Source organism: Lactuca sativa, chromosome 2 (genome assembly GCF_002870075.4).
Source record: "Lactuca sativa cultivar Salinas chromosome 2, Lsat_Salinas_v11, whole genome shotgun sequence".
In the NCBI taxonomy this organism is placed as follows: Eukaryota; Viridiplantae; Streptophyta; class Magnoliopsida; order Asterales; family Asteraceae; genus Lactuca; species Lactuca sativa.
Window position 1 is genome coordinate 229,684,856 of NC_056624.2, and position 72,089 is coordinate 229,756,944.

The 72,089-nt window shown below is 35.5% G+C and overlaps 4 protein-coding genes and 1 pseudogene across 7 annotated transcripts in view; 1 reads left to right on the plus strand and 4 right to left on the minus strand.

Moving 5' to 3' along the window:
* Positions 1–24,048: 24,048 nt before the first annotated feature.
* LOC111903285 (protein COFACTOR ASSEMBLY OF COMPLEX C SUBUNIT B CCB2, chloroplastic-like) lies at positions 24,049–32,805 on the minus strand (annotated as a pseudogene).
* Positions 32,806–36,933: 4,128 nt separating this feature from the next.
* Positions 36,934–39,040, minus strand: LOC111903224 (protein COFACTOR ASSEMBLY OF COMPLEX C SUBUNIT B CCB2, chloroplastic). The gene is made up of 6 exons (XM_023899001.2): positions 38,567–39,040; positions 38,324–38,395; positions 38,110–38,253; positions 37,548–37,707; positions 37,290–37,469; positions 36,934–37,081 (listed from the first exon to the last, which is right to left on the minus strand). Exons 1-5 carry the CDS (start codon positions 39,023–39,025, stop codon positions 37,291–37,293), a joined length of 1,014 nt encoding a protein of 337 aa, XP_023754769.1. The 5' UTR covers positions 39,026–39,040; the 3' UTR covers positions 36,934–37,081; position 37,290.
* A 13,446-nt stretch (positions 39,041–52,486) lies between these two features.
* On the plus strand, positions 52,487–56,257 carry LOC111903223 (probable transcriptional regulator SLK2). The gene is made up of 8 exons (XM_023899000.3): positions 52,487–52,879; positions 53,450–54,184; positions 54,267–54,392; positions 54,496–54,544; positions 54,641–54,924; positions 55,078–55,178; positions 55,262–55,425; positions 55,505–56,257. The coding sequence occupies exons 2-8, from the start codon at positions 53,450–53,452 to the stop codon at positions 56,023–56,025; spliced, it is 1,980 nt and encodes a 659-aa protein (XP_023754768.1). The 5' UTR covers positions 52,487–52,879; the 3' UTR covers positions 56,026–56,257.
* A 441-nt stretch (positions 56,258–56,698) lies between these two features.
* On the minus strand, positions 56,699–59,909 carry LOC111903222 (F-box protein At4g00755). 4 transcript variants are annotated; one of them, XM_023898998.3, is made up of 6 exons: positions 59,754–59,909; positions 59,137–59,295; positions 58,615–59,028; positions 58,348–58,526; positions 57,386–57,504; positions 56,699–57,268 (listed from the first exon to the last, which is right to left on the minus strand). In XM_023898998.3, exons 2-6 carry the CDS (start codon positions 59,261–59,263, stop codon positions 56,980–56,982), a joined length of 1,128 nt encoding a protein of 375 aa, XP_023754766.1. In that variant the 5' UTR covers positions 59,264–59,295; positions 59,754–59,909; the 3' UTR covers positions 56,699–56,979. The 4 variants fall into 4 exon arrangements, with proteins under 4 accessions (XP_023754766.1, XP_023754767.1, XP_023754765.1 ...); XM_023898999.3 differs by having other exon boundaries at positions 59,664–59,863; XM_023898997.3 differs by lacking the exon at positions 59,754–59,909 and adding an exon at positions 59,508–59,747.
* A 7,315-nt stretch (positions 59,910–67,224) lies between these two features.
* The window catches only part of LOC111903221 (F-box protein PP2-A11), a 7,793-nt gene continuing 2,928 nt past the window's right edge, over positions 67,225–72,089 (minus strand). Inside the window, exon 3 of the mRNA XM_023898996.3 lies at positions 67,225–67,752. Coding sequence (XP_023754764.1) covers positions 67,338–67,752 — 415 coding nt within the window. The 3' untranslated portion in view covers positions 67,225–67,337. The remainder of the gene's footprint in view (positions 67,753–72,089) is intronic.

Here is a 72,089-nt window from a genome sequence, read left to right on the forward strand (position 1 = left end):
GGCTATGACGATAATCACAGAGAGTTTATGGAGGCAAAATGTTAACAAAAGCTGTAGAAGTAGATTCAGGAGGTGCACCCACGACATTTATAGGAAAGGAATTTTTTCCACCCTAGCTGCCTGTAGTTATTTCAACACTTTTAAACATAGTAGAATCATGGGTAGGATAGATATCCTAATCAAGATCAAAAGCATAGTAAGACAAAGAAAGCCCAAGATGGTCATTCTTTGCAAAGGAGCTGGAAGCATTCAAGTTAAATCCAACGTAAGGAAGCTGAAAATCATATAAAGGGACGTTCAATTGATCGTTTAAACCACAAATAAATTCATTAATAGAATTACCATAATAAGAGGAGAATACTAGGGAATTGGACACCCTGACAGTCACTAAAGTCGATTGACTCGGTGAACTTAAGGGAACAATGAACATACCAGGAGAGTGAGGTGGGTCGGTAGGTGCCATCGGGCAAGGAGTGTATTGGATACACAAGCTCTCTTCGGAGAGGCATGAGATGAATTCCATGAAAATACCTGTCATTCCTTTTCTTAACAAAACCATCTGACCTAAAAGGGCCCGGAGGAGGAAACGTCTTGATCGCCATAGAACTGGAGATCATCGGCTCCTCAGGGTGCTCCCCAAGACCCGATAGAGCACAACTCAAAGCATTTGCAGACTCCTCTTCATCCAAAACCACCACTACCTCCTTCGAGGCAACCTTGGAGCGGGGCACAACCTGGCTACCCTCATAGTCAAGAGAAGGCGCACTTAAGGATACCTTCTGGAGTTTCAAATCTGATTCCTAAACCTCATGCCTAAGAATGGAAATTAGACGAACCACCTGACCCCTAATCTTAAAACGTGTTTTTTCCCCTACAATCCCAATAAGGGCTTAATCCAACTATGCCTAACATCACCTTCTTAGGATCTGACCACTTGATCACGTAGCTTGATAAGGCTTGGTAAATAGATTCTTTCCTCGGGGAAATAAAAGGTTTAGGGTCGGCTGGAAGGTGGGAAGTCTTGCCATATGCCATGGGAAAAGGAAGAATCGATGAATCCACAAATAAGAACTCATTCTTCTAGAGTTTAACGGAACCAAAGAGATAATAATATATATTGGTGACCCCTGCCTACCGGAGAAAGTGATCTAGTCACTGATGAAGGTAGTGTAGTAAAAGTGGTGAAAGATTTCAACATCTGGGACTATATATAGGGCTTTGCATAGTAGAAGAAAACACATCACTTTGCGAAATCCATTGGAGATAATATGAGTAAGATGAACCTTGTAAACATGGAAAATGTCTCTAATAAAAGATCACATTGGAAATCGCAACCCAACTAATAAGAATTGTAGATAAACTCCCACTTGATTACTACCGACGCCGTGAATAGAAGACTCAAGAGGAAGAACAAAAGGCGAAAATTCATCAGGAACCATATACAACTTCACCGCATGCTTCAAAAAATCAACATTGATAGATAAAGGGATCGATTCAACCGCAACTTTCCCCATGATTTTGTTCCTAGGGGTTATGAAGATTGGAAAGCGATGGAGACAGATATAATGAAGAATGAAGTGGAAGAATGAAAAAGTACATTAATTATGTGAAGAAGTAAGATTGAAGAGACAAGTTTAGGAAACGAATAGTCGGAGAAGATACGTCTCATAAATATCGAGGCTAGAAGTAATGATTACCTAAGAGGATAAGGTTATATATGGTGTGTCAGATATGGTCATAATTTTAATTAAGTTTACAAATAAATAAAAACTAATTATGCTTGATGACGTGTGTGGAATTTGACGGACGGGTCTCCACCTATTACCAGGATGAGTACATCTCAAAAGGATCCACTTGTAAAGTCGGAGTCGACTCAAATCGTAATCAGCGAACCACCAGTTAAGCCGACCCCGAAGCGCAACCCCGAATGCCTGCCCATTACTAACAAAAGATCTTTTCACTATACTTCCTTCCCTTGTACCAACGAGTATCAATGCAAAGTATGTTTATAAAATGAAGGTACGAATGAAATAGAAGGTATGTCACTCTCTCCTAGAAAATATGTAATCAATCTAAATCATTTGTGGTCTTTAAGCTAACCCCTTCATCTCCCAAACACCTACTCTTTCACTGGAAAGGTTTCGGGGAAACCCGAGACCGCTCTGACCCTTGTTTATCACTGCAGACTGTTTCAAAGATGTGACTATCCTCTACTCGTCGAGACCAGAAAAATTCGGGGTGCAACATAACCCTTAAACGATCCCAAATGCCCAAAAAATATATATTTTAAATTTAAAAGTAGAAAAATACCGTTTTGAACCTTTGAAGGATCTTGAATAAACGAAAAACATGGTATGTCATGGCAAAAAGATGCAATGCATTTTATTTAGGGAAAATTTGTGAAATAACCAAAAAAGGGGGTGTTTGAAAAAAAAAATGACCAAGAAAATGGAACTTTTAGAAAATGACCCCGATTTCCGCAGAGAGTCTCTACGGAACTCGTTATCCTCTGAAAAAGAGGAAAATCTCTGAGGAAATGACGTCGCAAGGGTAAATTTGTAAAAATTGAAATTTCCGTAAAGGGTCGTACCATTTCCACAAAGAGTTGTATCATTTCCGCAGAGACCTCCTCTGCGGAAATGTCAGACGTAATTTAGTGCTTTCAGCTACCAGTCTCATAGAGCATTCAACATTTCTAAAGAGACCTTCTCTGCCGAACCATTTCTTAAACGTGATTTTCTGTCTTTTTTCTCACGTGTCCAATTCCACAAAGCTTAACGACTTCCGCAGAGACCTATGTGGAAATCGTGGTCATATTATGAAAGTTCCATTTTTTAGGTCATTTTTTTTCAAAAACCTCTATTTTTCTCATCATTTCACAAAATTTCTCTTTTATTTATTGTACCCTTTAAGAAAACCATGAAAAAGTGGTTAAATTCTAACACTAAAATCAAGTCCACCAAAACACGACAAAAGTGACGTACACAAGGTCGGACGCAGGAAATGTTGTAGGGGTTGCCAAAAAAAATTTCCCGTCAAACATAATTTTAAACTGTAAAATAATTCATTACGTCTAATACAAAAAAAACAATTCATTACATAAAAAGTTGAAAACATAATTATCTACTACAATTTAAATTTTTCCTATTTGTGCGGACATCTTTTGAAACCGCTCCATTACTTTTTCATTCTCAACTTTCACAAGTGCTTCGGTCTCAGCATTGCAAAGTAACACGTCGTTCAAAAAGTTATCGTCAATTTTGTTGTGCAAATCGGTCTTCAAGATTTTCATCTTCGAAAAACATCTTTCCACACTTGCGGTCACTACGGGTAAAATTAAAGCCAACTTCAAAAGCTTATAAATAAAAGGATAAGACCGATGTTTCCCCGTACTAACCATCAAACGAGAAAGCTCAGAAATTCCTTTCAAAGTGGTAAAACGCTCATCTTTGATGCAAGAGTGATAAAATATCTCAAGTTATCCTTCAAGATCTATCAAATCCGAATCATCAAAGTCATACTTGTACAACTTATCCAACTTCAATAACTTTGATTTGTCAACTTGTGCAAATGAATCACAAGGGTTCAAAACACCCATGTATTCTAGTAACTGTGTGCTGGTTTCATTAAACGATCCTGATATTCTGTAACTTGCATATCTACCACCGTGTTGAAGATTTCAACCTCAAAATGAAATCTATTGGTCTTTGTGGTCGTACGGTTTCTCGCACCAACATAAACATCCTTCATTTCCAAAGTAGCAATATTGTGTGTTTGACAAAAAGAGGATATATTTGGCAAAATGCTAGCAAAGCCCGTGTCTCTTAAAGATTGCAATGCGTCCATTGTCCCTCTAACCAATGAAGCTGCTTCTAAAATGTCTAGATCTTTTTTTTGAAGTTGCTTTGATATGTACCCGTGAGGCGTAAAATATCATACATCATATATAAGTAAAACACGAACTCATAAGATTTAAAATATGCTAAGATTTCGGACGCTTGTTAACTGTTTGCCAATGACCCTCCATCCACTTTCACAAATTCTAAAACTACAAGAACATCCGCAAACAACTTCAATAAAATTGTGAGTGTGTTGAAATGGGAACCACATCTTGTATCTCCTGCTCGAACAAGTGTAGTCTCTTGATTTAACCCTCTTCTGGTTTCAATTTCACCACTAAACAAGTGTTAGGTCCAGAAGGTGTTGCATCTTGGGCTCGCTATTTAGTCCATTTAGTCTCCGGTATGGGCCTGTCCATCCGTGAGTTAGTTTATAGGGTTTTGTATTTATAGGTGCTTGCATGCATCCTAGGACGTAAGATTTTAGAAGTTATTCTGTCAAGTATTTTGATCTTTATCTTTTGTAACCCTAATATCCTCTACAACGGAAGTTCTTTATCGCGCTCTGCTGAGGATTGAATCAATCGAATCATTCGACTTATTCAGATTCATTCTTGTGTTTTATATTGATGTTATCGCTTTCGTGGTTTACCTGTTATAAGATCTAAACGATCAAAGAGTTTCTTAAAACTCATCAATTGGTATCAGAGCGGGAGGCTGTGTAACTCATACACATCTCTTCTGTGAAAGAAGTGATTAGAGTTTATTCCGCATTTACTGATATGTATTGATCCGTCACTCCATAATTGACGTATCTCAGTAATTATTCATCTTGCCCTAATATTACGTATTACAAGTCTGATCTTACAACAGGTTAAACGATCAAGCATGGACGATTCTCAAACCAATCCTATCAACATCTCAAACAGTATAGGATCTACAACCAAGATTCCAATTCTCTACACTCAAGATTACGAGGTTTGGGCGCATCATTTCGAAGACTACATCATTGGATCTGAAGATAATGGGTATCTGATATGGGAAGCCATTGTGTCTGGACCATTTTCTCATTCAGGAACGTCCAGAATTATTAAAACTCAAAAGGAGTATAATGATTTGTTAAAAGATGTGAAAGATGTCGCTCAGAACGAAAAGGAGAAGTTTCAATGCAACATCAAAGCATTGAGACTAATTCGATTCGCTCTTCAATCTGACACATTTATATTGATTAGTTCCTGCAGTACTGCTAAAGAAATCTGGGATCGGCTGCGAGAGCTGTATTCTACAGATGAAGATCTGGAGCACTCAATTCAGACCTTGCTCCTGTCTGAATTTGGAGAGTTCAGGCAAAGCCCTGATGAATCCGTTACACAGACGTTTGATCGCTTCAATCATCTTCTCATCAAGATGATCAAACATGATATTGAAAGGAAGCTTATTGAACATAAGGCCAATTTTCTGAATGGTCTAAGATCTGAATGGAGAGCTGTTGTGTCAACAGTTAAAGCACATGAACAGTTCAAATCTTACTCGCTGGCGAAACTGGTGGGAATTCTGAGATCCCAAGAAAAGATAGTGCTGCAAGAGAAGAGTGTGGTTTCTAGTCTGGGGTCTCTGGCGCTCTTATCCAAGGGTAAAAGTGTAGAAGAAGATGAAGAGGATCTTAATCTAGGAGATCACGATCTGACAGCCGAAGATTATGCTTTAATGGTGTCAAATCCCAGAAGGTTTATCAAGAAGAAGTTTCCTTCCAACAAAAATCGTAATTGGCAAGGAAGCTATAGTTCCGAAAGAGTAAAAGATGAACCGAAAGTTGAGGAGTCGAAAAAGGAAGCTAAGGGTGAAGCTGACTCTGGTGTCAGTTGCTTCTACTGCGGGGGAAAGAATCACTACGCAAAGGATTGTGTGCTGAAGAAGATGGCTGAGAAAGATGAGGAGAAAGATGAACAGACAATTCTTATGAAAAAGCTGGAGGAGATTAAAAGGAAGAAAGCTGCTACTATTCCCTTTATGAATGCTCTTATTGTGCAGGGTTCGATAGAGGATGACGAGTTCGGTGGCGTACAGGTATGGTCGACCGATTCAGAAGACGATGAGGTGAGAAAGCCTTCGCATGGAAAGGCTTATGTTGCAAAAGATGATGAAACCAGCGGAAGATGTCTGATGGTGACTGACGTATCTCAGATGAGGGGATATAATACTGATGGTGGAAACGACGAGGCCAAGGAGCGAGAGGACTTATGCTTTACTGCAAAACCTCTCAGTGTGCAGATCAATGAACTTGATGAACTGATCAAGAAGGTACAATCTATTTTTGTTTCATTTAAAATTCCACAAAAATCATATGAAAAGGAATTAAATAACTTGAATTCAAGACTTTCAAATCTAGATAGTTGTTTAACTCAAACTCGAGTCACAAATTCTAATCTGACTGACCAAATAAGCAGGGTGTCATCCAAGAGTGAGGAGCGAAGGATGTGGATTGAGCAGAAGGAGTCGGAGCTAATTAAGTCTAGGGATGAAAACATTTATTTACAAAGAGACAATTTGAAATTGTTAAAACAAAGGAATGTTTTTTGTTTGATTGCTAAAAGACTTTATGCTAACATTACTCAACTGCATCTAAATTGTGAAATAGGGCAGAAGATACATCGCATGATTCTACTCTTCCTTGAGTTTAAGGAGGATGAAATCGATGCCGAAGCATACAAGTGTGAAAGTGTTGTATCTTCCGATGATGTCAATCCCACTTATATGTATGGTCTGGACAAAATAGAATTTTTTATAAAGTCCAAAGACCATAAGTACATGCTTAAAAATCTTTTGGATGAAAACGATAAGCTGAAACTCAAGACCGAAACCATACAAAAATTCAACTCATTGAGTGCCAATTTAAGTTCAGAAAATAAAATTGATGTTGAAAACGCATCTGAACTTGATGAGGACGATGATATGAGTGAAATTTCTGTAGAGGTTGAAGTCGACTGTTCTGAGTTTGTCAAGAGCGAACCCGAAAACCACAAAAATCTGATTTCTAAAAATTCTGTGGAATTCGCTCGTTTGTCCAAAACTAAGTCCCCAGCCCTTAAAGAAAAGGCCGTTGTGTTTCAGAAGGTTAGAATCACTCCCAATCAGGTGTATAAGGTTACAGGAGTAACCGAACATCAAACAGCCGAACTCACTGCCATAGTGAATGAAGACAATGCAGATGGCTGTGATGAGTTTTTCTGGTCAGCTCCTATAGACAATGCATACGAAACGGTTGGTCTGTCGGAGCAAACATCTTGGAAGACCAAAGGAAGATATGTGCCAGAACCGCTGAATAAGCCTACCAACTTTGACGTACCTGGTACAAGTGGCACAAAAGAAATACCTGTAGAAGAAGTCACCTCCACAAGCGAATCCTCATCTATGAAAAGTGAACCAGCTGTCAAGAAGCTAAAACAAAAAGCCAATATCCACAGACAACCGAAACAGGTGAAAAATCAAAAGCAGCAGAGAAATCTTAGATACAAGAAAAATCTCTCAGAGCGAAAGCAGTTTTGGCGCTCTCAAAATCCTCATTACTCTTACCATGATAAATATTCTAAGTCAGAGAGAAAGACTTTCGGGCCACATGAAGCACAGAACCGAAAGGATAGGTTCGGTCCTGAAAGCAGCAGCAACCGAAAAGCGAGTTTCGGTCCGCCAAGTAATAACATGCAAAGACCTAATTTCAGTCCTTCAAGCTTTTATAATAATAGACCAAGTTTCAGACCACCAGCCAACAACAACCAAAAATCCAACTTCGGCTCTTCATCGAGCAGCTACCGAAGGTCCAGGTTCGGGCCCTCTAATGACCATAAACAAAAGGGTCATTTCGAACCTCAAGTCAGGAAAAACTCTCATTCTAAAACCAATTCAGTCTCCACACAAAATTCAAGATCATCAACGAACTTGAATGGAAAAACGAAGATTTCCTCAGTCAAGGAGGACCGAAATCAGTCTAGTGGTCAAACACCAGAATCTGAATCCAAAATACCTGCAACTAATTCTAACAAAATCAAAGTGTTTACTGTTAAAAGAAAAGATGAAATAACCTTAATAAAACGAACATATCTTGTTGATGTTTCTCTTAATATTCTTGTTCCTGTGAAAGGCTCACATGGACCCCAGAAACTTTGGGTTCCTAAATCTGCTTAATTTTTGCAGGTTATTAGTGACGAGCAGTTTGACGAAGAATGGTACATTGACAGTGGCTGCTCACGACACATGACAGGAAGGAAGGAAGAGTTAAGGGAGTTTCGATCGCTTCAAAATAGTGGCAATGTTAAGTTCGGTAACAACTCCTATGGAACGATAAAGGGTTATGGGATGAATCTCATCAGTGTATCTCAACTGGTGGGTGGTACCGGTCTCAAAGTATCATTCGATGACGAAAGTTCAGAGATTATAGAGAAGAAATCCAATAAGGTTATTCTCAAATCAGATCGAAAAGGAGAAATGTTTCCTTTGAATCTCAGACCAATCAAAGGAAATCCAGCCATATGTCTTCTGTCCAAAGCTCACTCTGACGAAAGCTGGTTGTGGCACCGAAGGCTCTCTCATCTCAACTTCAAAGACATCAACAAGCTTGTCACCGGAGGTCATGTTCGGGGTCTTCCATTGCTGAAGTTTGATCGAGAACACTTATGCGCTACATGCGAAATGGGGAAACAAAGTCGTCAAAGTCACCCATCAATTATAAACACAAAAGTTGTTGAACCACTTGAGTTGCTACACATCAACTTATGTGGTCCATCATCAATCGAGAGCATTGGCGGTAGCAAGTACATTCTTGTTGTCGTTGATGATTTCTCACGTTTTACATGGGTATTCTTTCTGAAGCACAAATCTGAGGCCACTTCCAAGCTAAAGATGTTTATCAAGCAGGTTGAAGTGCAACTGAGAAAAGTCGTTCGAAACATTAGGAGCGACAATGGACTGGAATTCAAGAACAATGAATTCGAAAACTTTTTGGCAGAAAAAGGAACCAGTCATAACTTCTCAGCCCCTTACACGCCTCAACAGAATGGTATTGTCGAAAGGCGAAATCGATCCTTGTGTGAGGCGGCCCTAACTATGCTAAGTTTTGCTTCTCTTCCCTTATATTTCTGGGCTGATGCTATTGCTGCAACATGTTTTACGCAGAATAGGTCTTATCTCAACAAGCGTTTCTCTCTCACTCCTTATGAAATCATCAATAACAGGAAGCCGAACGTAAAATTCTTCCATGTGTTCGGTTCACGATGCTTCATCTTCAACTCCAAAGAACATCGTAACAAATTTGATGTTAAAGCTGACGAAGGAATTTTTCTGGGATATTCTCTTACTTCAAAAGCATACCGGGTTTTAAATAAGCGTTCTAGAAAGATTGAAGAAACCTATTATGTGACTTTCGATGACAGCTACGTCAAGAAGCTAAAGACTACTGAAGAAGCTATTGGAGAGATTTTTTCTCAAACAGGTCAAGTCACAGCCACGATTGCTAATCTATTTGATCAGTTCGTTGACCTGTTCGATGAACCTGAGAAAGCCACTCTATCAGAAGCCAAGGCGGCAGACAACAAAATCGATCATCTGAAGCAGATTGTCAAAGATGCAGCCAAACAAATGGGAGAAGGAGAACAAGTTCAAAACGAACCTCCTAAGCATGGCACTTCAGTTGAGGGGGAGAATCTAATTTTTTCAAATCAACCGAACTCACACTTTCAGGGGAAGAATTCCATTCCTGTAGCACCCGAAAGCTCAGCTACACCCGAAAGTCCGGTAGCACCCGAAAGTCCGGCTACTCCTGAGAGTTCTGTTGCACCCGAAGGTCCAAACCAGCCTGAAAATCCAAATGATTCATCATCAGTTGAGGGGGAGAATTCCGATATGTTATATGATGATGATAGTCAATCTGAATTGGAAGAAATGGTCAACGCCGAATTGGATCCATCCTATGATCCAAACTATCCTCCCCTCGTTAAATGGACCAGAGATCATCCTGTATCTCAGATAGTGGGTAATGTATCTGAAAAGGTCCTGACCCGATCCCAAGTGAAGGCAAAGCAAACCTCCCTATTTTCCAAAGTAGAGTTATGCATGTATAATTCCTTTGTATCCAAAGTTGAGCTGAAGACCGTCAATTTTGCTCTTGACCATTCTGATTGGGTTCAGGCTATGCAAGATGAACTCAATGAATTTGAAAGAAACAAGGTATGGCGTCTCATTCCAACACCAAAGGATGCCTCAGTAGTTGGTATCAAATGGGTATTCAGAAACAAAATGGATAAGGAAGGTAATGTGATTCGCAATAAAGCTCGTCTTGTAGTGAAAGGATACTGTCAGGAAGAAGGAATTGATTACAAAGAAACATTCGCTCCGGTAGCAAGGCTGGAATCTGTTCGAATATTTCTTGCCTACGTTGCACACAAGAACTTCGAGGTCTATCAAATGGATGTGAAATGCGCCTTTCTGAATGGAGAACTTGAAGAAACGGTTTACGTGGAGCAACCTCCAGGTTTTGTGAATGAAAAGCATCCAAATCACTGTTACATTCTAGACAAGGCAGTTTATGGTTTGAAACAAGTGCCTAGGGCATGGTATGAAACACTAACTAAGTTCTTAAAGATGTCTAAATTCAAACAAGGTTCGGTTGACCCAACCTTCTTTCGAAAGAAGGAAGGTAACCACCTTATGATAGTTCAAATCTATGTCGATGATATCATCTTTGGCTCAACGAATCCTAGCTTAACAGTTGAATTCAGAAAGCTGATGGAGACGAAATTTGAAATGAGCTCAATGGGTCCGATTAACTTTTTCCTTAGTTTAAACATTACACAGGGACCCGAAGGCATCTTTATCAACCAGGAAGCATATACCAAGACTCTCCTTGCTAAATTCAGCATGATGGGAGATTCAAAGGTAAAAGTTCCAATGGCGTTCGGCACCAAACTCACACCTTCCTTGGAAAAACCGGCAGTTGATATAATGCTATATCGACAAATGATTGGATCCCTGATGTACCTCATAGCTAGCAGGCCCGATATAATGTTTTCTGTGTGTTATTGTGCTAGGTTTCAGGCGAATCCTCGTGAACCACACATGCTAGCAGTGAAAAACATACTTCGATATCTGAAGCGAACCACCTCTCTCGGTCTCTAGTATCCCTCAAACTCAGGGTTCTTTGTTCAAGCCTACTCAGATGCAGACCTTGGAGGATGTGGTTTAGACAGGAAAAGCACTACAGGAGGATGTCAATTCCTCGATGTAAAGTTGGTGAGCTGGCAATCTAAGAAACAAACATGTGTTTCACTGTCTACAGCCGAAGCAGAATATATTGCAGCCGCTTCTTGCACATCTCAAGTGATTTGGATCCAAAGTCAACTCAGGGATTACAGACTCAATATGAAAAAGATCCCACTATATTGTGACCCAGAAAGTGCAATTAGGATCTGTCATAACCCAGTGCAACATTCCAAAACCAAACATATTGCATTGAGGTATCACTTCATTAAAGATCGCGTAGAAGACGGAAACATAAAGATTCATTTTGTACGAACTACTGATCAACTGGCTGACATCTTCACCAAAGCTCTTCCTGAAGCAAGTTTCAATAAAATTCTACATGGGCTAGGTATGATGGAATCGGAGTCAGTACCGAAAACTACTTCTCAAAACTAAAAGTTGGAAGCGAAATGAACCGAACGTTCGGGTTCGGTTCCCGTGAGTGCCAAAATGAACCGAGCGCTCAGGTTCGGTCCTATTCTCTTATCTTCGCTTCTCACTTAAAGGTAGTTTCTTCCATGGTAAACTTTTGTTTGTAAACTTTTTATACTCTTATGTCTCATTTTTTTCTCTTTCTTTTTCAAAGTTTTTTTTTAACCCAAATGAACCGAGCGTTCGGTCTATTTCGGGTTTGGTTCAAAAGTTTTTTTTATTTTCTTTAACTCAAAAACTCCAAAAATATTTTTGTTTGTTTTTCTCTTTAAATCAAAAACTCCAAAAACAGTTTTATTTTTCTTGTTTGCTTGTGTTCGTTAATTCTTCTTTGTGGATAATTGCGGAGCAATTCTTGTTCTCACGTTTTTAATAGTTAAGTGTCCCTAGTAGCATGCTGCTATATGTGTCCAAAGCCTCATCCGATTCTGAATAATAGCCTTACTGACTTGGTATATACAAACCTTGTCTTCCCAATTAGGCTTTTATATTTATTCTAATCATGAGCTACCTTACTCTATTCTCACATGAGAACAGAGTTTTCTGCTTGGTCCTTATTTTATAGCAGAGGTACTTTGGTTTCTTTACACCATCTCCAAATACTTTTCTCCATCCTATTCGCCTCATACAAGTAACCCTTGAGAGTCTCTGTAATTACCACTGAGGTTTATGGTTACACAATTTCTGTGTTCATGATCTTAGCTTCGTGCCAATACGTGCTAAGAGAAACCCACAATTCAACACCTACTATGCATTGACGGTGAACAATTACATTTGCTCTAGTTTTCACTCATGAATTAACGAAGTCACCCATGGGACTGTACCTTGAAATCTCTAGATTTTCTTTTTGTGTGATTCTTATGAAATTGTTAAATCCCATAACATTTCTTCCCTTAGAATCCAATTTATTTATTTTTTCATATTTCACCTACAAGTATTTTACTCATGCCACTTAAATTCCCTTCACACCTACTTGTTCAACAGACTACATTGGTCTCACAAGTACTTCAGTTGATTTCTGTCTTATGTCAAGATCAGGAATTCTGAACTGAAGCGAAAGCCACCCACATTAGCCTTATTAAAAGATGTCTTTCAATACTTCTTAATAAGTGTTTGATCGTAATTCAACGGGAAACCACACAAACACTTTAAGGTCTCTCTTGACTTTGAAGGAAGAGATTCGTGCCCGGGATCTATTGTTTCGTGTCTTTATTGGCATCATAATTTCCCACATATGTATTGCTTTATTTCTTTTCTTTTACACTCTATGCACGAAAATCTTTTTGATTTTCTATAATTCTGGTTTCATTACTTACAAGCAATCTTTGGCTATGGGATTTAACGTTATAAAAGACATGTGGCTCACAATGTTACACGTGGTTAATTTGCTTTATGACGATAGCTCACTCTAAAGGGATAAGTTGCTGACTCAGCCGAAAGTCCAATCGGTTTGATATTTCAAACGGCGCTTGATGGGAAGGCGTGTGAAGTGGAACCGTTTTTGACATTTCAAATGGCGCCTGATGGGAAGGCGTGTGAAACGGGACAGTTTTTCTCTCTCCTGCATAATCATCGGGGCTCTAAACTGTCACGTGTCAATCACCTAAGGAAACTCTTCGCATTTCACTTGAAGATTTGGGAACATATTTTTCTCTCTCTTCTCACCACGGTATAAAAGGTAATTTCAACCATAATTTACCTCTTTACTGCACCAAACCTTCAGAGAGCAAGAAAAGCTTTGATTCTTCTACTATTCATCATCCCTCCCAAATTCTCTCCTTCAATGGCGGACTCATCATCAGTTCATGCTACTTCTCACATTCTGCCAATCCGTCCTCAACAAAGCTTGATTATCGACCTCACTCCTCAAGTTTACGATGCATTCATGTTTCCAATCATGGAATGTCTCAAGTATTCGCCGCTGGTTCCAGCTCTCACCAAGGTCGAAACAGTTCCAATGGATTGTCTCTCGAAAATATTCTCCACTGCGCACTATGACAAGTCTGTCGATCGAATCTTCTTCGACATTCTTGATCACAAGGCCTCCATCTCCAAGCAGCAATTTTGTTCGCTTTTAGGGTTTGCACCCGATGAATCTAGGGTTAACCCTGAATCCATCCCGGTGAAACAGTTGTTTTCCATGTTTTATAACATGGGATACACTGAAATTCTGACGACGATGACCAAATTCAAGAAATCTTGCCTACCTCCTCAGTGGAACGACTTCTTCACCGTGTTGTTCAAGGGGCTATCAGAACAAAGTGCAGGTTCAGATGGGTCGAGTCGTCTGTTTATGACCATTCTTTATGGCATGTACCACGGCATCAACCTTGACTATAGGTCGGTTCTATGGCAGCAGCTGATTCAGAGTCTCGCATCTACATCTCGCCATTCAGAGATCTCCTACGCCAGATTTTGGACGCTGGTCGCAAAGTGGGGGATGGACAAGTATCACGTTCCAATTGGGTCTGATTTACCACTTTCTTTGATAGGTACTTTCCACAACACGAAGATAATTGTCTCTGATTCCTCTAAGTTTCAGTTTATTGGCTCAATCCCTGAGTCAATGTATGGGGATGTTCCAAGCGACAGCCGGATCATCAGAACTTACAAGGAGTTTCGTCACTCTGGTCCCAGAGAACTCACTCCTGACATGATTCAATCGATTCATGATGTTGATCGGCCTGCTCCCAGGGGAAAGAAGAATGACAAAGGAAAAGACAAGAATGTTATCAAAGGAGCGAAAGGTCTTTCTCCGAAGAAACACAAACCCTCCAAAGCAGCTCAATCTCCTCCTCCAAAGAAGAGAAAGACTCAAACTAGTCGAAAGCTTATTCTTGCCTCCTCCTCTAGTGAATCTGAGGAAGAGAGTTCAGACTCTGAAGAGTCCCTACGTGGTAACACTCCTCCACGTTCGCCTACTCCTGAGGTACCTATTTCCACTAGACCTGTCTCTCCTCCCCCAATCTCCATCTCTATTTCCATTCCCCCCATAACCTCCACTACTCAAATACCACCTACTTCTATCCCTATACCACCTCCCATTTTTACTGAAGCTACCACAACAACCACCGCTGGAGTTAGAACCAAGGTATCTGATACGGGGGCTCCTACTACAGCACCTGAACCCACTCCCACTACCGAACATACATCCGTACCCGAACCTACTTCCACAACCGAGCCTCCACCCTCACCCTCTCCCTCATCTCCTGCTCACTCAACAGATAATGAAGACCCTTTTCTTGGAGGAGAGGACATGACATTTGACTCGGTCTATTACAGTCCGTACCAAATGCAGAGTGATGATGACGATGATGCTCCGGTAACCAAGAAGCATCTCAAGGAGCTTCATGAGAAGATTGATTCTCTCATTGCTTCCTCCTCTTCTTCCTCACAATCTACCATCTCATAGGCTGCTATTCAGGGGATTGTTGATAAGTTTACTAAGGCTCATGAAACCTCTATCAACTCTGCCACTGCTGCTATTGACGCCTCCACCAAGGCATGTGCTGCTGTGACCGAAAAAGTCGAAAAACTATTTGTTGATGCTTCTTCTCTTTTGCAGTCTTTACAGGAAACTGCTGATTCCAATAAAACGAAGCTTGACCCTATTGCCAACAAGTTGGCTACCTCAGTTGCCTCAGAACTGCAGTCCTTTGCCAGTCTTCGTCAAACTCTCAGTGATGACAACACATCGTTTAAGGCGACTATTGAGGAGCGCCTGACTAAGCTGCATGAAGACTTAGCCGTCGAGAACTCAGTAATGGATGCTCTCGCACGAAAGACCACTGCTTTCAAGGTCAAGAGTCTTCAGCTTTTCCATTCTCAAAAGGAAGTTGAATCTCTTCGATCTGAGCGAGAAGTTATTTCTTCGTGTGTTTCGGATGTCCACGCCGCCCTTTCCAACATCATTGAAGCCCATGATCCGATTCTGAACTACTCGGTGAGGCGCACTCTTGCAGAAAAGCTTTCTTCGGCCCTTGCTCTCTTAAGCAAACTTGAAGGGCTCCTGGAGTTCGTGTCCACTCCGAAACAAGGGGGATAAGATGTATCGCAGTCCCAACCACCTCCCACTTCTACAGCAACTAAAAAAACTGAACCTCCTCCAGCAGGTCAAGCCTCAGGTTCGGGTGTCAAAGACAAAGGAAATAAAATTGCTAAAGACAGTGATGATGATGATAAAGAGACGATTGCTGATCTCTTAAAGAAACAAGGTCGTGATAAAGATGCTGGCATGAGCGCTCGTGTTGCCAAAGAGGCTGAGGCGAACGAAAGGAAAATGAAGGAGGCTCATGACCTTCTTGAGAGTAGGAAAACTTTTTTTCCTCCATGGACTCTTGAGAAGCTTTTGAAAGAGGCTATTGAAACTCCCAGCATTCTGTGGCTCGAACCAGTGATTTCATTGGATCGTATCAACTCTGTTGATTCTCAGTTCGACATGCCACTGACCCGAAAAGCCTTCATCTTTCATGCCTTTGATAACGTTGTTGATGTCCCTCATCCTCATCCAAAGGTTGATAGGGAACTCGTCGAATTCTATCTGAATTCTGCTCAACCACAATATCAAACTTGGAGCGCTTAGAAGATTGTCAACGTTCGGGTCCTCAAGCCGTTTCATGAGGGGAACTTCACGAACGTTCGGTTCAAAGTGTTGAGAGGTTCCGCCAAAACCAAACACGCGATATCACTTGCTGATCTTCCCAACCTGAATCCACATGACTGGATTATTTTGCACAACATCCTCCTCACCAACGAAGCTGAGTATGGTCCAATTATTGATCACTTCAAAAGGATGCTCGTATGCTACATGATGGAGGTTGTCAAGACGGATCAGGAGATCGCTAGAATCTTCAGGAAAAAGCCTACTATTTCTCCTGTAGGCTCTGCTAGTGATTTGAACATGATGCAGATGGGAAGAATTGACCCGAAGCGGAATTATGTCATGTTTACAAGGAACGAAGGCCAAAAATGCCTGTTCGCCTTGGCTGACAAACACCTTTACACCACTGCATGCTTGGAACATGTTCTAAGTATCATTCATCGATGCAAGCAAAATTCAGCAGATGACAAGAAGTACTTCGATGATATGATCCAGTGGTATATTCGCTTCAGACAGACTATCCTTGCTCTCATCCCACGTCTGTTTGATACCACTAAGAAAGTTCCTGCAGCTGGACCCAGCAAGCCGAAGAGATAGTCTCGCTCCAATTGACGCAAAGGGGGAGATTGTTAGGTCCAGAAGGTGTTGCGTCTTGGGCTCGCTATTTAGTCCATTTAGTCTCCGGTATGGACCTGTCCATCCGTGAGTTAGTTTATAGGGTTTTGTATTTATAGGTGCTTGCATGCATCCTAGGACGTAAGATTTTAGAAGTTATTCTGTCAAGTATTTTGATCTTTATCTTTTGTAACCCTAATATCCTCTACAACGGAAGTTCTTTATCGAGCTCTGCTGATGATTGAATCAATCGGATCGTTCGACTTATTCAGATTCATTCTTGTGTTTTATATTGTTGTTATCGCTTTTGTGGTTTACCTGTTATAAGATCTAAACGATCAAAGAGTTTCTTAAAACTCATCAACAAGTCTTTTTGCACCCTTTCTCTTGCTTGTTCCCGTAGTAAGCCTTTTCATTTACATGAGGCACAAACAACATTCACCACCAACGAAATTTGTTCAAAAAAGTCACTAACACCGTCATGCTTCTTTGCTACAGCCACAACCCCTAATTGAAGTTGGTATGCAAAGCAATGTATATAAAAAAACTATGTCATTCTCTTGTAATATCAAAGCTTTCAAATCATTGAATTCCCCACACATATTGCTAAACCCATCATAACCTTGTCCTCTTGTCTATTAAATTTTTTTTAAAAAAATACTATATATACTATTACACATAAAGCGAATTAAATTAAATTGAAATAAAAAAAAAGTTACCTAACTAAAACTCAACTTGTTGCTTGTAAGTACTTTATTTATGCCGTTTTTTAGTGTCAAAGATGATGTATCCTTCACGTGCTCAATGCCTATGAATCTTTCTTTCACAAAGCCAAGACTATCAACATATCGCAAAACAATAGTCATTTGTTCCTTTCTCGAGACATCACTAGATTCATCGACAAATAAAGCAAATACATATACACCAATCTCTTGACGAATACTCAAAAGGACTTATTGTGCAAAACATTGTGCAAGTTCTTTTTGAATTTTAGGGGAAATAAGTTAATTGTTTTTAGGAGTATTTTCTAAAGTATTGTTGAAAATATCTCCATTAGTCTCCCGAATGGATTTTAACACTTCAATGTAAAGCCCTCTATTTTCCAAGTTAACCGACTCATCATGACCACGAAACGGTAAACCGGTTTTTAATAAAATTCTTACAACAATAATAGAAACATGTAATCGATCTTTATATTTATGGTCCTCCATTTCGGTTTACCGCCTTAAGACTACATTAATAGCTTGTTTTATTCACACTTTTCTCTTGCTTTATTGTGTATCAACACTACCCACATGAGTCCGAAATGTATCTTTTTAATTCCAAGTATCAAAACCTTGGGAAACAAATGCATCTCTCCCTCCTCTTTGATTCATGAGGTCTCCAAACATATAACAATATAAACAATATAATCAATTCTTTTTCACACTATATTCCAACCAATCAAAATCATCAAACCATGAAGGAATGAATCTTCTAAATTTATCACCTATTTTCTTTTTTGGAAACTTTTGTAACCTTAATTGACAAGGTCCTTGAAGCAAATACGCTCTTCATACATCATCTCTTACATTTGATTTGTAACTTGTAATATTTGGCCTATCCGCCGGGTCCTTTGGAAGATCTTTCAAATCAACATTATCATTAGGTTTATTAGAGCATGGTGTTTGTGGAATTGCGTTAGAAACTGAATGGGTTGATTGATTGGTGATTGGTGTTTGTGGGTTTGCATTAGAATTAGAAGCGGAAGGGATTGATTGATTGATTGGTAATCGGTGTTTGGGAACATCCTTCACCACTTTCATATGGATTAGGTCTTGGTCTTTTGGTAAAAAATCACTTATTTTAACCTATAAAAACATAACAATTTAACCTAATAAAAAAAATAACTTCAATAAAACATAGAATTTTCATCTAATACCTAATCAAACAATAACATGTAAACCTAAAACATAGCAATTTTAACATATCAAACAATCAATTCAATAAAAAGCATAGAAATTACAACTAATCAAACAATAATTTCTATAATAACATAGCAATTTTACCAAATCATCCAAATATCTAGTAACTTCATAGCAATTTTAACCTATAAACCATAACAATTTTGAATTTTGCTTGGCAATTACAACTATAAATTCGAAACCCATAGAAACTTAGAAATACTTACTTGCTTCATTAGGGCTTGGACCTTGGATTGAAGTTGTTTTTGCACTTGGAAGTTGGAAATCGATTTTTGCACTTGGAAGTTGAGGATTGTCAAACTCGAACAAAAGAAGATTAGAAGAACTGAAGTCTGAAGCCGTCGAATGCGAGAATGTCAATGTGAGGAGGGCAGAGAACAGAAGGAAAAAACGAGGCTGCTCGTTTTTTTTTTCTTTTGTGGGAATTGAGACTTGGACTCTTGGAGTATTAGACCCAATTGGACAATTGGATAATTGTTTTATTTGGACTATTTTCTCCTATTCTTTTTCCTTTGAGCTAATATTAGGTGGATTAAAATAAAAATGTGTTTGGGCTACTAATTATTGGGGCTTAATTGATCTAATGTGTTTGCATTTTTTTTTACGTAGTTGCCACTTTTTTAGAAGTTGCCGGTTTTTTTACGTAGTGGCACAAAAGATTAAAAAAAATCGAAAAATTTTCTATTATCTGTCGGAAAAGCATGTGTTGTCGGTACAACCCTGTGCCCCTCATCAAATCTGCCACTGGACGTATGCATATTTTTGATTTTGTATGATCTTAGAGTATTGAGTATGAGACTAGACAACGACGTTTTTGCCTACGTGGACATGCCTTAAACGACATCATAACATGGGAAACACCATTTCCCCCTTTTGTGTTATGGTGCTTCTCGTTGCCGTCATGACATTTTGCAACGAGAGATTAACATGTTGTTTATTTTTTGTAAAAAAAACTCTTTAGACATTTTATTGTTGCACGGCGTAGCACACGCGCAACACTTTTAATCTCGTAGCTGTTTATTTTTTAGAAGTCTTCAGAGTAAAAAACCTCATCGTATTCTGTTTGGCGCAACATTTGTATTGTCTCTTCCAACCTCTTTTTCTTGTTTTTTTTTTTGCTGAAATCTTAATTATATGTTGCTAAAATTTTATTTTACCTTTTTTTTCGTTTTTTTTATTGTTTATTATTGTTGGTTGTTTTTTCGATATTTTATATTGAATAATGATAATTTTTTAATGAAATATCATTATTTTTTTGTTAAAATATCTTTATTTTTTTGTTGAAATATCATTATTTTTTGCTGAAATATCATAAATTTTTGCTGAAATGTCATACATTATTAATTTTTCGGTATTAAAAAGTATTTTGCATGGGGGACTTAGAGGGGGGCAAAGTGGGCAGTTGTACAGGACACAATTTTTTTCATTATATATTTTTATTTGAAAATACAAAATTATAATAAAGATAAGGGTCATTTTTTTTCTTATTCGTCCTGAGCCTTTAAGAATATTTCATTTTTCAGGATCGGCCCTGCTATTTTGGTTTATAAAATCAGTTTATTTTAATTTTTTTAATATCTGCAGCAACACGTAGATGTTAAAAAACAAACACGGTTTTTATTATAGTCTGCAACCGTTTGATCTACCTCTTCTACTGCAAAGGGTTGCAGAGATGGTCCACAGACTTCATGAATTTTTGTTTCAAAAATACAAACAACACCTAAGCCAATGAAATCGTTTTTCTTTCCTTCTCTCTCTTTCTCTCCCTACTTCTTAACTTGTTAGACCGGAGGGTGTGAGAGGGATGTTTCCCTCACTTTTTGTGGGTTACACCACTCTTTCCTTCACTTTTCTTTCCCTCACCTAAAACTCAAGGAATGGGTGAGAAGTTTTCCTCACTATTTTTTTATATTTTTAAAAAAATATATTTCGTACATATATTATACTCATTTTGTAGGGAATTAAAAACCATGAATTTTAATATATTTTTATATTTTTTTTGATATGTATATAATTTTATAAATATTATGAACAATAGCATGAACAGAAAGAGTGCGGCACTCCCTCCCACCACCTCTTTCTCTGTGGGATGTTTTCCTCACCCAAGGAGTGGTGTTCAAGAGTGAGGGAAACTTCCCTCGTCCCCTTTCCCGCTCCCACTCCGTCCAGCTTTATAATATGAGGAACACCATTTCCCCTTGGTATTATAATGATGTTATGATTAAGGTGACATATAATATTTGGTGTTATAGGTGACACATACTGTATGCTCTTAAGAAACCATACAAACATAATCAAAATACCAAAATCAGTAAATCACATGTATTGATTTTGCATGATCTAATCAAATACCAAAATCACATTTTAATATGGAAAAATATATATAAACGTGACGAATTTGAATTTTGACAAGATTGCACTTATTTGAATATTCTATTTTTCATGGCGCCGACAGTATTGCGTAATGGTAGTGTCATATGTTTGAAGGCAGGAGTGATTAAGAAACCAACCGACCTTTTCATGTTTTGTATTGTAATAAAAGGGACGATGTACCAACACTTCAAACTTAGCGACCACCGAGGAAGGAATACCAAATTTTAATCTATAAATTATTCCTCGAAATTATGCACACCCACTGATTGCCTCTAATTGTTTATTTTTATATAATTGAATAATATATTATAGTTAAATAAGAATATTGATATTGACAAAATAAACTTTAACAACGATGGTTAAGAATGGTATAAACTACATTACCGGATGTGTATTTTTTTACATTTTTATTTACAAGAAAAAAAAAAAGATAATTATTATGTTACATTATAATGTTTTTTTTAACTATTTACACTTGAACTCAAACGAGTCTCTTTATACAACACATTATAAATCAAAGGTAACTTATTTGGTGAAGTTACTTATATATATTTCAAAGGACAAATACATTCATAGTGTTTATTATTTTAATTTCCATAAAACATACCAGACATGTTAAAAAAAGCAAAACTTCGTGATAACATTTTTTATTTTAAAGAACATATGTTATAGCAACAGTGATGGACTGATGGTTAAAAGGTACCTATTGGATTGTTCAATCCTAGAGATACTTAATTATAAATAAAATAATATTGTTCAGAAGTTGCTTGTTTTTGTTAAAATTGGTGAGAAGTCGTATATGAAGTGGAATTTGTCTAGAAATCGAACCAATCAGATGCCTCAATTTTACCTGCCCTTCCCCTTCTCCCAATCCTCTTTCGACCCCACAATTATTATTATTATTATTATTATTATTATTATTATTATTATTATTATTATAATATAAAATTTCCAATAAAAATAATTTTATTTTATTGTATCTAACTTGCAAAGACTTTGCTTTATGAATTCAGGTGTCCTTTTACAAAAAAAAAAATAATAATAAAAATAAAATAAAATAAATTTTTTTTTTTTTTTTAAATCTAATTTGATTTGGTTTCTCAACCACAACTTTTGCGATTGTCAGTGTGCCAGAAAAACCATGTTAAGATTAACTGGGAACCGATATAATATCTCTAGTTCAAACTATGTTAAAAATCTATATAATATTTCTAAGTTCTTAACGACAATTTTATTTGATTAACTGGGAATTTTTATATGAATTTCCTTTGTTATTTTGATCGACAGATTGAGACATTTTCACGCTTTTTCATTACGTCGAATTACTTGACTTTTTAGTTTTCTAAATTTTAAAAAGACGTTTACATATTACATATTGGTAAAATATTTAACTACAAATAAAATGGATTCTAAACATAAAATAGATAGAGATTCGTCACAATCCAATACATATTAAAAAAAAAAAAAAAAAAAAAACATATGTTTTGTTTTGTTCTGTATTGAATGATTCTAAGAAGAAAACACACACACAGACTTACAACTGAAACATCAATTGAGTTAATATCAATTGAGTTGCCTAAAACCAACCAAAACAATACTAATACCAGTATACCACCCATGTGGCATGTTCACTCTCTCTATTATTAAAAAAAAAAACAAAAATAACACAAACCCGAAACATCTTACATATGCAAATGCAACTGCTGTTGTTGTCCCTAGCTACACACCAAATTAATCTTTCAAACCCAAATAGCTGTATGTATCGAACTTACCAAAAACCGCATAATCATATCATTTCAACTTTCGGTTATGACCCAATCAAATCAAGTTTTATCAAGTTCATTAACAATTAATCCCACTCCAACTTTCTTTATTTATTTAATCATTATTAAATAATAATAATAATAATAAATATACCGATATTCCTTTTGATTTATAGAGAAAACAAAGTACAAATGAATTTCAAACCTCATATATATGTTTATATATTTTGTTTTAAAAATAGGAGAAGCCACCAATGGCATTGTGCCACATGCCACAGCCATTTAACTTAGAGATCACTCTTAAATGAAGATATACATATATTATTATTATTATTATTATTATTATTATTATTATTATTATTATTAAAGTTATTGCATGTTTAATGGTTTCCCATAACTTATAAGATTCATGTCTAACGAAGGTGAAGGCCAAGGAACAAAACCTGTCACACGGTTTAAAATAGGGACCAAAAGTGCAATAAATGAATCATGTGGAATAAATGTGATATTTTGGAGAAAACATGTAATTTACTCTTATTATTATATATGTAGATGTAGACTAGTTATAATGATATAGAAAGATGAAGCAAATCAAATTTGTAATTGGGCCCATTTGAAACCTGTATACAGTCTGGAAGACTTGCTTCTTGGACCATTCATTCTTCAAGGAGTCTCCTTTCAAATAAATGCCAGACCCTTCTCGTTTTGTCCTTTTTCACATAACCTACTTCTGCTTATGATTATTTGATTATTTAGGGGTCACTAATGATCAGTTTAAATGGATAGTTAACAGAACTAATTATCAAAAGGTAGTGCAAATTTACTTGTATGCTCTTTTATTTACTATTTCATTCAATCTAAAATAAGTATATCCAAATACTAGTATATCCTACTATACATTGTTTTTACTTTTTACAAATGATTATCCACTAATACCTTCAAAATACACATCAAAACATTCCCAGGTACAAAGAGCCTGTCTTCTCAATCCCTGCAACACAAGGAATCTTGATGAATCATGGTTCACAATATTCATCAATTTTAATTAACAGGAGTTTAGACGGAAAAAGAAAATTGGAAAATAGGTAGACAAGTAAATGATTGCTAATTCATTATGTCCAAATTAAGTCAAGAAGATATAAAAATCAAAATAAGGGATATTAAGTATTACCTCAAAACTTTTTAGCAATGGCTGTTATCCAGACTCTATCTTTATCATTATATGCATAACTAATGCTTGATGCCAACACAAACCTTGTAATCTTTAGATAAATCCATGGTTTTGGGTGTGTTCCAATAGCCACATACGCATATTACATCTTGGATAGATATAAGCTATACCAGTTAAACAAAGAAAAAAGAATAGCATATTCAGTATAAAAAATTGGACTTAATGCAAGAAACAACAACATCCTTCCATTTATATGTGTATTGTAGCATCCTACTTTCATTTCTTTCGATTACAACATTCTCATTGTAGGATTATACTCTAAATAATGTATCCGATTATAATAGTGAAAATTGTTTGGTATTAAAATGATATTGCTATAACAGGAAAGATTTTCAAAGTACATTGATGTTATAAGAAGATTAGAAATAAAAGTAGGATGATATATATGGAAATCAATGAAAATATGTTGTTGTTTCTTGCATATAACCCTTAAAAGATATACTAATCCATAGATTAAGATAGTATGATGCAAGTCATGGACGTGGTGACAACATACCACATAAATGGTGTTTGTGTTACGTAATAGTGTGTAGGATCCCCAGGCTCAATCCTCCTTCATGGATTTAGATATATGCGGTGACATTGCAAAGATTTGCTCAACGCCTTCAGGGATGTTTGCTTGAATAACTGGAGTAGCACCCTGAATTTGTGTTTCTTTCTAAGTATCAGGATGACAACGAAGAACCAGAAGAAAATAATAAAAGCTTCACCTTCAGAAACTGCCCAATGTAGGGAAACATGACTGAGAATGCTGCCAAAGAAAGACCAAGTAACTCCGTTCTCTGAAAAAGCCATACAAGTTAAACAAAATCAATAGGAAAGGTTAAACGTTTTATAAACGTATATGTATAGATTTTGAAGCAGGACATCTATGCTTCAAAGAGGATATATAACTTCTTTCGGATTGCACATAACCTTTTCGTTCAAATAGATTACTCACAACCTGGGTCGGCGTCACGGTGGTGGAATTTGAACCTAGAAAGTGATTTAAAAGCAGGAGAGTTCCAAATGTATAGCCAATCCATCTGGGTAAATACGATTCGTCCAATCCATGAATCCCTAATGTGAAGCGAAGAACGAATAGATTGAGTTGTTGCTGTTGATTTTTGGAATTGTCGGCGCCAAAGCAGCTTATTTTGGATGATTTTCTTGTGTCAGTGAGAATATTTTGGACAGGGAAAAAAGAGGGTGTCTATTGCTTATTGTTTATTTCCACCGCAAAGTTAATAAGCAATAAGCTAATAAACTATAAGGCGTGTTCGGCAAAATTAGCTGGTAGCGGTTAGCGGGTAGCAGGTAGCGTTTGATTTTGGAGTTGAAAGCTATTGCATGTAGCTTTTGACTTTGGAGCGTTTTGTGTAGGTTAAAAGCTAAACGTTTCTGTCGCCAAACGTGACTTTTTATTTTTTACTAACGTTTTCTTAAAAGTTTGATGCAGAAGCTCCCAAACGATGCGTGCCGAACACGCCCACTGGAAGTGTTGAGGCCATTGAATTTGGGGGCAAATTTGGAGAAAAATAGTGGAGGGAATAAGGAACAGGGTACAACTATGGTTCATTTTAAGTAGGATTGTGTGTGGGTCGGTTTGGATAGGTTTTGGACCCAAACCCAACCCAACCCATAAATGGTCAATTTCTGGTTTTCAGAACCCAATAGGACTGGTTTCTGGTCGGTTCGGTTTCTCGGGTTTTGAGGTCGATTTGTGCGGTTTTTTGGTTTCTTGGGTTCAACCCATACACTCACGGGTTATGGGTTTAAACCCATAGGTTTTGGGTTTAACCTATTTTCCATAAATGAAGCAACAAGTTAAATATTTTAAAAAACACCAAATTTAAGTTAAATACTTCAGAAAACATGAGTCTTACAACAAAGAGTCTATTACAAGTTGCAACCAAAGCCCGAAATAGTCTATTACAACCAAAACACGATCAAGTATGGGTAGGTTTCTCGGGTTGGGGGTCCGTTTCTGGGTAAAAACCGAAACCGAACCCGATTTTTCGGTTTTTAAAAAGTTTAAACCTTAACAGTCAATTTTTCTTCGGTTTTGGTTTTTTTGGTTTCGGTTTCGGTTTCGTCGTTTTTAGTCGGTTTCTTGGTGGGTTTGCTCACCCCTAATTTTAAGGGTAGATTCTGCATCCAGGGTGCGGCAACTGTTGTAGACGATGTAAGCAGTAGAGAAGTTGAGATTGTCCTATCAATTGTAGGAACTAACAACTTAGAAGTCCTTTCTTGGGCTTTGTTGTGTCATGTGGCCCAGTCCCATAGTTCTAAATTGCCCAAAATTTAGTCTAAATATAGTTTGGACCTTGGATTTGGAGGCAAGAGCGATACATAAAAATTGAAATCCCCAAATCGGGATATCAGGACTGATCGTAATCTCTTGTTCATCAAAATCCGTCTGGTACTTAAAAATTGAAATCCCGTCTGTCGGTTGCCTTCTAAACAACGCATTCATCTCAAGTTTCTCGATTCTAAACTTCTAACTATGTGGTTGATTTTCTCAAACGTTTCTATTACACCTAACCCTCGTCTTAGTATGTATTTTTATTATTTGAAAATCGTTTCAATGAAGTTGATTACGACAACTTGATTGGCTTGGAATCTTAATTCTTGCTAACAGTTAATGGTTACTTTGGATATTTAAACACAACAATGAAACTGGATTGGTTGTTTAATCTTTAACTATGAAACTTAATTGCTTAAATGAATGAAGTTGATAGCTTACTTCCATAATTCTCCTCAGCGGTAAAAATGATTATCTGTTTGTAGTATCTTTCTTAGAAGTTTGTAATGTGTACATATCAACTTGATTTAGTCTTTCAATTGAATTCCACTTGCTCAATTCTTGTTTTTTCATTTTGAAGGAGCCAAGAGGTATAAATAACTGAGTATGGAGGTTGATAATGATAATATTAAAAGACAAGCGGTAGAAGAAGAAGATAGATTGAGCAGCTTACCAGATGAGCTTATTCATAAGATATTGTCTTATTCGATGAGCACCTGAACTATGTTGAGAAGCCGGTATCTATTTTCGAAAGAAAGATGAAGCTCTTGCGCAACAAAGAGATACCTTTGGTAAAGGTACAGTGGCAGCATTGGAGAGGCTCCGAGTGGACTTGGGAGCCGGAGGCTGAGATGCGGGAGCGTTATCCCGAGTTATTCACCATAGTAGACTTCGAGGACGAAATCCAGATCAATTGGGGGAGAATTTTAACATCCCGATGTCCAGGTACTTCTAAATTCATCCTTATAATTCTATTTCATGTCATTTTGGTCCCTAAGTCCAAGAAGTTATGATTTGAAGCCCTAGTGGCAATTTCATAAATATGGAAAGATGAGTACGCCATGCGTACATGTGTGTATGTTGAATGTACTAGGGAACGCCCAAGTATATTGGGAGTACACTTATGTACATGAGGCGTACTAGCTTCAGGAGGAAAACCCTAATTTTTAGGGTTTGAGTGGTATTTAAGCAACATTATGTCTCACCTTCCCTCACCTTTTCGTCCTCCACATCCTTTGAGACGTTTTTGCAAACCTTATCCCTCTTAGTATGTGTTTTGAGCTCAAGAGTGTGTTCTTGGCGTGTTGAAGGAGGAAGACGTTGCATTGAGGAGCCTTGAAGTGGAAGCAAGCTTGTGGATCTGGGATATTTGCCTTCTTGAGGAGCTCTAGAAGGTATAAAGTCCATACCTTGATGTCTTGGATGTTAGATCCCATTTTTAGGTGTTTTAACTTTTATGTTACTTTTCTAGTCCCAAAGGTCACATCTTGTGCATGGTTTGTTCTTGTCCTTTTGAGTTGTCCTTTCAGGCCCCATGAAGGGTCCTAATCCATAAAAATGAGGTCCCAATTTGCTTCATACATCATGTAGATGGTCTTAATGGATTAAGACCTTGTGTTAAGCACTTTGTGGCCTTGTAAAGTCATAAAGTTGGAAACTTTATGACTCTAGGGTGCATTTGGACCTTACATCTGAAATATGGGCTTAAGTGCTTAAGTCATTAAGCACTAAATGGAGTTTGGAGGTTGTGAGGGTATGCCCCACATACATAGGAGTACGCCCCGCGTACTCGGTCAACACGCCAATGGTGGTCTTCTGTGAGGCTTCGCGTATGCTAAGTGTACCTTCGGAGTACCCCCCACGTACTCGCATGAGTTAGCCTTGTTGAGTTGACTCAGTTGAGTTGACTCGGCTGGGTTGACTCTGTTGACTTAGTGGGTTTGACCAGTTGACTTTGACTTTGACCAAGTTTGACCTTGAGGGTATTTTGGGATTTTGATGGAATTAGTCACTTGGTGGAAATACGTATCGATTAGAGAGCTGAGAATCGGAGTCGGGCCTCATCAGTTCTATTCAATTTGCGAGGTGAGTTTTCCTCACTGTACTTATGGGTCGAAAGTACTAATGTCGGCCCATTGGATTGATATCCTGTTATGCATGCTATTGTATTGTAGTGATCTGTTAGATCAGTATCATGGTATATAGGATGATGCAATGCTTAGTGATTTGTATATATGTTTGACTAGTTGTAGACTGATATATGATTATCTGTTATATGTGAACATGTTTGGTCGATGGATGAGGTTTTACTGCTTTGTGCGTAAACCAACAGGTCGGAGCATACCAACCCGATGGTTGAATGGGCACAAGGGTATTCCATCCCGAGGATGATTGGACCCATAATATGTTGGCATTGTAACCCGATGGTTGAGGGACTGGGGTATTCCAACCCGATGGTTGATTGGACCTATAGTATGTCGGCATTCCAACCCAATGGTTAAGGGGCTTGAGGTATTCCAACCCGATGGTTAATTAGACCCATAGTATGTTGTTATTGTATATGTGTTATTTGTTTGTGTGTTGGTACTTTGGAGGAACTCACTAAGCTTTGGGCTTACAGTTTTGGGTTATGTTTCAGGTACCTCAGATGATCGCGGAAAGGCGAAGGTGTGATCGTGCACCTCCTCGTGTTTTGATTTATGATTTTAGGAAAAATCTGATATTAATCATGTTTGAAAACTATATTGTAAACCATTATGATTTTTGGGTTGGTTTTAAAAGTTTAAATTTTTCATGATTTTTATGGATGTTACAAAAATTCATCCAGTGTTCCATGTAAGTGTCCTCAAAGCTTATAATCGCGATGAAGAAGATCCATCGAGAAGCAAATTGTAACATCCTAAAATAATGATCCAAAAATTTCATTTTTAATTTAAGTAAAACAGTATTCCAAACATCAATCATACATTCCCAAATAAACAAGTGTATCAAATGTCATAAAAATCAGAGCGAAATCTCAATCGCGGAAATCCCAATGGTGTGTGCGATGCAGTCAACTCGAGTTCATCCCTTTGAAATCGGAAGTACCTGAAACATAAACTAAAAACCGTAAGCACAAAGCTTAGTGATTTCCCCAATCTACCCCATACCATACATAATAAATCACATAATGGGCCCCCGCCCTACTTTGGGCCCCGCCCGACATCGAGCCCCACTCAGCTTACAGATCTGTTATTCTCAGGTCTTTCCTGCCATTGGGCCTCGCCCACTATGCACATACAATATAAATATCACATAAACATGCTAACACATATAATGATCACAAAACAATAGCATATGTTCCAGTTATCGGGCCTCGCCCGACATCGAGCCCCACCCAGTACACAACACATGCAAGAGTCACACAGAATCCTAACATACTAACATAATAAAAAAGGGTCGGCATTAGTGCCTTAGACCCGCTAATCCAGTGAGGAAAACTCACCTCGAATGCTGAATCTCACTGAAAATCCCTAGTTGTTTCCCTGAAGAATCCCCGAGCTATCAACACAAAATAGCACTCAATTAACACCTAGGTTCCAAATCCATACTTGGGGTAAAATGACCATTTTACCCCTAACATAGTTTTAATCAAGACTGAGGCCCAACTCGCCACCCAAACGAGCCCAAAACCAAATGATCCACCAAGGCCCACTTATGGCCCAATTTTCCAAATTGGACCCAAACCTTATATGGACCCTACCCTAAGCCCCAATAATTTTCCTTTGTAAAAGGCTTGATTCCTGATGGCCCATTAAGGACCAAAGCAACAAGGTCCAAAGACGTAACCCCAACTGAGGCTAAAAAGATGTGAAGCCCAATAGGTTGAGTACGCGGGGCGTACTCAACTATACGCTAAACATACACGCAACCTGGATTGTATGTCGTGCGTATGAACTTGTACGCTCAATGTACGAAGCTATTAAGCTAAAACTTGCCTTAAGATCTTAATTCCTAAGACTAACAACTTAAAACCTAGATCTAAGCCCTAGAGGATGCCAAGAACTATAAAGTCATTGACTTGGTGACTTTACATGCCCCAAAAGGTTCCAACTTCAAGATAAAGCATCAAAGTTTCACAAAAATGGCATAACTCATGCATGTATGGATTTATACCTTAAAGGTGGCAACTTTAAGACTTAGAAACCTCAAAAACGTCAAGATGGGAAAATCATAACTTCTGGAATGCATCAAACCACCAAATCTCACTCATAGGACCAAAAGTTAACCAAAAACAAGTTATAATTAGATCTAAGCTATGACACATCAAGATAAGAGTTGTATACATCTAAGGAGTGCCAAATGATGATGATATCCCGAATCTACAAGCTTCCACTCTCCCAATGAAGCTTCAAGATGATCTCCTTCCTTCAAAACACCAAAAATACACCCAAAAGACTTTCTAAGCTCAAGAACACTCAACTATGGAGTTAGGGTTTCCAGTATAGGGCTAGGAGGACAAGGAGGTTGAGTAAATGAGGGTTTCATGTCCATAAGGAAGATTATATAGTAGCCAACCCCGAAAATTAGGTTTTTCAAAATTCATTACGTACGCCCCGTGTACACTTCTGTATGCCTAACGTATGCCTCCGGATCCCCGATCAAACCTCCGTATGAGTACGCTAAGCGAACTACTTAGTACGCCCCACGTACTCGCTTTATAGCTTGTACGCTAAGCATACCTTGTGGTATGCCCCGCATAAAACTCAAGGACTAAAACGGACAATTTAAATAATACAAGGGAAAAAGAGAAACTTACCAAGATTCAAGTGCTACACAAATCACATCAAATCCCGGTAGCAAACGTAGTCTCCTATGAAAAGGAGGTGGACAAGATCTTAGTTGATAGAACAGTTCGCAAACGAGGCTCACCCAATTGGACATAATATTATGTTCGATGGATGGGACTACCCGATAATGAGTCCAGTTGGGAACGTGGGACTACCAGATAGTGAGTCCAGTTGGGAACGTGAACAAGATCAATGGCAGTTCTGAAGCAAAATCGAGGAGTACATATCTAAGACTTGACGAGGACGTCAAGGACTTAGGTGGGAGGGTGTCACGTTCGAGATTCTAGACTCTTCCGGAGTACTCGAGAAAGAGTGAGAACTTACAAGTATAGCCCAATAGACCCTAGAACGTCCTAGATTTCTCTAGGACATCGAAGAATGATTTAGCACATTTCACGAAGACTTGTAAATACATGTAGCTTGGTAGAATAATCTAGATTAGTTAGGAATGTAAGACTAATCTAGTAATATCTAGAAAGTTCCCTAGAGTGGGAAGAACAAGTATAAATAGGGAGGAGCTCATTTGCTCCAACCCATCGGAAAGTTTCTTTGTATTCTCTCAAGGAATTGTTGTAAGCATGACTTATTCGAAGTTACACTAAGTGGCACATGGTGATCGATTCGTCCCGTGACACATAACTCAAAACTGGCCACTGTTCATAAGAGCACTATGATTTTATTGTATATATAATAAATTGACATTTGAAATAAAACCCTAAATTAAAACATAATATATGAAAATTTGATTCTATAAACCACAATTATTATAATTTAGAAATCTTCCATAACTCTGTCCTATTACAAAAATTAAAGTCATATGCAATGTCTTGAGTATGGGTTGAAAATTAAAATGGGTTCCCCAAGAAACCATATGAGAAATTATAAAAACAAAACAAACATCCACCACTTTCTTGAACATGGAGGTTTTTGTGTGCAAGTCTAAGGCCCCGTTTGATAATTACTGAGTGAGAAAGTGCTGACTGGGAAAGATCTGTCTGAGTAATAAATTCTGACCGAGTAAGAAACCATGTTGTTTGATTGTACATCTGACTGAATGTATTGACTTATGCAAAATGACAATTTTACCCTGATTCATTAATAATAATAATAATAATAATAATAATAATAATAATAGTAATAATATTCATATTAATAATAATATAAATAATAATAATAATAATATTAATATTAATATTAATAATAATAATAATAAAGATGCTATATTCATTATCTCATCAGATCGTGTTCCTTGGGTATGATTTCTTTTTCCTTTCTCTATCTCTTTCTTCCTTCTTGCTGTCAACAACACACCACCAGTTGTATATGTTTTCTTTTTTCCGGCGAGATCACAGAGGCAATAGCCTCTTGCCCCTCTTCTTCCTGTTGATCGAAACAAATTGAGAAGCCACACCCAAACACCCATTTCCTTTTCATTTTGTCGGGTCAGGAAAGAAGCAAGAGGAGCTGCCTGAGCAGCCCCGATCACCACCACTGTTTTCGACAACAGCCACCAGTTGCCTCCTCCGCTTCCTCCCGCATTCCTCGGTTTGCTGCCGCCGTTTTCCTTCCTCAACAGATCTGCCATAACCGGACGATTTCCTTCCTTCCCCTTTCTTGTTTCTGTTTTGCTAATGCTCCACCAGACCACCCCGTTTGCTGTCTCTGTTCGTGTTTCTTTTTCCCTTTCCAGGATTAAATCGATGGATGTGATGATGGAGGATAAGAGTGATATTGGTTCAGGGGCAATGATGGAATAAATTTCAATCAGATTCAGTCAGCAAGTTTTTTTTGTATGAGTGAGTAAGACATTATTGACCCAATCAGATGTAAAATTGAGGCATATCAAACACATCCTGATGACCTAGTTAGAAAATTTTGTCTGAGCTGACCCACTCATATCCAAATCAAACAGGGCCTAACTAAAAGTTGTCACCATTAAACCCAAGAAGACATTTACTCAATAACAAAAACTAAAAATATTATATAGAATGTTTTCTCAATATCCCACTGTACAATAAAAGAGAAAAACAAACTATCTTCAACGTTGAACCCTAGTTTACGATCACTTCCAAAAACATCATCTCTAGCTTCAAATGACCTTTTCTTTCCCTTTTCCAACTGTTAAACTCTCTGTAATGTTCATGTTCTTACCAGCAGCAACCGATCCACCAAGATGTATTAGTTCATTCTTCATAACGTCCTTGAGTAACATGAGCATGGCATGCTTATCTAGGTTATTTTGGTTACGGAAAACCCACAACTGGATGATCATCTTGTCTTTAACAGAGTGATCAATCAAAATCTGCTTCCATGGAGTTTTGAGGCATGACATTGGAGGCTTGGAGTCGCACCTGTTCAGGTCGGATAAAACCAAATCAACTTTGTAGGGATTTTCATTAGGCCCATCAACGTACAAATCAACTTTTTCATCTTGCAACACCAAAAGATTCAAAATCTCTTTTTGTTTGATCTTGGAAAGAGGCATTATCAGGGTGTTTTTTTGCGGAGTTGCATCACTCTTGCAGAATTCTTTCTCGATCAATAACCTGGGGTAAACTACATGAATCACTCTCATGAAATCTTCGACGACAGGTGAGTTTTCTTGTTCAACATGAGTTCACGTTTTTGGAAGTCTTTTGCCACATCAATCAGCGAAGCACAATATTTAAAGGGTACACCTAGGCAACGACGTATTGTAACTTCTGCATTTCAACTTGTACGACCGTTTCCACATTGGTTACTACAAATAAAGAACATATTTACACAAAATACCCCAATATATATTAAAGTTCCATTTTTCAACCTTTAACTTTTAAATAGACTGTTTTTGTCAAATAATGATCCAAAAATTTTTGGTATGTGTTGTACAAGCTTGGTGTCGTAAATAAATGTTTATTTATGAGTAGAACAAAATTTATAAAACCACTTATCTTTTCAAAACACAATCAAATTATATCTTTCTCATTGTTTAACGTTATATTTCTACAAAAATATTTAATGATTATATACATTTGTAGTTTTGTACTTCATATATGAATATTTGGTTACATTAAAAAAGACTCATAAATTACATACATACGATCTAAATATACCAATTAAGAAAACTAATAAATAAACACATAGTCAACTATATCACATCGGTTATTTAAGTTTTAAAATTGCTTTAAAATGTTGCCAAAACTACAAAAGTATTATTTAGATTGATTAAGCTCTTTCATTTGAATGCATCATTCCTCTTGCTATAGTTAAACAAATCAAGTTGCTTCCTCTTGCTGCACTCTATAGTTAAATAAATCAAGTTGCTAAATGGTGAAGGATGAGTAATGTATGATCATCTTTGTTGTAAGCAAAGGGGGAGAGGGGGGAGGTAAGGAGAAATGACTTTTTATTAATTGCAATGTTTTTAGACTACGGCTAGTCTATTTGATTAATAAGATGGTCCAGATTTGAATCACAAATATATGAGAAAATATTATTATTTTCCGCTCAAAAAAATTAACCAAATTTATTACATTAATTTAGTTTATGTGACGTGCTATATTTTTGCCTAAAAATAAATATACTATTGTTTTACGATGAAAATATTATTATCTACAAATGTACATAACATATCTAAAATAGGGTACACGAGATATGTTTATGGGGAATATGACACACGATGTAACATTTATTTTTTCAGGTTTGCTTTTGGATCGTTGAGTTTTGATTTGTTGCAAGAAGGGTCCCCAATGTCAAAATCCATGACTTTTTGGTGTTGCTCGAGTACGCGGGTTGTACACCTTGGTACGCTGAGCGTACCAAGACCTTTCCCTTTATCAACCACCATCCCAAGATCGACCCTCTTTGCAAACCCTAGTTCATTTTGAGCATTTTAAGCTTTTTGGAGTGATTATGTGCTTCCCTGTTTGTGAAGAAGGACCTTCAAGGAGTAAGCTTTGCTCTCGAGACTTTGGATCCAACATCTCCTCTTTATTGTGCACCATTTAGAGTTAGCACGGAGACTTCTCCAGTCCAACAACCCGAGCGTTTATCTAGGTTTTTCAGTAGTTGTGGTGAGTTTCCTGACTAGAACCATGGGTCGAAGGCACTAATATCGGCTCATTGTTTGTTGTGTAGAATTTTGGATGCCTTGTGATGATTATATGGAAGACCAGGATTTGGCCCCTGACATTTGTATTAAAGACCAGGATCTGGCCCCTAACAGTTATATGAAAGACCAGGATCTGTCCTGACATTTATATGCAAGATCGAGATTTGGCCCCCGACACTGAACGAAAAGACCATGATTTGGCCCATGGCAAGAAACTACTATATGAATATGATTTGGCCTATAGCATTTATCTTCTTTCATGTATAATATGTGGTACTTGGGGAACTCCCTAAGCGTTATGTTTATAGTTTGTGTTTATGGTTTCAAATACTTCGAGTTTCGAAAGGAAAAGTCTGGCGTAATGGCACAACATCCTCCCCTCATGGATTTCGCATTTGAAATAATTTATACTATGATGATTTAATGTTATAATTTGTATGGGTTCAGAACAATTAATGAATGATTTGAATGACTTTTAAACGAAAAAAGATATTATTACTATTTTGTGATGTTACATACGAGATAACCTTATGTGTCAGTAAATAGAGAAACAGTAGGACATGTTTTTGTTTTTAATTTTCTTTTTTCTATTGGATTCTTTTACATGAAGTAAATTCACAACTTAATATGAGCCAAGTTTTAAAAAAAACAATTCTATAATTTTTTAAAATTATATAATACCGTAATCGGAATTCACAAATTAACGAAATAAAATTCACATTATAATGAATACAATTCACGAACTTAACATATATAGTAGCTCACATGTTAATATAAACTAATTTAAATAAAAAATTGTCAGATTTATTTACCGTCATCGAAATTCACAACTTAAAGGAGTAAATTCACAACATAATATATACAATTCACAAATTAACCGGATTAACCGGAGTAGTTCATAATTTAATAGGTTGGACTGAAGAAAAAAATTCAAAAGTTAACATACAAAGATGTTTTAATATATCAACAGCAGTTCCACTTATATACAAAAATTCCACTGCGCCGGATTTTCTCAAAGTTGAGGTTATTTAGGAAAATGTCAGCACCGGTTTAGCTTTCTACCAATGTGGCGGAACATAAATTCGAGGTGAACATGTCGTGTTCATTACAATGTTTAGTTGTTTAGTGTGGTGTATTAAATTTAAATGAATAATTGTGATCAATTGTAACAAGCCCGTAAATCTGACTGGTGATTAGATGTCATTGACATCGACATTAGATTTGAGAGAACAATGTTTGATTTAAAAACTGGCTTTTATGTAAACAAATTATGACAGTCGTTTATCTCTTAATTCTATTATAAAATTTGTCAATAAAATTTACATTTCATATGTACTGATATTGATTCAAATGATAATCTATATCTATATCTATTCCAGTTCTAAAGAATACTTCATTGTAATTTGGATTTCTTGAGTAATTCTATTCGGTTTCAGTACTTTAAACTCTATCATCGGTTTCAGTAATTTAATGCCAAACCCTTCCCATTTTGTCCTTTTCACACATACACATACATCCATAACCTACTTCTGCTTATGATTATTTTTTTTTATTATTTAGGGGTCAAATAGTGATCAGTTTAAATGGATAGTAACAGAACTAATTATGAAAAGGTAATGCAAATTTACTTCATTACTTGTATACTCTTTTATTTATTATTTCATTCAACCTAAAATAAGTATATCCTACTATACATTGTTTTTACAGCTGATTATCCACTAATCACTTTCAAAACACACTCCCCAGATACAAAAAAACTTCTCCTCAATCCCTGTAACACAAGGAATCTTGATAAATCACAACATTCATCAATTTTAATTAACAGGAGTTTGGAGAGAAAAAGAAAAAAGGAAAATAGGTAGATAGGTAAATGATTGGTGTCTTTGATACATTTAACCAAGTTTTTTTTGGCTTAACCTATTAAGTCATTTTGTCCAAACTAAGTCCAAAAGTAACAACCATATGCATTAAGTGCTTACCTCAAAACTTTTTAGCAATGGCTGATATCCAGGCTCTATCTTTATCGTTATATGCATAAGTAATGCTTGATGCCAACAACACAAACCCTGTAACCTCGTCTTTAGAGTTGTTCCCTTTAAGCACAGGCAAAACCAATACAGAACGTGTCTCTTCAGGAAGCATGTCCCAGAGCTCAGAATCTGAATTTTTTTTTTATCACATTTCATTACTTTTAATTTTTATCGGCTAAAAATCTTTTCAACCATATGATAATTCACCTGATCTTTGAGGAAAGTAAAGGGTATCTGTCAAATTAAAGAGGCCAATACGTTGTATTTGTTCCTTAAACCATTCAACAGCTTGTTCTTTTGATAAATTCATGGTTTTGGGTGTGTTCCAATAGCCACGTACGCATATCACATCTTGGATAGATATAAGCTATATACCAGTTAAACAAAAAAAAAAAAAAAATAGCATATTCAATATGAAAAATTGGACTAAATGCAAGAAGCAACAACATCCTTCCATTTATATGTGTATTGTAGAATCCTACTTTCATTTCTTTATATTACAACATTCTCATTGTAGCATTATGCTTTAAATAATGTAATTGATTATAGTAATGAAAATTGCTTGGTAGTTAAATGGCATTGCTATAACAGGATAGATTTTTAAAGTACACTTATGTTATAAGATGATTAGAAATGATAGTGGGATGCTGTATATAATAAACAAATGAATGAAAATATGTTGATGTTTCTTGCATATAAACCTTAAAAGACAAACTAATCCATTGATTAAGATAGTATAATGCAAGTCTTGGACATGGTGATGACATACCACAGAAATGGTGTTTGTGTTACGTAATAGTGTGTAGGATCCCCAGGCTAAATCCTCTTTCATGGTTTCAGATATATGCTGAGACATTGCAAAGATTTGCTCAGCGCCTTCAGGGATGTTTGCTTGAATCACTGGAGTAGCACCCTGAATTTGTGTTTCTTTCTAAGTATCAGGATGACAACGAAGAACCAGAAGAAAATAATAAAAGCTTCACCTTCAGAAACTGCCCAATGTAGGGAAGCATGACGGAGAATGCTGCCAAAGAAAGACCAAGTAACTCCGTTCTCTGAAAAAGCCATACAAATTAAACAAAATCAATTGGAAAGGTTTAGCGTTTTATAAACGTATATGTAAAGATTTTGAAGCAGGACCTCTATATTTCAAAGAGGATATGTAACTTCTTTCGGATTGCACATAACCTTTTCGTTCAAAATCCTGAGTGAAATAAATTACTCACAAGCTGGGCCGGCGTCACGGTGGTTGAATTCGAACCCAGGAAGTGATTCAAAATCAGAAGAGATCCAAATGTATAGCCAATCCATCTGGGTAAATACGATTCATCCAATCCAGGAATTCCTAACGTGAAGCGAAGAACAGATAGATTGAGTTGTTGCTGTTGATTTTGAGAATTGTCGGCGCCAGAGCAGCTTATTTTGGATGATTTCCTTGTGTTGGTGACAATCTTGAAGGTGTTGAGGCCATTGAATTTGGGTGCGAAATTGGAGCAAAGAGTGGAGGGAATAAGGAACAGGGTACAGCTATGGTTCATTTTGAGGGTTGAGGACTGATGACTGCGTGCGGGTGCGCAAACTGTTGTGTTGTAGACGATGTACACGGGTCTAGACCCGACCCAAACGGATCCGGAAAATCTGGAAACCGAAATTTGATTATTTGTGGAATCGGTCATCGGATCCATAAAAAAACCGGTTCCGGTTACGGTATCAGGTAAACTGATTTATAACCATTTTGAATCAGATTGGGGCTTGGAACCAAGTTGGAGCCGGATATAGATTTTGAAACCGGTTTAGAATTGGAATTTCAGAGTTAGAAGCGGATTTCATATCATTGAATTGTTAAAGATATAACTTAGTTAAGGATAATTGCTTTACGGAACTTTATTGTTGTGTTTATGCTTATGAATGGTAAAAAAATAGAAATGCTTTGCTTGAAAAAATAAAAAAGATACATATCACATAGTAAAATTGGATAAAAAAAACTGGTCAAATATTTAAATAAATATGTAGTTTACATGTTTATTCAACTACAAATAACACCCAATGTTTTTTTCTTGTGGTAGTTTCGAGGAGTAATATGTAAGAGGTTTTTTTTAGTCAATTGATTCAAGTCCATTCAAATTTTCGGTTTCGGATCTTGGACGTGCTTAGCCCTAAACCCAATGGATCCATACCTAGCATACCCGATTGTTGTGGGTATAAATTTTGACTTACTACTTTTATATCTTGAACTTGTACTAACATATCGGCAAAGCCAAGATCTTAGATTTAATCAATATATTGGACTGTCGTTGAGTTTTTTTGTGAAATCTTATACATGAACTTAAGGCTCGATGAAAAAGGAATCGACCAAGTCAAACCACATGTGGTCAATGTCTCATAAACGTTGAAGACCCTCATAAAAGTCGAGTCAATCGAAGATCACAGAAGATCCCAAGAATGTCAGAATTATAGTTATCATTGTTATGTATATAAAGACTAGCTAATTGATGCACACATAGACACTTCCACTTGAGCACATTCACACCGTTTCTAAGATTATCTAGCACTTGTAATTTTATTTCGATTGAATATAAGTTCTAAAGCAGGTGATGTCATCATCTCTCGAGGTTTTATGTCAGAGATCCAAAATGATTAAGTGTTTTCCTCGTAATTTACTATGTTCTTGCATTTACTTTCATTCACTTGTTGCTTCATCGATAACAAGTTACTCTACTGTTCACTTAATTGTTAATTTGTTTTATCAATTAAAATTACTAAGATATTTTTTGGTATCTTGGTATCTTTTTTAGTATCTTAAAGCTTCATTATGTATATTCACTTATCACTCACTTTAACATTATTTTTGTACCAAATAAACTCATTTACATCTCAAAAATACTACACTTTAACTTAATAGCTCTTCGAACACTATTGTTTTCCACCTCAAATCTTGGGCACAACCAAGATCTTCAACATATTTCAAAATCTTAAGCACTCCAGTTTTTAACATCGTATTTTAAACATCACACCACATTTACTAAATTAGTTTCGAAGTTAGTTTGTTACTTTTTGGCTAAAACAATTTGGCACCATCCATGGCACAAGTGGTGTTATCATATTTTTCTCGTTAAAGTCACTCAAAAAGCTTTTTTAAGATTTTCAATCACTTACACATTTTTGCACCAAAGATGTCTTCTTTACCAAAATTCACTTCTAGAACTACTCCATCCATCTCACTAATCAGAGTCTACCCCCACCTCTTGTTGTCACCTCACAAAGAAGGAATGTTGAGATCCCTAGAAGGACCGTTCCAACATCCTCATTGATTCAATATTTGGGAATTACAACCCAATAAATACCAATTATGGTCTCGAACAATGAGATCATATCCATACCGACCATAATGGAGCAACATATCACTAAGTAAAGCAAAACTAATAAGATGTTGTTTGAAAGAATGGAGACACTAGTCTCAAGCCTGAGAAGACCTATGGAAACTACGCCAACTCCATCTTCGATGTTACAACCCAAGATCCTGAATTTTGAGACTGGTGCATGTTGAGACTGGTGCATGTAACATCCTTTTTCCATGTATTCATTTCTGACTTTTAGCTATTTATTTTTGTTCATTTGGACGGTCCATGACGTGGCATAGGGAGTGTTACGACATGACACTCGATTGATGAGAAATGCGCATCCGCGATTGGGCATGGTGTGACGTTATGTTTGCCACGGCGTGGCAGCCGTTTTTACCTAAAACCCTAATTTCGGGATTGGGGCCCTATTTAAGGGCACTGATTCCTAGGGTTGCCTCATTTGGCATACTCTACTCTCTAAAAACAAACCTTATCCAAAACCCTAGCCTCCATTTGTGTTTCGAGTGCTTGAACTCCATTCTTGTGAAGGTTGAATGAAAATTTCAAAAAACCCAAGATCTAAACCTTCAAATTCATTTAGATGATGGGTCCAAAACAAAATATGCCAAACGATTGGCATGACTTGGGCGTAAGCAAGTTTTGTGACTTGGAAAAGTTCTGAAATCGATGAAGGGAAAGGGAATGATAGAACAGTGGTAAAAGGAACCTCATAGAAACAAACCTAAGACGAAGAAGGATGGTTTTCCTCAAAGTTGACCCGGGAACCCTAAAGATAGTACATTTGTAGAAACTTGCCTGATGACTGAAGTGATTCGACATCGACATTGGAAAAAAATACTAATTTCACTCTCAGTACCAGGTAATATCCCTAAATCTATGAAATCCTCGATGATGGGTTTCTCTAATCTAGCTCCAACCCGAACAATTTTCTTACACATGATCAAACAAAAGACGAGAGAATAAATGAATAAAGGGAGGAAAGTGGTTACCTAAAAGAGCATGAGGAAAACCTTGATGATCATGAGTTGAGTGAAGTTTGAAATGAGTTCTTTGTGGGTTGATAAAAGGGTTTTCACATGCGAATCTCGGGCATTCAAAATTCAAACTTCTATGGATAATTGACAGATAAGATTGATCCTATAAAAACGGGCCATATCATATCAACACAATTCACCCTCAATGTCTAGAAATCTCCAATAACCCAGGATCCTGGATTGAAGATTTTTGGGGGCAATTGTTATGGGTAGAATTTTCATCTTACTATTTCTATATCTTTATCTAACATACCGAGCAAACCCAAGATCTTGGAATTAATCAATATCTTGTTCTACCATCATGTTTCTTTTGATATTTTATGGATGAATTTAGAGCTTGACAAGAAAGGAATGGACCGGGTCAAAACTCACGTAGTCACTGCCTCATGAACGTTGAAGATCATCATAAAAGTCTGGTTAAGCATGGATCAAGGAAGATCCCAATAATCTCAGAATTTTAGTTATTATTGTTATGTATATAAAGACAAGCTGATCAACATTCACACACACACACTGGCTATTACTTTCTCTTTGATTCTATCGACACTTGAACACATTTACATCATTTCTAAGATCAACGAGTACTTGTAATTTTATTTTGATTTAATATAAGTTCTAAGGCAGGTGATTTCATCACCTCACAAGGTTTTACGTCGGATATCCAAAAGGATTATGGGCTTTCCTGATAATTCTTTATGTTCTTGCATTTACTTTAATTTACTTGTTGTTGTGTAACAACGTAAATTTTCAAATAAATTTTTTATTTTTAAAAATCACGTAATCCTCATAACATAGTTCATAAAACCCCAAATGACAAGATTTTCAAAAACACATATTCATAAAATGTTTTAAACACAATCCAGGATCCTCAAAATGTGACTCCGACTCGTGTGTACGATCAAGTCGGCGTCTTCCCGTGATCCTGAGAAGTACCTGAAACACATAATACATAACATGGTAAACACGAATCTTAGTGAGTTCCCCAAAGTACCACACACATCACATTAGCCACTCGAGGCTAAATCAATATGACCCTCCGGTCAATGTGTCTCAGTGGGGCCCTCCAGTCCGAACTCAATAAGCTCATAATAATAATACTCAACATAAATCACAAAGACATAATGCAAGATATCATAGTACATAGTAAGCACATAAGGCACCTCGGTCACACAAATATAACACTCATGGTAAGTATAGTGAGAAGACTCATCTCGCATGAAATCGGATAACCTCGAACTCAAACCACCGGTCTAGCCTCCGCCTAACACATACGATAATTATTTCTAATTAATAACGACTCTCAAAGAAGCTAGACTAACCCTTCTACAAACTTACAAAAGGATAAAAGACCATTTTACCCTTCCATGGCCTTAATAGTCCACAAATTGACCAAACCCTAAAAGTCAACGGCAGCGCGTATGCCGCGCGTACCATCCATCTACGTTGGGTGTACTCCATCGCCATGCATGCATTGAGGATTCGCGACCCTACGCTGCACGTATTGGGATTACGCTCAGTGTACGTCCCACTTTTGCTCTTCCTACTCATTTGGTCTTAATCCGTTAAGACCTTAGTAGTGGTGGAACGCGAATGTGTTATAAACTAAACTTACCATTCTTACACAAAAAAAAAAAACAATGGTTTTCATTAACCAAAAATACATTGAAAAATAATTTACAAAAAAACTGCAACAGTTCATTAACCAAAAATACACCAAATAATCAATGGTTTTCATCTTTCCCATGATTATATCTATGAAAATCAAAATGGATGAACATATCATTCAATAAAAATAAAAAATTAGACAAACAGAAGCAAGACTCATCACTCGTCAATTTATTTTAGACAAAAATTAACAAAAAACTGCAACAATTCATTAATAGTTTTAGTGGGTTTGGTGTAAATAAATAAGTGAATAAATGTTTTTTTTTCATAATAAATCTTTCAAGAAATTGATTGATTCTAATAAAAAAGGATTTTTATAAATTTTAAGAAAATTTCCACTTTTAGAATGAGGTTCTATTGGAACTCAATGTTTGTCTATATGCTCAAATTGAATACTCTTTGTTCTTCTTGATTCTTGAAGTCAAAATGTTCTACAATTAGAAATGCATAATGTGATATCAAATTTCAAGACCTTTAAGCCTGTTACTATATGTAGAAACGGTTTTAGCATTTCCCATAAATTGGTCAAATCTCAAATATAACTTCATCAAATTCGTATTCTTTCTGACAGGTTAGATAAAATCCTGATTGTATTTGATTTTGTTAACATATAGTTTTTATTTTAAATTTGATCAAAGTCAACAGATTTGTATTCTTTCTTACTTTCACATTTCTATTAACAGAAACAAAGAGAACTGGAGAAGAAAAACAGAGAGCATACCTGATTTTTGGTGAACTGTGGACAACAACAATGATGTTGCGGTGGTGTCCAGGTTCGGGCATTCAAGCGAAAGCAAACGAAGATGGGGTAGAAGTGGAACTACGAAAGTTTTAGGGATGATTGGAAGATTGATTTTGACTTCTAACTAGTCAATTGGTTTGGACTTCGGTCTACTGGAGAGCTGATTAGGAGGGGCCACAACCCAAAGTTGACAATAGTAGACCTATATTTACAAGATCTGATGTTATAAGGCTATTTCCATAATACACATCTTGCTGTAACATCCATGTTCCCAAGTATTTTTCATTTATGGCTTAAAATATAAAATGTTGGCAATTTCGGTCCTTAAAATGAGTTTTCTAGTAGTGCACGTAAATAAGAATGTGTCAACCAAACACGATATGTTATCAACCTCAGGTCGTGTGCTAGTGATAACTAAAATGTTTATTATCGATTGACTCTTGAAGCTCTCAAGATCAATACGACTCCCACTAACTTCTTGACATATGAGTTTTCTCTCAAGGAAAATTCATTGATGAGCTAAAACAATATTCAAAAGTTCATGTGGATTCTCTACAAGAAAACACTTCATAGAATAGGTCTCAATTTATCTTTTGTTTCTCGATTAACAAAAACATCACAAATCCAATTGTATATGTGCTAAGTGCTAGAGTAAGAAAACATCTTACTCCAATTATTTCAAGGTGTTTTCAAACTGTAAATTTGAAAATATTTTCAAGATATGATTTGTAGTTACTAAATCATGGCTTTACAACTTGATTTGGAACGAAGTATGACTCATATATGATTGAACTATTTCCAAAAATGTTTGATTCATCTTCTAAGTCATACAATTGCACTAATATATTCTTGGAGGAGTCAGTTGTGATGCAATTTCACAATTATTAGGATGATCATAAAACGTGATACTAAAGCATTCTCCTTTCTTATCGGATTGGAGAATCTTTTATCTTTCTGCATAATAGATTCTTCTTATTCGTTCTGCTACTCCTTGAATCTTTTCAAAGTATAAGAATTATGCTTAATCTTATAAACAAAATCATATTTACTGAAACATCAGAAAATCATGACGAATAGAGCTATTGTCATTTGTGGTGGATCTGAATAGTCCATATCAACATGTACTAGGTCCATTAGTCGTTCACTTGAATCACATAAACATGTGATCAATGAATTATTTATAATTTTCCAATGAACAAGATTCTCATATACTATACAATGTGACTTGTACAATACCAAGTATCTGTCCAATTGGTGATGATATTTCTTTTCACTTGGTCAGCTATGACAGTACCACATGAGATATCATAAGAATCAAATCCACAATTAATATTGCTAATATTAGAAACATAACCAATAATTTCATAAATTCCATTGCAATGAAATATAAAATAAGGCAACCAGATAAACCAAAATTTAACTTTTATTGAAAATAAACGAAAAATTGGAACTTGTCCTTGCTGGTAATAGCAATCTATTAAATTATCCTAACTCCCTATGACACATTCTTATGAAACCATAACTCGAACAAATCACTGATCCTCTAAGAAAAATATCCAACTCTCCCCTACTTAGGGTTCAGACCACAACCAACTGGCGTTTGCAAACAAGCCAAAACTCAAACCGGCTCACTCAGATGTGTAGCATCCCTGGACCTTGAGATATATAACATAACACAAGATGATATTCTAGATAAAGGACCAAGTAAACTCAAAGAGATTCTGAATCTCAGATGGAGACCTTGGGAACTACCTAATCATGGATGCCTCTAACATCAAGAATTCCATGCAGATGCACAAGCAAAACACCAACTTCCCATCTAGGAACAAAATGATTACTGCACTCCTCGCCTGCAAATTCCAACCGAAAATTCATCACAATAATCATTCATAAATACGAAATACATCACTCTCTTAGTCGGGATACATCAGAGACAACAAAAGTTTTCGCTCCTAATTTACATTCCCTGATCACTAAAAACCACCAGCTAACACCTGATCCACATATATTCCAAGAAAGCAGATCCTTGCTCTCATCCTAAAGAAACCATACCATAAAAGTCCTCTTGTGTGCTCCCACACTGCCGTATTGTCGCCCAAAAACCGCAGACATGTAGCCCCATGTTGGGTCTACATACCAACTATGAAAATCACATGTTTGCTCACTCTCTCCTATGAACACTGAAGCTTGGAAGAACATAGCCTCTACCGAAGATAGTGACATTCCAATCCATCTATCAATCATTCCACCTCCGACTGTAATCCTCGAGTCAATCAAAACAGTCACTCCTTCCTTGAGTTTTGTGACTCAAATGGCATTACCCTCGAGCAAGGCCCTCGAGATCTCAAAATCAACTAACTTACCTAGGTCTACACCATTCAAACCCAAACTGACATGGCCACTAAATCCCAAACAATCACCAGACTCGCCTCAGCCTAAACATCCATAACCACAAGATTGACACATACAAAATACTGCCACGAATCATGATACCAACCATGCCATCTACCCCCAACCAGCTCCTTAGAATCCTGGTGACTTACCTTGATTCGAGTATGGATCTTGTGCTTCCGGTATTACGGGCCCAATACCTTTCACACCTATCCATACTTTCCTCAAGAATCATCCCGAATCCTCTAAGTTACATCCTCAAATTGGTACTCTAAGTACCTACTAAACAATGCATCCATACCCACACTTCCTAGCCACTCCTAGGATTCTAACCTCACCCTACTTATCAACTGATGAAGAACTCCTGCTAATTTCAGATAACTACTTCATGTATACCGTCACATGCAAAAAAGTTTAGATAATCTTTCAAGTAAAAGACTCAGACAAGAAATGTGCAATAGAGCCAAATCCATCATTCTGAGATTATTTAACCTTTGCAGCATGTGATTGAACGTGTTCACTTAATTGTTAACCCACATCAATTAAAGTCCCATAAAGCACAAAGCAAGTAGCATTCATGCAACAACACTCCTAGCCATAACCAATCAAAGGACATATCAGCTCGCTCGCCCAAAAAGGAACAAGAAATGAGGTCAAATCAATCATTCTAGGGCTATATGATCCTAGTCATATACAACTTTGAAAGCATATACTTAGCAATCAACTAAGCCAATATCAATTCCAAGTAATACATAACATCCAAAGCTTTTAGGCTACGAGGCATCACATATCAGGTAAATCTATTATGCAATTCCTAAAAGTATCCATAACATTATCCTAACATGTAAATATTCATATCATATAACATATCAACATGTATGGGTATTATGAGAATCACTTACTGTAGCTCAGCTGATTGCACGCATAACATCCCCTTTTTCTTTATAAAAATATTTCTTTTTAGAAATTTTTTTCCTTTCAAAAGATTACCACTTTCTTAGTTTGAGCCCAGTCACACCCGAGAGTGTGCCTGAATCCCTCAAAACAAGGCTCTGATACCAACTTGTAACATCCCTAAAAGCAGTGATAAATTTTTTCATTGAAAGACTATCAAATTCATTCATTAATTGTTTCAAAAACCATCACAAAAAATAATATCCAAAATATTAGAGTATTATTATTCAAATGCAGAAATCATGAGGGGAAGATGTTGTGTCATCATGTCAGACCCTTTCATTTTGAACCAGAAGTACCTGGAACCATAAACATAAATTGTAAGCACAAAGCTTAGTAAGTTCCACATAATACCACATACCATATATACAAGTGTCATGGGCTGGTCCCATGGTCTTCCCTTGCAATGTTGAAGGCAAAATCCTGGTCTTACATGCAAGTGTCATGGGCTACCCCCATGGTCTTTCCTTATAGTGTATAGGGCCAAATCTCGGTCTTACATACAAGTGTCATGGCCTACCCCATGGTCTTTCCTTGTAATGACGATGGCCAAATCCCGGTCTTACATACAATTGCCATGGGATACCCCCATAGTCTTTACTTGCAATGTCGAGGGCCAAATCCTAGTCTTAAATACAAGTGTCATGGGATACCCCCTTGGTCTTTCATACAATTGCCATGGGCTACCCCCATGGTCTTTCATGCAAGTATCAAAAAAACAAAGGAAAATGACGTATAAGCCCTATAATGTTTCTAGGGTTTACTCATTCAGCCCCTAATGTTATTTCTGTACCTTCTAAGGGAACAAAGTTGGTTGTGTCGGGTCTAAAACGTCCTTTTTGAGAAAACGAAGGGGTAACCCGGTTACCCCTTATGACAGCTCACGTATTCTTACATTTTAATAATTAAAAATAATAAGAGGGCCCCTCAACTCTCTCTCTCTCTCTCTCTGCACGATGTGTGCTCATTCTCCGGATGACGTTTTTCTCCAATACTTCCCGTCATCGATCTTCTTCTCCAACACAACGTTAGATCCTTCATCGATTTAGTTTTTTCCCAAAATTAACACCACCGCAGTCCAAATCTGAGGATTATTCATCGTTCTACATCTCGTCTCATTACTGCCTCCAAATCCGAATCCAATCGATTCAACTATCATCATCGATGATCATCAATCGATATCAAAATCATAAATCCTCAAACGATCAAGCCTTGATTGTCTTCGATCATTAACAAGATGAAGGTGTGATGTAGTTGGCGTTCAAGGCGTCAAAGACGTTTGTCACCATCGATGCTCCCAAGGATTGGGTTTAAGTGTACCTGGATTTCATTCATTGAAACCGATACATCTAAATCTATTATTAAAATTATCACAGTAGTTAGCTATTTCATTTCAAAATGCAATCCATTTTTCCATAAATGAAACAAACATAAAAAACATCAATTTTGTCAGATGTTTTATGTATCTTTAGGTTATGCTCAATTGACAGGAAGTGGCGGTGGTTGGAGGTTTGTGTTCTTGTTTTCCTTAAACCTAATAATTGAAACCTTAATTTTGTTCCTCCTGAAGCTTTAATTATATAACCTTCACTGGTTCTTTTTGGATACACTTCATAAGGGTGTTAGATGTTGCCGAGTCTAGGTCGAAAAAAAATGTCACATGGATTGGTAATAGAGGAAGGATTTTAGAGAGAGAAACAGAGAGAAGAGGAAAGATTTGGGATGAATTGTTCTTGATTTCTTCATTGGTTCTTGACTTCTTGTTGTTGGTGTGTATAATTTCCTATGCGATTTCATCCACAAGTTTGAAATCTGCAATCTTGTTCCTCAAATTTCGAGGGTGGAGATGGCTTACTGACGGCAACGGCAGCGAACATTGGTGGTAACTACAGATTGTCGGCGGCAACAGCAGCAACAAACGGTGGTGGAAGGGCAGTCGGTGGTGGTGTGTGACAGGGGCTGCTTTGACGGCCTTCTGCTACTTCGTTTCTTCTTGAACTTGACGGGAAAATGAGTGGGGGAAAGGAGGGACTTGGTGGTGGTCGGAATTTCACAGCAGTGGCGGTGATGTGCATTTGATGGTGGTGGGTGGTGGCTAGAAAGTGGTGTTGGGTGGTATTCTGTGATAAAACCAGAGAAACTGATGGGTTTGTGTTCGGATCTATGGTAACAAAGAAATGGTCAAAATGTGATGTTACTTTCCAAGGCTGATGTGGCAATTTTTGACTATTTGTAAATAAAACCGGGGAAAAGAGGTGAAGATGGCTAAATAAACAGGTTCCCACTACTTCGTTCCTTTATTAGGCCAAAAAATAAGTTAAGTGGTTAAATGGGTAAATCCTAGAAACATTATAGGGCCTATATGTCATTTTCCCAAAAAACAACTAGCATCCTACATAACAAATCCTAGTGGGCCGATATTAGTGCCTTCGACCCATGGATACAGTGAGGAGACTCACCTCTTAGTATGAAAAGATAGCGTATCAACATGTTACTCTAAATAAGAACTCTACCGATCACCTTTACATTAAACAGTAACTGAATCTCAGCTACAAATCAAAATACCTAAAATACCTGTAGGTCAAACTTGGTCAAAGTCATCGGTCAAAAGTCAACCCAGCTAGTCGCCACATCATGGCCTCCTTGGCCACGTTCTGGTCGTAAACCGACAAAACATGCGGGTCTTGACCAAGTCACCACGTTGTGGTGATGTGTATGGACAACTTAAACCATTAAGTCATTTCCTTCAACTACAAAATCTCCAAGTCTCGAATCCGGTCCTTCCCATGGTTTTGATGGGTAAAATTTCCAACTTTATCCCTCAAACCCTTCCATAAACCAAAGTCCCAACCCTAACCACTAATGGTAACTTAATGCATCAAGACTCCCACTAAGAACCAAATCCTTAAAGTTGCACCTCTAAAGTTCCAGAAAGGTTTCAGACTCCAAAGTGACCTTAAAAATCATGGCTTTATAGCCCTGCATATCCAATACATGCTTTTTCCATTTTAGGTCAAAAATAGGGTTTAATGACTAAAGTCCCATGCATGACATCAAAACTTAATTATAATTCAGATCCAAGACACTGCATGCTCAATTTGACCTGGAGATTCTTAAAGTTGCAAACTTTATGATATCCCATCACTTAAGTCCATCAAAATCATGGGAAAAAAGGGGACAAAAACAAGAGATCTAATAACATGGCAAGAAAAGGTTGAGTCATGGGCACTCACCAAGGTCCAAGAGATAAGCTTAGCTGAAGAAATGATGCTTGCTAAGTAACCACCTCACCAAGAGCTTCCTTCTCCTTCTAAAATCACCAAAAAGCACCAAGAATGACCTCATAACTTCAATGGAGGCTATGGTTAGGGTTTTTGAGGTTGGGAGGAAGATGGAGGCTAAAACCCTAGCCTTAATGTTCACTCGAAATTAGTGTTTTCACTTAAAACACTTGCCACGTCGTGGTGCCCCATAACCACGTCGTAGCGGGTCGTTAAAATCCTGCGAATCTAAAGCATCCCCCCATGCCGTGGTGATACTCCACCACGGCGTGGTTTCCCAATTAAAAGTCAAAACATACAAAAATCAATTTATACATGGACTGTAGAGGTGGAAAAAATTAACACGACACAAAATAAACGGGTTTGGGTAAAGATATTTCAACCCGTTTAAATAATTGGGTTGACACGACACGACATGGAAATTAAATGGGTAAGGTTAGGGTTAAGAATTTCAACTCGAATATGACTCGAAAAATTACCAGTTTATTTATATGCAAGTTTTTTGAATTATTTAAATAATCTAGAAAGATATAAAACCAAAACCATAAGTAAAAGAAAACCTTTGAATCGAATTGTTTTGTAATGTTGAAATGACTTAGCCGTCTAGATACAGACTTGATTTTAGTTTTTTCATTCTCTCCCAAACTACCCAGTCTCTTTCATTACTCTCACATCCTCATGACCTTGTCATCCACCTACCTAACTCTCACTCTTTTAATTTTGTCATCTAAACTTACTATGACTTCATCTGTTTTGCCTCAAAACTATTAGATTTTCCTTTCCGCCTACCCAACTCCTACTCTTTCAACATGCTTAATCTTTTAAACTCACATGGCACGACATATTTCAAGATATATCCCTAACCCGAACCCGACACAAACTCGACATGAAAATAAACGAGTTGACAGGACACGACACGTTAATTAAATGGGTCGGGTTAGGGTCAAGCCCTTCCAACCCATTTAGTGTTTCGACACAACACGAACCCGACACGACACGACACGATTGCCACCTTTACTGGATGTTACAAAAGAAATGTAAGAGTAAAAAGAGAAAATTTGAAGAAGAAGAAAAAGATGTTAATGTAAAGATCATGAAATCTGTTAATAATGTGGCTACTACTAGCATGGAGGGTAATATAATATTTGATAGAGCTTATCCTCGGGAGTATACATGGGAAGAAATTTACAGAGAGTTAAAGTTAATGGGTTTGGAACTCCATGAAGTACCGAGGGTTTTAATTTTTTTTTTTTTTTTTTTTTTTTTTGCAACAAGTCAAGTAAAAGCTAGGACACTATTTAGTTGTCCCTTATGGGTGTACTAAAGATATGATGAGTGCACTTGATTGAATTAACTTAGGTGATTGTTATTAGATTGATTTTATGCGTTTATTTACTTGAAATTATTTAATTTGGTAGTTTTGGACGAACATGTGATTTTTTTTTGGAGTTGTTTGTGTTCTGAATACAATTGACAATTATTGGTTTAAGCTTATGTCTTACTCGTTTCATGGGGTTTTGCTTGTTGTTCTTGATTTTATTTATTTATTTTTAATTTTTTTTTTAGGTTTTAGATAAGGAGAGAGAGAGAGAGGGGGGGGGGGGGGGGGGTGAGTGAGGGTAGGGGTTGTAAATATCTAATATTCCCTTAATAATATGAAGGATATAATTGTTTATTTATTTATTTATTTGTTTTTTCCTTTTTTAACTTAGGAGCACCTAAAATATATATTTTCTTTTTCTTTCTTTCGAATTTATGAACAAGGAATAATTTATTCTCTCCATTTGCTTTCTCTCATTGTTCTTTTTCTGTCCTATATTTTTTTTAATGAACTCGGAAGTAAAGCTTTAGGGTTTGATTTCTTAAAAAGAATATATAAATGACTAATAAATTTATTTTGATGCTTGAACCCATAGAATGACAGAACAACCGTTGTAACCCGTTTGATTACAAGACGACCTGCTGTAGGCAATCTGGTAGGGTTTACACACTGCCACCCGCCGGTCACTCATGGCGCTCCAATTTCCGCTAGGTATATAAACTCCTGCTGAACCTTGCAACATTTTTCGGTTCCGACTCGACGCGACAATCTTTGCTAATCATTTCAGAGGTTAGCTGTTTTTTTATTCATCAGTGATCAATGAGTGTTTCTTTGCTCTCTTTGTATTCGTTAAAATTGTGAACTATTTTAATCATCTGATCAACACTTGAACTGGACAAAAAACGAATCTGTATCTGTTTCGTTTGTTAATATCAATTATCAGTTATCAATTCGATTTTGTTGTTTCAGTTCTCGGTAAGTATCGTGTTCTAGAGAATTTTAATTTTCTCGCATTTTAAGCGATTTTTCGGATGGAATACAATAATTCTACTTTGATCTTCTTTTATCGATTTTCAATGGAATGCGATGATGAAATTCCTTCCTGTATTTGTAGTTATTTTCGTGTTTCTCTGCTGTAATGCCTTATTAGGCGGTCATTTTGTGGAGATTCACTGCGTAGGCTTTCGTTGCTCTTACTTCTTAGTTGGCTACACAATAACTTAGGGTTTTTACTTTTATCCAATTCAAATTAGGGTTTTTTCAGTTCTTATTCTTCCGAGATAAAGAGATGCTCTTATTTTGTTTTTTTATTCTCGATTTGGTATCCATACATGTGTTGACAAGGGTTCTTGATTCCAGATGGTACATTCTTCATCGAGTTCTGGCATCTTCTTTGAAGAAGATGAACATTCTCAAGGTCTACCAAATTCACATTTGAGCCCATACAGCTATAGGAACTCAAATTTAGTTCCACAAAGCATGTACTCAAACATGCTTCCTGTTTCTGGTGATGTAAGCATGGGTGCTAGTTCAGGGCTAACCATGGGAGCAAGTTCATTGGTTACAGATGCCAATTCAGGGCTTTCAGGAGGTAGTAGTAACCCATGTATCCAAAGAAGTGCAAGTATCAACAATGAATCTTACATGCGGTTACCTGCATCACCATTATCATTCTCTTCCAATAATGTTACCAATAATGCTTCTACTGCCACCTCATTGCCTAATCCAAGACTCGGACAAGTTCCTTTCACTGAAACTTCCATGTTTCCTGGATCACTTTATTCAGATCATGTGGCAAAGAAACCTCGACTTGATATCAAACATGATGATATCTTACAACAGCAGTATTTAAGACAGCTATTGCAAAAACAAGAGTTGGTTCAGTCACAAAATTCTAATGCACAGTTACAAGCTTTATATTTACAGTCTCTGCCACCTGGACAGCGGGCCCACTTGCTTCAACAGCAGCAACAACAGCTCCATTTGAGGCAAGCTCTTCAACAACCTGCATCTGCTGTAAACCGATCATATGATGGTGGTGTATGCTCAAGGAGACTGATGCAATACCTTTATCATCAACGCCAACGTCCAGCTGTCAGTTTATTTTCAAGAACTTTATCTTTCTGTTTAATTTTGGTTTTATACATCTAATTTTCTTCTTCATTATAATTTATAGGACATTTCTTACTGGAGAAAGTTTGTGGGAGAGTACTATTCTCCACGTGCAAAAAAACGATGGTGTCTTGCTTTGCATAATAACATGGGACATCACCCATCAGGTGTATTTTCCCCTGCAAATCTGGTACGTTTTTTCTTTTTTAAAGATTTCAACACAACAATAAGTAAGATTTATTTATTATAATAAATAAAGATCCCATCTTACTGAAACCCTTTTTGTTGTTTAGGATGCATGGCAGTGTGGTATCTGTGGGTCAAAATCTGGAAGAGGATTTGGTATGTAATTCTTAATCAATTTATTATTATTATATATTTACAATTTTGCTACTTGAATGATCGTTTTTTGTACCTTTGTTTTATTTTTTATAACAGAGGCGACATTTGAAGTATTGGCTAGGCTTAATGAAATAAAATTCAGTAGTGGTGTTATTGATGAGCTTTGGTTTCTTGACTTGCCTCGGGAATGCCGATTCCCCTCTGGAATCATGATGTTGGAATACGGAAAAGCAGTTCAAGAAAGTGTGTATGAGCAAAGCCGTGTTGTTCGTGAGGGGCGGCTTAAAGTCATTTTTACCCCTGACTTGAAGATATTCACTTGGGAATTCTGTTCACGTCGCCATGAGGAGCTTCTTCCTCGTAGACTCATTGCTAATCAGGTAAATATATATATATATATATATATATATATATATATATATATATATATATATATATATATATATATATATATATATATATATATATATATATATATATATTTTGTTTTATTTTTATTAGATTAAAAAGTATTCTTTTTTGTGTTTTTGCAGGTGAATCAGTTGTTAGAAGTTGCACAGAAATGGCAATCCACAATTGCCGAAAGTGGATCTGGTGGTGTATTGCAGCAAGATTTGCAGGCAAACAGTAATATGTGAGTATTAATTTATATTTTCAGCATTTTTTTTTAATTATAAATGAAATGAAAATTGGTGGTTGACTTTTTGTTGTGGTCAGGATTGTGGCGGCAGGGCGCCAGCTGGCAAGGAGCTTGGAGTTGCCATCTGTAAATGACTTGGGTTTTACGAAAACATACGTGAGGTGTTTACAGACAGCTGAAGTTGTCAACAGCATGATGGACTTGGTGGATATTACGCGTGACACTAAAATTGGGCCTATTGGTATAACCTTTTATCAAGTACTTGAGGGTATTTACGTCTTTTGCACATACATCATATACAGATTGTTTGTTTGTTTCAGAGGCGTTGAAAAGCTTCCCACGAATGCAAAAAGTACAGGGCATGGGAATGGGACAGGTGTCGAGTATTCAGGGATTCCAGGCTGACAGGAGGATGAACAACAATAATTTTCAGATGGGCAGAGGATCAACTCCACCACCAGCCTTGGAGTACCAGAATATGTTAATGAAACAACGTTTGATCAATTCAAACTCCCAACATGAGATTGATGCCTCAACTTGCTTCAACAACTCTATCCACAACCGAATTCATGTTGGCTATCAACAGTTTCCGGGTCTCCAGGTGCAACAGAACGAGCACCACCCACAAGGTGGTGGAGGGTCAAAGCCGTCGGTGTCTGGTCAAAGTGCGGGTGAGGCGAGTAGGAGTAATAGTTATAAAGCTGGTTCACACAGTGACTCGTGTGCAGATGGTGAGAAAGCTGCAGCAGCAGCAGCAGCAGATATGCCTGAGTTTGTGGACAGTATGTTCATTAATACCAATGAATGTGAGGATGGCGGGAGTTATGGCTGGAAGGCATGACACCGTGGAATAAATATATCATTGTACAGTGGCCCCCCTTTGCTTTAATTTTTATTTACCTCTGTGGAGTTGATGTGATCTGAATCTATGGGTGCAAAGATTTAACAGTGGTTTTAGGTTTTTGCCAAGTACATTTTGTCACCGGATCTTTATTTTATCATATGCAGACAGTAATCATAGTAGGGAATGGAATAAAACGTTATGATGGAAATGGAATGGAAAATTCATGTTTTTTTTTTTTTTTTTTTTTAAGTGGGCCATTTCTTATGAAATGTGATTCCCTCTACCTTTCATTTCATTTATTCCTTTGATGAAATGAAGTTATAAATTATTTTTATTTAACACTGCTTTTCTAAAAAAAGAAAATTATTTTTACTTTATTAATTTAAAAATTTTCATGGTATTTAACTGTTTAATGTTTATAATAAATTTTTATAGAATAAATAACTTTCTGACAAATTATTTAACTTTTTAATTAAAGTTTAATTTATAAAATAGCAAATTTTTTTATTTATTTAGTATTCGACTCATTTCATCAATTCAAACCAACCAAACATCACTATAAAGAATTTTTTATTTATTTAGTATTCGACTCATTCCATTCATTACCTTGTCATTTTCTGCGTTTTTATTAAATCAAGATTTATTATCCCAATTTATGGTTTTTTAGACGAAATATGAAATCATTTTTCATTTGAAGTACCAAAAGATACAAGAAGATAATTGGAAACAATAACATAAACGGTATAAAAGCAATCCATACCAAAAAAACAGCCATCTACAGTTACTTATAAATCCCTATACAACTAACATGCTTCTTATAAAACGATCCATAAAAAGATGTGCACAAATTTAGGCAAAAAAAAAAAAAAAAAAGGAGAATTTACTCTTTGATTGCTGCTCCGACATCAGTCGTTTATCCGCTAATCTAATTACCATCTTTTTTCCATTGCATTACTCGATGACCTCATCATCATCATCATCATCGGAATCATCGTTTCCGACCATCATTCCGCCACCAAGTAATGTGTTGAAAATCATTTGTTCCCAACCTCTTATGCTTGCAGTGAAGGAACGGAATCGGGAAGGACTAGTACTTGCCTCGGCTTCACAATTTTTTATAGGGGAACAGCAATAATCGGCATCTGAATAGTATTTCAGTGTACACTTTCCACTCGGATCCATTATATCCGCATCAAACGCAGGGGACAGAGGCCGTCCCACCACTTGCACATGAGACACACTGCATCATTGTAAAAAACATCTAATAATAATAATAAAGGGCATTTACGTCTTTTGCTATCACCAAAATTTGTACAGTATAATTTAAAAAGTAGGTATAGGTATAGGTGGAGGTTACCATATGTAGTATTTCTCATCCATTTCTTGTTTTTGAACTCTACCCAACAACTCTATCTGCAAGATCCCTCCGATGCATAGAGCCGGTTCTGGTAGCTTAAACTTTTGCAGCCGGCTCTCCTGTCACATCAAAACACAAAAATACAAAATACTTATATTTTTGATAAATTACTCAAAAAAATTAAATTAATATAAAATATGACCAAGGGGGGACAAAAAGTAATACAACAATAGATAAATAAGTAACCCAGAAATATTAAGTGGTTGGGGAACAGTAAAAAAATAACTCACGTACTCTTATTAAGTGCTTATTTTGTTTTTGTGTTTTTTACAATTTCATCCTTCATTCAATAATATTTCAGTTTACTACAGTGATTAATTTTTTTTTTCACTAATCAATTCATTTTATTAAATATTCAATAACATTTCATTTATCAAATATTAAATTTATAACGGGATTGTAGAGAATTTTCATTTTTTTTTTTTTTAAATTTCTATAACTATGGAAGTAATAAATTTATCATAAGTTGTATTTTTGATAAACTGATCCGTATAATAATTATTTAAATGTTAATGACTTATTGTCAACTGAAATATGATGCGTGTTGAAAAACAACAGATAAAATGAGAGGGCTTTATAAAACATTTCAGACAGATGAAGATAAATTAAGTAAATTGGGAAAAAAAACTTTTTGAATCAAGTAAAACTGATGTGATAAAAATAATAAAGTCATTATTATATATGTTTAAACATTGTGGATGCTCTTAACTACCCAACAGTTAAAAAGTCTTTAGAACATTTTAGGAACATGAATTACAAAATATCTGGATTAACCTGGAAAACAATGTGTAAGATCAACCATTTGTCTCAAAGTTTCCCGATTCATAAACTATGGGTCAAATAAAGAATATCGAATCAAGTAAAACGAAAATTTAAAGAAAATAAATCAGAACAAAAGTCACCTGTGCCATGGGAAACGATGGAGATGTATATGTCCACACAACATTATCACGAATAAACCTCAGAGCAGCTGTAGACTCATCTTTCATGTCATTTTCAATCTCATAAGCTGGCTTCAAATGCCCCAATCGAAATCTCACAGCTTTTGCAGAATAAATTGGAAAACCAAATTGAAAATATGCTGGTAGACAAACAAAATTTCATCAGTACAAAAAAAAAAAAAAAAAAAAACAGAAAACTCAACTATTTTGAAAAATTACAAGAATAACCTTGAAACGGGTGTATGTGGATCTCAGTTATCACACAAAGATTTGCAACAAGTTTATATACTAATGTTTCAGGAACTGCAGGGTCAACTGCCCCTTCACTTGACCAATATGAAGCCCTTTGATCAACCCTGTCACCTGGTTCTAATGTGTGATGGATGCTTTCTTGAGGATAGTTATCAGTGCTTGATGCAACAATGGCTTCCAATATGCAATCTTTTCTCATAAAAGTGGTTAAACCCCTTGCTAAAAATGCATATACTCTGTGTTCCCTTTCCAAGCATGACCATTCCATTGAAGTTTCATGCCTGATTTGTAGAGGTTCTATCCTATCATTCACTTCTATAACATGAGCAACACTTGATACTTCAGGAAACATTCTTATGCAAAGCTGCTTAGCAAGGCCATTCATGACAACTGCATCACAAAGATTAGCATGTAAAAGAATATTTTCTATGTTTCAATCAGTTATAAAATGACACAAATTCTGTGAATCTTATAAGATACAAAGAGTGATGAACTCACTAAATCGACGCCAGGAGCTTGAAACAGCACTAGCACGAACAAGGTCTGTTGGGTTCTCTAAACTCGCTAGTATCTTTATGGACATATCTGCTCCAAGCCATTGTAGGAAATCACAGAATTCCTCCATGAACTCCAAATCTAATGTTATCTTCACAGATTCTGCTAAGAAAATTTGATTGATGTTATACATATCAACAGCAGAATTGTGCAGAACTTAAACATACCTAAACGAAATTGAAGAGATCAAGTATACATGATTGACAATTAAGACACTCATAATCAACTATTGGATCACTGGTAGTTGGTATCTATTAATTCATTTTGGATACCACCGCACAATGCATCAATAGTTATACTTGTAGATATCTTACGCAATTCTGAAGCACAAATCGGGTATCTATAGCAATTCATAAATGAAATCCAACACGCGTACATGAAGATTGATAAAACATACAATTCGAATCAAGAGAACACGAAGAAAAATTAGGAGAAGGTGAAAATGAAAGAATTCGCGGACAACATCCTACCGAACTTTGTGTATTTTTTAGGGAAATACAATTGGAGGGTGTGGAAAAGAGAGGAGGATGAAACCACACCATCCCGACGAGATTACGTACCGGATCGAAGGGCAAAAACCGTCCGAGGAGACGGAGGATGTGGTGGCAACACCAACGGAACCACGGCTTTTGTTGGTGATGATGATGGCGATGGGAGTGGAGTGAAGACAAATTTTTTTTGGGGAAAATCAATTATTTGGTTGTTGTCATCTAAACTAATACTACCATTTATTGAATTTCCTTTTTTCCTTTTTTATTTTCTCATGTCAATGTGTAAAACTAATGAATTATAAACATAATTTGGATATTATCTCCAACTCTAACACTAAAATATAATTTTATATAAGTTTTTATATAATATTTACCGAACATCAAATATAACACCAACTTTAGTATTAGAATACTGGAATATCAAATTTGTTGTGTAAATTTATTACCAGCCTATATAATATTAAAGTTTTAATATGAACTTTGATCTTATGAAAAATTTAAGGCGTTTTTGATACAGTTTGTTTGGAAACTTCAATCTTTTAACGTTTTATAAAACACTCCGGTTTTAACAAAAAATCTCGTTTGATATTACAAATGCTATCTTACGTACCAGCTTTCCGCTAGTACTACTAGCTAGTTTTGTTGAATACACTGATATTAATAAAAACTTATTAGTAAATGGATTATTATTTTATAATAATAGCTTATATTTAATATTGTTACTTATGATCTTATATTATAAATTAAGTTGATATTAGTTTATTATTTATATTAGATTTAACTTTTATCTTTGGAGCTTATATAAAGATTTCATACTTCAACTACTTTGTAATAATTTAAAACAAACATATTTAAATGAAACACTTGACATATATTACAATAATATATATATATATATATATATATATATATATATATATATATATATATATATATATATATATATAATATAAAAACTCATTTTTATAATGCTTTATGCTAGAGGGAGTGGTGGTGTATGCTAAACATAACATAATGCTAAAACATGCTAAGGAGTGAAAGTGTTATTTGATTTTGAAAAAAAAACCATTAAACTGCCAAAGAAAAAACCGTACACATTCTCCTCTATATCTCTCTCCTCTCTTCTCACGCTCGTGAACCGGCAAGCTCATATTGGCGCAAATCCTTAGCATGTGCTAAGGGATGATGGCATGTTAAGCATGCTCACAAGGAGTTTGGTGTATGCCACTCCTCGAAGCCTTAGTGTTATGGTTGTAAAAATAATGATGACATCAAGTCATGTTTCACAAAAAAAACATAGGTCACAAATAAAAACTTGTTGTACAATTATAAATAATCTCCACCGTATATGTCAATTTACATCTCGGACTTTAATTGTGTATATAAAAATAATTAAAGTAGGGTTCATGAAATAGAAGTGGAAAGTAGTACATACATATTGGAAAGGTATTAGAACAAAGAAGAATGTTTTATGAACAAGTTAGAAACTTAAAAGAATCAAAATCTTGAACTTTGATGATGACAAAATTTGACGGTTTTGATTTTTTGCCGAAGTCAGACATCTAGCACAAGAAAGTAACTACTTGAGGCGTGTTCGACACGAAGCGTTTTGGAGCGTTTAAGAGCTTCTAGCATTTAACAAAACGCTCCGTTTAAAACAAAAAGTCTCGTTTGACACTACAAGCTTCTAGCGTTTAGTTTAATCAAAACGCACCAAATCCAAATGTTACTTCATGTAGTTTTTAACAAAACGCTACAAGTTACAAGTTACCCGCTACCAGCTACTTTTGTCGAACACGCCCCTGAAATATCTTCGATATATGTTAAAGTTGAGTTTGGACTTGTGAAATATCATTAGGTTTAAGTTAGCAACACCAAATAAACAAAAAAAAATGGAGCTACTTAGCTTGATAATAATCAATTAGCCATAAGATAACCGATTTTTGGTAAAAATTTAACTTAAGACGAGAATTTGAAAACTTACATTTACTATTAAGAATCTAATTGAAGTTTGCTATTTGGGACAAAAATATATTCTTACATCGTAATGATACTTTAAACCACAAACAAGGTGATTAAGAAAGGAATGGAATGAAATTTTGAATTCCATCACTAATAATAATAAAAAAAATGCAATGGGTAAAATGGTTATTAGTGTGTGCTTATGCAAAGGATCTTAAAAACACGGATAAATTTAATTTTTTTGAAGCGATTAGATGGTAACATTAAGTTTGAAAATACATGGGTTTGGTTAGACATCATTTAGATGTAAAAGACTAAAATATAGCAATTTTAATTAAATTGTCGTTATAAATATAAATTTAAAACTTGAAATTTTGGAATTGACTTAAAACTTGAATATGTGATTATTTGGCATGTAAATATGCTAGAAGAAAAGAAATTAAAAGGTTTGGATGAATAAAATAGTCATTTGTGTTAAAGTTCAAAAATATTAAAACTTGAATGGTTAAAGTAGATAAATATACTAAACATAAATTATTTAATTATATGATATGGAAGTAACTCACTTCTTAATAAAATTCGATGCTTGGTTTGTTATGAAAAAAATGAATACGATCGTTGCAAAACTGGAACACAACAATTTACAACTTAACAGTAATAATTTAGATAGTGTAGAAAGTAGAAACTAACTGTAATATAAATGATCTACTAAAAGTCAATTAAGTAAATACAATTCTGTACATTGTTTCAGTTAAAACTATGAAGTCATTGCATGTAGCACTTTCTTGTTACGAGTTAATAATCATATTTGTTATTTGTTATGATATAATATCAGATACTGTAATATAAAAACCCACTAATAGTTTTTTTTGTAACAACACAGACAAAAAAAAAATATTGATAATAAAACAATAGATTAATCGTTTTCACATGTTGGTAGTAATGTTTACCATCGTTTTCGATTCTATAATATTTGAGACATCTGTCCTCTTTATTCTAACTTCAATCATGTCCTTTTTTAAAAAAAAATTATCCTCTTCTTTTATATTGTGAATAAAAATGTCGAATTAATATGTTCAACGTTAATTTAATAATGTGTCACATCACAATTCACTTTTTTCCGAAAATAGTTATCTTTTTATATTTATCCCGTTGTTTATAATTAACACTTGTTCTAGTATATGATGGTATATATATGGTTTCTTCAAATTTATTAGTTAAATAGTAGTTACGTATAAGAAGAATAACCAAATTTTGTATAAAGTCAAATGTTGCATTTTCATTATGTTAAGAGAATCTTATCTGACTTTTAGTGTGAATACAAACAATCTAAATCTAAATCATGATTATGAACCGTCTCTTGTAAGTTACAATACAACTTTTAGTTTATGTTTCGTCTCTAAATGTTGTGTAGTTCTCTTGACTTTTAGTGTGAATACTAAACACAATCAGATAGCATAACCATTTCTTTAATTTTGGAAAGGTGAAATTCTATTAAAGATTAACAAAAGTGTCAGAAAAAGGAACTCTGTTACAAAATGACGATGTCTCATCTACTTTGATATATTTGTTAGTATTTTGCTGGTTGTTTTGTTTTATCGGTTGTTCACTATCTAAAAGAAATGGAAGAGCGTCTTCGGAGAAAACATAAAAAATACTAAGAAATCTGTGGAATAGAACATAAGAGTTTGAACATATACCTTGAAGAGAATGTGAATAGCATGAGGCCCATCCCCAAGAAAATACGAGTGCTATTCTATAAAATCATTGCAAGGCACTGCGGAAACCAACACATTTGGCCTTAACCGAGTTCATGAAATGTGGTCAACAAACGGTATGAGGTATGAATCGCAAAGTATATTGGTCAAGGTTTCATGATTATTTTATCGGACGCGAATTGTTTACATGTAACTATTCAATATCTCTACGGAAAATTGATCACATCCGACTCATGGTAGTAGTTTTGTGTTTATATATATATATATATATATATATATATATATATATATATATATATATATATATATATATATATATAATTTTATATTTATGTTTATTATTGTGTAGATACCAAAACTGAGTTTGTTTTGTTTTCTATAATTAGATTTTTATTTTGACAAAAAAAATTAGGATTTTATGTAATTCTATAATTTGTTCATCAGTGGCAAATTTGTCGGTAGATCTTTATACCTACTATACATCCGTAGCTAAACCGTCACAACAATCATGTTCATCGTTAATCCGCCACTATATTGTACGTTGCTAAAGCATTCATCACTTTTTATTCTCAATCTGTGACACATATGTCGCATTTTGGATGCTTAAAATTTGGTTTAATAGTTTGTGAAAATTAAAATTTATCTGATTAGATTAGAAATAGATACTTTTGTCCCTATTGTGAATCACATATGGATTAGCAAAGTGTAACATTCCGATTCCTAGGTATAAATTTTAAAGCTTTATGTTCAACTTTTTAGACCTACTCGACGAGTTAGCTTCCCCAACTCGTCGTGTAGAAAAGGATCCGACCGCGTGAACTTTGGGACCTACTCGACGAGTTGGAGGACCCAACTCGACGAGTTAGAGTTGGAATATGAAACCTTAATTTCCAGGGTTTTGCACCCTATTTAAAGGCTCATTAGCCACCCTCTGCCTCTTTTATCGCCCCCCTTAACCCCAGAAAACCCTAATCGTGTATTACTCCTCATTTTGTGTGTGTAAAAGCTTAGAAGGTGGTTTTAGTGAAAGAAACTTGAAGACTCAAGAGCTTGTATCAAGGAGAAGCTTGTAGATCCAGTGCCTACTTCGTCTTGGCTTCCATTTGAAGGTAACAAGTTGTTACCTTGGTCATTCTAGTGTTAGATCTCCTCATTCAAGGGTTTAAGGCCATTTCTAGCATATTTGTGGTCATTTCTGGTATTGAGCATGATCTAAAGTTGTAACTTCAGATCTGGACTTCTTTAAGCCCTCATAGTCATACAGTTATCGAATTTATCAAGCTTTGGCCCTTCTCTTTGACTTAAACCACTTCCTTAGCTTGGTTTTGACATTTAAGGCCTTGCATGCACGTAAAGTTTGCAACTTTACGTGGTAACTATGCCCAAGGAGGCTAGATCTACAATTTGGAGCTTTGGGGTAGCTTAAAAACATCTGAATGAGAAATGGCTGAAGGAACTCGACGAGTTAAAAAGGGTTTTCCTGATTTCAGGATTCTGCATGAACTCGACGAGTTATGAGGTGATTCGACGAGTTGGTTAGGGTTTTTCCGATCTTCTAGACGTTGCATGGACTCGACGAGTTGAATCAGGTTTTAACAGGTATTTCTGAATTTGGAAGGAACTCGATGAGTTAATGGCTGTACTCGACGAGTTGGGTTAACATGGACTATTGACCGTTGACTTTGACTTTGACCAAGGGTAGACCAGGTTGACTTCAGAGGACATTTTGGTAATTTGGGAATTTGTGAAATTGGAACAATGGTGGTTGTAGGTGTTGATGTTTGGAGCCGTGTTTCGAGAGTTTGATATTTCAGTTTCGATCGACATTGTGAGGTGGGTTTTCATCACTATACTTAAGGGTCGAAGGCACTAAAGCCGACCCTTTTGGATTGTTATCCTGCTTTCTTGTTAGTGTGATCTATTAGATCGGTATCCTGGTAGATAGGATGTTCTATGTGGTTATGATTAGTTAGATCGGTATCCTGGTAGATAGGATGTTACTATGCTTGGTGATATGTAGATCGGTTTGTCTGTCTGCAGACTGTTATGTGATTATCTGATGTATGTGCACATGATTGATTGATGGTTGAGGCTTATCTGCTTTGTGCGAGAGCCAATAGACCAGAGCATTCCAACCCGATGGTTGTGGGCCAAGAGTATTCTATCTCGAGGATGATTAGACTCATAGTATGTAGGCATTCCAAACCGATGGTTGTGGGCAGATGGTATACCATCCCAAGGATGATTGGACCCATAGTATGTTGGCATTCCAACCCGATGGTTGAGGGCATGGGGCATTCCAACCCGATGGTTAATTGGGCCCATAATATGTTGTTATTATATGTGCATTATTTGTTGTGCGGGTATTTTCGGGGAACTCACTAAGCTTCAGGCTTACAATTTTGGATTTTGTTTTAGGTAATTCAGATTATCGCGGGAAGGTGAATGCATGATCGTGCACCTCCTCACATTTTTTTTGATCTTGATTTCTGGGATACTCTGATATGAAACTATTTTAAAAACATTTTGTAATAATTAAAGGTTTTTGAATGCTTGAAAAAGTTTTAAACTGAATTGAATTTTATGGATGTTACACAGAGTATTGACAAAGTCTGCCGTATGTGAATGATATTGTAGTGATATTTTATTATGAGATTTAACATAATTGTGATAAAAGATAATTTGAGTTTATGTATAAAAATCATGACTTTGGCAATTACGTTAATGTGAACAACATAATTCTTTTATAAAATAATGAATTAGTACATTCTTAATTAGAGTTTTATTATAAACTGGTCATTGTCTTTGTGATAATACAAAAAAAAAATAAATAAATAAATCTAAATATTTCAATCATCGTACAAATAACATGTGTAGCAAAATAATTGTTAGAACCCATAAAATGCGGTCTACGTATAAATTAATCTTTTTACCCTCATAAATATTACAACAGTTATTAGAACATCTTTAATGATTAACCCATGTTATAATTTAAAGTTATTGTCACCTTATTATCTATTAATTTTGATCTGTAAATAAATGATTTCTCTAATGATTAAACTTATTTTAATAGTTTTTTTTATTTATATAAACTTAACTAATTTACTCTCATCTACCTAAATTGTCTTATAGAACATCTAATTTAATTAATCAATTTTTAAACAAAAATCATATGTTAATATGAAAATATATAATACAAGTATATTAATTCTTTATTTATATATCTAAAATATGAAAAATTATTATGTTTTAGTTATAAAAACACAATAAAAACATTGAAAATATTATAAATTAGTTATAAAATGAAATATGTTTAAAATGGAAGGGGTTAAATGTATAAGTTATGATACTATATTGACAACTCAATATATATTGAGTGGTAAAAATAAAAAAGCAAAAAAGTTAGTGTGTTCCAATGGTTTTAAGTGATCATTTAAAAAAACAAATAAATAGTAATCCATTCTAATAAATAAATGATTTTTTTTTGCTACTTGTCATACTCTCATTCAATTTGCCAAATGTCTATTTTATTAAATTTCACATAATATTTTAATGTAATAATTGCAATAAATGTAGTAATAAATAAATATTAATTTTATTAATAAACTAGTTTTTAATTTCAAAATTATTAAGATTAAAGCTCATTAGCTTCTGTTCATTATTAAAATTATTTATTTAAATTTAAAAGATAAAAAACATTTTCATTATTTTTCTTATTTTCTTATAAATTCAAAGTTTTTAAATATTTTAACATTTATATTTAACTTTTTTTAAATAACTCATTTAATACATGAGTTTCACGGCAATTACACTAAAAAAAGGTTCCATCGGAGATTTTTAAGTTATAACATAAGTAAAAGTCATATATGATTTGAGAACTCCTTTATTTTTTTGATATATTGATGCTATTACAAAAAAAACACAACCTTTTCATCCTAAATTTATGAAACAATGTTGTTACACATCCAACTTGTCATCGTCCACTTGCAAGCTGATTACGACAAATGAATAATGAGTCTAACGCTAAACCACCTTTCTGATGAGTACAATCAATTTGTGTCATTGAAAACTTAATTTTTGTGGGGTTACACAAGTCCTCAATCACAAAATCCCCAACATGATAACGTAACCATTTTCCTTGCTCATTTAGAAATTGTTCTGATGTTACATGCTGACCGTTGGATACTGAAAATTGGAACCTAACAGGCTTGATGTTCCAACCATAGACTTGCGGAGTGATTGATGAGCATTGTCGGTTTTTCCCTTTGCATGGTTTTCCGAGTTGGAGACTGAAGAAAAGGCTATAACTCCCTGGTGGAAACTCAAACTCCACGTCTCCTTCTACTTCTAGCCACCACATTTGTTTGAGATATGCAATGCTGTAGAATCTACACTTTCATTATAAAACATTGTTAATAATTTGTAAAAGAGTTTACATTTTGTTTTTGGATTTATGAATACATGTATTGTATGAAGCAACAGAAAATTGATAAAGAAAGATGAACAATAATTTTAATCAGTAAAATATATTTTATATTAAGGTAGTTTCATATGTCTTGGACGAAATGTAAGGTGTTGAGTGTGGGTATGACTTTGGAATTATTAAATAATATTATATTAGTATTTTATATTATCTTAATTTTTGTATTTATGTTTGATATAATTTTCATATTTTTTAGTGGTATCAACATAATAGTCATTATTCTAATCTAATACGTTTGAATCATTTACGAGTGACACAAAAATATTTTAAATATCTTACATATTTCGAAGGAAAATTTCTTATTTCATTAAAAAATATATTTTATAATTTATATTTCAAAAAAGACAAAATTGTAAATTTGGTTCGTATGTCAAAAATTGAGACTTTGTTCTAAAATGTTTTGAAGTTGCATTAGTGGTCTAAGATGATAATTTTATTGCAAGTTTGGTCCAAAAATTTTTAAACTTTTTATAATGACAGGATTTGTCTTTGGTATTTCTCTTTTTCCATTTTTTAAAATTATTTTATCATTTTTCTAATTAAAAAAAAAGACAAAAAGAAACAACCCACCCCTACCTACCTACTCACTCCTTATCTAACACCTTATACCCTCTTCCACTTAATCAAATATGGAAACACCGTCGTCGGACACCACCTCCGCCATCATGAACAAAATTATCCGATCTTCAAACAAAAACTCTAAAAATTTAATTTTCCATATCTGAAAACTTTCATCCTCCCGGCTCGTTTCTAGCAGACGACGGGCAGTGGTTTTAGACAGTCGCCCCCTTTCTCAAATCTACGTCGCCACCTCAGACCGGAGAAAATGTTTGCACACATTTACAGATCTACTATTCCGCTCTCTTTGGGTTAAGATATAGATAATCATTTTCTAAATTTTCAGGAAAGTTAGGGGGCTTGGATGTAGTTTAGTGACTTTATTTATATATTTTCATTTTGCTTTTGATTTTTATATTTTAAATAATTATTATTTCAAAACATTTTTTTAGGGTTACTTAGTATTTTTCACCTAATAGGTTAACTAGTCAAATAAAATTGATAAACAATCTTGATTTATGGTGTATAATGTCTAAATAAAGAGAAAATAAAAATATTTTTTTTAAACTTTAATATTTACAGATATCTGATTCCATATCCAATATCCGTAACTTTCATATATCCAAAATTTCAGATATCCGGTTTTGAACACCCCAATTTTTTACACATTCCATCTAACTCTCTCATAATATCTCTTCCATCCAGAAAATTACATCTCTCTAATCATTTTCTCTCTAATTTACATTCAACAATGCTCATCTGTCACATTTTATCGCTATCGTTTGTCGATTACAACTCTTCCTTACTTTCTCTCTTACACCCTACCAATTCTTAAAGTTGAAGAATTGCTTCTAATCCCTCGTGTGATTTTTTAGCTTCTCCAACAACTACTTCCTAAATGGTTTCCCCCGTACACAACATCTTTCTCTTTCTCTTTCTCGCTCACTCTCACTCCCTCATTCACCCTCCCTTTCTCTCTTCTCTCTCTCTCTCTCTCTCTCTCTCTCTCTCTCTCTCTCTCTCTCTCTCTCTCTCTCTCTCTCTCTCTCTCTCTCTCTCTATCTCCATGTCTTTAGGTTATGTTCATGCTAAATTCAATATCACTACACATCAAAAGACCAAAGTGGCTATCTTCAGAACATTGTTTTTTCCAAGTCTTTTTTCTACGTATGAAGTAAGTACAACTTCAAGGGTAAAGATTTTAAGCCACTGCAATCTTAAAAATAAAATAAAAAATTCTATTTTACTTATGGGCATTCTTTCTGCTCCAACTCTAACTAAAGGGTGTATTAGATAGTGTTATATTAGTATTCAATATTATCATAGTTTTGTATTTATGTTTGATATAGTTTTCATATTTTAGTAATAAAATTAGGAAAAGAGTATACACTGTATTCTATAAATACCTTTGAGATTAATGAGAACTATAAAACTCCCCCACCCCGCTTCACAGGGGACGCAAACAAAAAATTTCTTAAAAAATTACAGGGACCGCTTTTGAAAAAAAAACCTCACACATATCATTTTCGTAATTCATTTTCTATGTATGGAGCAAAGCTCACTTTTGTAAACTTTTTATTATGAAGGGGCATTATGTAGTTTTTTAAATATATATATCATCATGTACATATAATTATGCACAAGGATCTATTATGTAAATTACGAGGACCGTTCTTGTAATTTATTTTCTACGTAGGGACCAAACATATGAAACCTGCAAACATGCCAAGATACAAAATGTAAAGAGATGAAAAATGTTTGTGTTCAAATTTAAAGGGGTAAAAGTGATATTTTACAAACTAGATGGTGGAAAGTGGCATTTGAAAAAGTAAAGTGTAAAAAGTGCAGACACATAGAAGTTTAGGGATCAAATATACCAAAAAAAATTGTGATTAAAGTCTAAAGAAATTTTATGGCTAAAGTTTAATTAAAACAAAATTTTATGGCTAAAATGTATTACTCTAGAATTATACATTGTGGCCACAATTTAAAATAAGAAGTTAAGAACTTTAGTGGCAAAAGTTTAAAAACCTAAAACTTTACTATTAATGACTTTTGTTTTAATATATGTAACAATGTCACATATAAATATTCTAAATATGTTATGATGAATGGGAAACAATTTGGGACAAAGGCTTTTATAAAACGTCAGATTAAACGTAAAATGGTTAGAATTTTGTAAACATTTAAATGTTTTAGCATTAATCTTATAGATTCAAATCATTTATTATACTAACAATTTATACATCGTCTTACAAATATCTCCGTAACGAGAGCTGAATGGTGTATGTGTGGAATTCCACATAAAAGGTTTAATATTTAAATTCTATCACATCCACGATATTATTAGTAAACAGATTGATATACAACGTTCAAATAAAACAATTTATTAGTATTATTTTTACATCGTCCTGTCCTTACAAAAAGGTTGACGAGCTAGTTAGGTCATAAAATAACTAGTTAATTAGTAAGATGTATTGATGAGACCTTTATATGGCAATGCCACCTAACTTTTCATGCATAATATATATATATATATATATATATATATATATATATATATATATATATATATATATATATATATATATATATATATATATATATATATATATATATATATATATATATATATATGTTTTATGTTTCTAACAATTACTGTGTTCCTGAACGTACCAATCAGGAATTAGCAAAAATTAAATAATAAATAAATATAAAAAAGATATTTTGGTAATCTTAACACATCTAATTATGGTAAAAGAAATAATTCAAGTAATATCCCCTAAAATAAAGATATCAGTTAAACTCTACAAAACCATCGTTTTCATCACCATCACCACAAAAGGTCTTGAAATCGCCGACCACAGTCAGGTTTTTAAAACCTTCGTTCCATACTTCCATCATCGCCAACAACAACCATCGTTGACACCGTTTTCCATTGTCTCCTCTTCGTTGATATCATCACTATCGACGCAAGTCTCTGCATCTATCGAACCTACCCCTTTCTCAGATCAGTTCAAAAGTGATTTGGGGGATATATAGATTGAAGTTTGGTCTTGATGAGTTAATTGGTAATACACAAGATACCTACTACCGCAAAAATCACTCCCATGTTCATTCAACGAATCTCAAGCTAGAGTTTAATGGTGAATATTTGTAATGGGCTATTGAAATTTTGTCAGCAACCAATGGAATCATGAATCTTATTCTTAATTTGGGGTAACAAACTAACATCTGTTTTTTTCTTTACCTAGATGATATTGTTATAAACTCAATTCTATCATTTTTTACATTAATTTAGACATCGAAGCTTTCCAAAATCGTTATTGGTTTGGAATTTTCGTTTACAAATAATAACATTCTGTCGTGGCCTCCATGTGTTCGATGAAATGCCTCAATGAAAAAATATTTAATAATCTTTAATTTTTTTTACTTCGCTTTGTTCCTTATTCTTTTCATAACTATATAACTTAATTCAGATTGAGTTGGATGCCCTTTTCATAACAAGTGGTTGATGCTAGTTGATTTGGATTAAGTTTGAAATTGCATTCGGTTTCTTCAATCCCATTTCACGCTCTTTTATTGTTGGTATGAAATTAGATTATATAGATTTTTCATTTCTTGTTCCTACATGATTCGATATTGTTTGATTGAGTTTTGGAAAAAACGTTTTTGCTTGCAAAT

Bases quoted from the DNA above. Each gene is read 5' to 3' on its own strand.
- LOC111903224 (XM_023899001.2), bottom strand. From the start codon at position 39,025: ATGGATCCGATGACCGATTCCACAAATAATCAAATTTCGGTTTCCAGA. The intron at 38,254-38,323 runs GTGAAGCTTTTA...ACACAAATTCAG, and splicing joins ACATTGGGCAGTTTCTGAAG to GGTGCTACTCCAGTGATTCA. The intron at 37,470-37,547 runs GTGAATTATCAT...AAAAAAATTCAG, and splicing joins TTACTTTCCTCAAAGATCAG to ATTCTGAGCTCTGGGACATG.
- LOC111903223 (XM_023899000.3), top strand. From the start codon at position 53,450: ATGGTACATTCTTCATCGAGTTCTGGCATCTTCTTTGAAGAAGATGAA. The intron at 54,185-54,266 runs GTCAGTTTATTT...TATAATTTATAG, and splicing joins ATCAACGCCAACGTCCAGCT to GACATTTCTTACTGGAGAAA. The intron at 54,925-55,077 runs GTAAATATATAT...GTGTTTTTGCAG, and splicing joins GTAGACTCATTGCTAATCAG to GTGAATCAGTTGTTAGAAGT.
- LOC111903222 (XM_023898997.3), bottom strand. From the start codon at position 59,571: ATGTACGCGTGTTGGATTTCATTTATGAATTGCTATAGATACCCGATT. The intron at 57,505-58,347 runs GTGACTTTTGTT...TTGATGTGACAG, and splicing joins CATCGTTTCCCATGGCACAG to GAGAGCCGGCTGCAAAAGTT. The intron at 57,269-57,385 runs GTAACCTCCACC...ACAATGATGCAG, and splicing joins GATGAGAAATACTACATATG to TGTGTCTCATGTGCAAGTGG.